Source organism: Solanum verrucosum, unplaced genomic scaffold, assembly GCF_900185275.1.
Source record: "Solanum verrucosum unplaced genomic scaffold, falcon-dt-bn FXZP01000206.1, whole genome shotgun sequence".
In the NCBI taxonomy this organism is placed as follows: Eukaryota; Viridiplantae; Streptophyta; class Magnoliopsida; order Solanales; family Solanaceae; genus Solanum; species Solanum verrucosum.
The window spans coordinates 1268407-1340495 of NW_026020104.1; the positions used below are offsets into that span (position 1 = coordinate 1268407).

General features: G+C 34.5%; 2 protein-coding genes across 2 annotated transcripts; one reads left to right on the forward strand and one right to left on the reverse strand.

The window, feature by feature from the left end:
- The first annotated feature begins 13532 nt into the window (after positions 1 to 13532).
- Positions 13533 to 15003, forward strand: LOC125825133 (mavicyanin-like). The gene is made up of 2 exons (XM_049504470.1): positions 13533 to 13711; positions 14594 to 15003. The coding sequence occupies exons 1-2, from the start codon at positions 13555 to 13557 to the stop codon at positions 14914 to 14916; spliced, it is 480 nt and encodes a 159-aa protein (XP_049360427.1). The 5' UTR covers positions 13533 to 13554; the 3' UTR covers positions 14917 to 15003.
- A 51-nt stretch (positions 15004 to 15054) lies between these two features.
- On the reverse strand, positions 15055 to 38254 carry LOC125825129 (uncharacterized). Its single transcript, XM_049504464.1, has 5 exons — positions 37823 to 38254; positions 36290 to 36715; positions 36047 to 36139; positions 16518 to 16657; positions 15055 to 15593 (listed from the first exon to the last, which is right to left on the reverse strand). The coding sequence occupies exons 1-5, from the start codon at positions 38204 to 38206 to the stop codon at positions 15152 to 15154; spliced, it is 1485 nt and encodes a 494-aa protein (XP_049360421.1). The 5' UTR covers positions 38207 to 38254; the 3' UTR covers positions 15055 to 15151.
- Positions 38255 to 72089: the final 33835 nt, after the last annotated feature.

The window sequence follows — 72089 nt, forward strand, 5'->3', positions numbered from 1 at the left end:
TTATGTTAATTGAGAATCCATTTTTCAGCTATTCTTGGAATGGAAAAGGGTCAAATATACCTCTGTACTATTGAAAATAGTTTAAATATACCCTTAGTTATACTTTCGGGCTAAATGTACCCCTCCCGTTATACTTTTGATACATATTTACCCTTGTAACTAACAGAGGGATACGTGGATGACTAGGATTAAAACAACCCATCCAATTTTAATCATACTATTTATAATTTAACTTGTCTCAGTCCCGCCCGAATCATTTTTACCACCCAATTAATATCATCCGACCCAATTTAAACTTGAACCATAAAAAATCTAAAGAATTTTATTTTTGTTTCTTTGCTTTAATTTATAAGGAACAAAATGCTTATCATCTCCACTTATGTTTACCAACTGAAAACATTTTTAAAGAACTTTCCATGGCAGTGCAGTCTCAGACCTTGTCACTAAATAAAATATTATATAGATTTTAAACCAATAAAAGTACTAATTTTGTTTGCAAAATGGATTATATTTATAGGTCCTCTCATTTTTTATCTTTGAAGGTAAGTTGGGTCGGATAATAGTAATTGGATTGGAGAAATTAATTTGGACAGGGTGGATTACCTTACAATTGGGTATGGTTTAAATTGGATGGGTCTTTTAATCCTAGATGTTCACGTGTCTCTTGTTAGTTATAAGGGCAAATATGTATCAAAAGTATAATGAGAAGGGTATATTTAGCCTGAAAGTGTAACTAAGGATATATTTAAACTATTTCTAATATTACAAGGATATATTTGACCCTTTTCTGTTTTTGGAATCACGTTCTTTTGACATTGTATTATAGTAATCAGTCTCTTCTATTTCTTTTGTTGTTTGTCAGTTTTTCTAAACTATCAAACACTTGTCTTTTGATGTAATGTTTCACAGCTACTGAGTTAGTGATATTTTTATGTTAGTACAAGCTATCGAAGTCATCCAAAAAAAAATTTAATTTTATGAAGAAAGCAATAACAAAGTATGCGGGGCAGGTTTGGGCGGAGCGGGGCAAGGCAGGTTGAAAAGAGAAAATTATGTTATGTGGAGCGGGACGGGGCGGTGAAAGTCCTTGCGGGTTTGCCCCACAACCCCCTCGCCCCGCCCTGCCTCATTGCCATCCCTATTCCATACGCATTATTTGTATCCATTTCTCCCCAGATCTACTAATATTATAAAGGTAATTTAACTTGTGCAACAATTTTTACTCTAAGGGTGGGTACATATATTCCACAGGAAATCATTTAATTTTCTTGGAAATAAGTGAAGTTTTTATTTATCTTTTGTGGTATTTTATAATTAAGCAAGTAGAAAATGGAATTTCAAAAATATTTATATAATTAAGACAAATACTATGACAGTAATGAGGATAAAGGTGGAGGGTATGAGTGGGGATGGGGGTTGTGGGGTAGAGGTGGGTTGTATTGGATAGCGGCGAGGAAACCCTTAATGTGGACTATTACTTCTGGGATTTATTTTTTCATACTTTCAATAGAAAAGTCATTTTTCTTAATTTTAATTTTTACTGAACTTCTTTTCCTAGAAAATATACTTTAAAAATCTGTGACTAAACAAACATAAGATATCAAACCAAACACACCCTAGATGGCTAGATCAATATAACTTCACAGTGAGGATGTTATAATAAAGATTAGGTTTTTCATGGACGAAAATCGACACTAGAACAAAAATAACTTTTAGCGACAATTAATATGCACATTAACAAAGGGTGATAAAGCATTCGCATGTATTAGTTAATTGTCATTGGATTCAATATCACTATAGGTTTTAGGGACATGTACGGAAAGAGCTAATTGCCTCTAAAAAACAGAATTGCCGCTAAAAATAATTTTTAATATAGTGCAAAATCTAACAAATTATTATTGTAGAGGCCATATGAATGTATGATTTGAAATCTGTTGTAAAGGGAGATCGAACGTGCAATGAACTAGCATTACGCAACATCCTCCTAAAGCCTCACCACCTCAATTCCCATCAATTTTAGGAAAATAAAATATACAACAATAATATTTAAAGTATACATTTGTTTTCTTTTGTGTAATTCATTCCTTTCCCCTTTATTTCTAAACAAGGTAAATATGTATCACAATTTGGTCCCATATTTACATGCACCAATCGTCCAATCCTTTAATAATATGGATTAAAATTTGAATGTTATACATTTCGAAAGAAAGTGTGATTGAAATGGTTTGAACATGTGAAATAAAAGATTTGTAAATGCACCAGTAAAAAGGTGCGAGGGGTTGAATATAGTAGACATGAGGAGATCGAGATAGAGGTAGGTCTGAAAAAACAATAGCGGAAAAGTGATTAGACAGAAGATATTGAAACTTCATATTACCGATGACAAGACCTTAGATATGAGCTAAATTTTTTTAATCAATTAACTAGATAACTCTGAACTATATTGTATTAACAAAAAAAAGATGGGGGTTAGGCCAGACCTCAATACAACACACATAGCCACAATTTTCCCAAAACAGAAGTCCCACACAATTATTACAATGCCTTTTGGGTACATCAGCATCGCAGCCAAACTCGCTAACAAAAAAGTTGGCTTTGTCATATTTTCAGCTAATATTAGGCATTTGCGGAATTTCATTAGATATATTCTTTGTTGTTATACTTTTGAATTTGGAGAGTAAATTTTCTTACTTAAAGGTGTGTTTGGTATGAATTTTCCAATTTTCTCATATTTGGTTGGGTTAAATATTTTGGAAAATGCTTTTCAAATCAACTCATTTTCCTCAAATTTAATGAAAATGACTTCCCTTCAAAACTTAAGGAAAACATTTTCCAAAACTCTCTTAAAACTTCAAATTACAATTTTTTTTGTTGAAAAAATCAATTTATTGTCCCTCCCCTAAATTCACCCCCCCCCCAACCACCCCCCCCCCAAATAATAATTTAAAGCTTGTTTATAAAAGATATTTTTAACTTCATTTTTTTTACCCCACCCTCGCCCCTGCCTCCTACCACCACCCCCCTCCAAAAAATAAATATTAAAAGTTATTTTTAAAAGATATTTCTAATTTCAATTTTTTTATTTTTTACCCCCCATCCCTTTCAAAAAGAAAAATTTAAGTTTGTTTTTAAAAAATATTTTCTACTTCAAATTTTCATTTTTTCACCTCGACCCTCTCACCGCCACCCCCCCCCCCCCCAAAAAAAAGAATAATTTAAGTTTGTTTTAAAAAATATTTTCAACTTCAAAATTTTATTTTTTCACCCCGATCCTCGACCCCCACCACCCCCCCTACCACCCCCCCCCCCAAAAAAATTTGAGTTTGTTTTTAAAAAATATTTTCAACTTCAAAATTTCATTTTTTCACCCCTACCCTCGACCCCCCCCCCCACTCACCCCCTACCTACCCCCCACCCCCAAAAAAAATTAAGTTTGTTTTTAAAAAATATTTTCAACTTCAAAATTTCATTTTTTTTCACCCCTACCCTCGCCCCCCCACCCCACCCCCAACCCCCCCCCCCCCCCAAAAAAATTATGTTTGTTTTAAAAAATATTTTCAATTTCAAAATTTATTCTCTACTCTAGTAAAAATAAAAGATATTTCTCAAAAACATTTTTCCTTCATAAATCAAACACAAAATCTTTTCCAGAAAATATTTTCTACTCACCAACCAAACATGAGAAAATAAGTCAAAAATCTACTTGTTTTCCAGGAAAACATTTTCCTTCATACCAAACACACCCAAAATGTTAATTATCCAAATATATCTTTTAATAACCTAATTACTTTATTTAATAAAATAAATTATGGTGCATATAAGCCTTCTCATCAAGGCAAAATACTGTAATTGTTAACGGCTACGAGGGAAATGATTTCACTAGAAGAGTCAAAACGAAATAGAACACAAACAAATTTTTACTCGTTAGATCTGGGAATGTGTGTTGCACGTTTATCCCAAAATACGTCATATAAACTTTATATTGTAAATGACATATTTTATTCCCTTCAAATCTTTGGTATTTACAAAAACAAAAATCCATCATTGTTTCAATAGGAACTACATATATCTTCTTAATAAAAAGAATATACATTTAACTATAAAATTGACTAAAAGTGCATAAAGTAAAAATAACTAACTATTACACAAATTCAATATTCAAATGAGCATACTAAAATACCACATGCTAGGGTAATGTATACAAAACAACAAACCACGGTAAATTCTCAATAATAATAACAACACAACAATAGAAAATTGTACAATAACAACAAATAAGAAACATAAATGTTAAACTAAACAAATAAAAACAGACAAGAGAAGAGAGCATAGGGATTTTCTCATCATTTTTTTTTCAATTGGTTTAAGTGTGTACATTATTGTGTCAAATGCCAGTATTTATAGGATAGCATTGAGGAACACAATGAGTTGTCATAAATATGATATTAATTCATTTGAGATTATCGATGAGAGATGAGAGTAAAAACATAATAAATATAATTAGTGGGAGTTAAATGCATTTACATAATGAAGAGTTAGTGGTAATTGGTGTATACTAATATGATGATTTACTATTAACTATTTAATATTTAATTTATTAAATAATTTATAACATTTAAATGTAATGTATAAATAAAACTGTAATCGGGATAAAACATGTAAAGGAATTCAAATATATTAAATGTGTAATGGAAAATCATTATGACTAATTATTAAAAAATACATAGTAACTATGATTATGAAAAATCATCACTATTACTACGAGGAAGGTGTAAAGATTGTTGGTTTTTTCTTGCTAATAATAACTTACAATTTAATAACGAGCATTGAATTATAAGTCTAGCTGGAAATAGGAGTGTTAATTATCATTATACGAACAGTCAAAATTCATTGAATCTCAAAATAAATATTAAATGAAAAAAAGTATTTTAAATAATTTCAAGAAAATAAATTAATAGTTAAAGGGTATTTTCGCAATTCAACTTTTGATTTAGATTCTTCCCACTTTTAGTATAATATGATTGATACTGGAATTTAAACTACAACAACGTAACAAAAAAGGCATTCACTGGTGATAGTTTTTTTCTTTTAAGTAGTAATATTTATTGCTGCAAAAACATTTAACGATAATTGAGTTGTTGTTATTACCTTCTAAAGTTTTTAATGGCACTAAGATAAGAGTATTGGTTATAATTGCCATTACATATAATATAGCAACAATTATATTATTACATGTTAAATAATTACCGCTATATCCTTTATTTGTTGTAACGCGCTGGTGTTTAAAGACGAGCTCGTCTTTAAATAGCTCCCTCTTTGTGGTTTACTTTTCATGAATAAACAAATTGATTGAGACAAAAAGACAGATAGTGATCCATCCAACGGTAACTATGCATTTATATTTGGACATAAAGTGTCTATATATGCCTAGTATGACTCCGAATTAAATGCACATTTTCCTTTTACAAAACTTTCTTCCTCAAGTAGGATATGTCAGAATGTTCAATATTCTCTGAGACACCACCAAGGATCTAGGCTGTCAGAAATTCATCATGCAATATTTTATTATACTTCTCCCCACTAGCATCTCAAATATAACAACTTTATTTGTAATGCGATATATGACACAGAACAAATTAATCTGGTTGAGTTATGGAGAAAGATTAACAGACTTTTATGTATGTGATCTTCTAAAAAAAGAGTGCATAACACAAGTTCGAATGTAACATAGTTTTTGGCTTGAAATGGCGTAACCTAAAAAAAAAATTGTGAGTTACGTTGGGCCAAAATCCAGTAACATAGACTCTTTGGCGCAAAAGGTGTTATCGCGCAATACTATGCAGATAAATTTACTTGAAATATGAAGCATCCTGCAGAATTTTGGACTTACATTGATTAAAATCGATGTGTGTTTAAGAATGTATCCATTTGTGAGGATATATAGTTGGGGCATGACAACATATGTTCAACATAGATATCAGAAGTGTGTGCAATTGAGATAATACAAATATCAAGCTATATATTGGATTTGGATTTGGATTTGGAGTTGAGAAAATATTGAACAAGAAGAGTGTCATGGAATCCAAGAAACTAGAGATCATAGAAAATGAATGATGTTCCTATACAACATGTGATTTTGAATGAATACAAATATTAATAGCATACATACTGGTTTGAATATAAATTGAGAAAGAATACAAAATTCTGAAGAAAAAAAATTATAAATACAAAACAAACTAATAGGAAATTGTTCATCCTCAACTTGGTTTTCAGCAAGTTATTCGAAATCTTCTGCACCAAAAAAAATTCTTTTTTACTAATAGTGTCTTTACCCTTGCTGACATTGCTATCTTGAACTTGAATGAGGTAGAATCATGAAGAAACTTATATCTCCTCTCTTAAGCCAATTTAGCCCAGAGCCTATATTTTCAAATAATCCTTGAGCAATGCATAAATCAAAAGAGGGAAAATATCTAAAAAGTTGATGATTATATGGAATACCTCTTATAGTCCTATTTGAATCATTGGATTGAAATTTTTGTGTTTTCCCATTATCTAAAACCCTAACTAAAAATGGAGAGATTGAGAAACACAAGAACACACAAAAATCTAAATAGCTTCAAACAAAAACATAGAACAATAGAATACAAAACAAAAAAAAAAATACTCCATGACAAGGTATTTACATGTATCAAATGTTGAAAATCTTTTTAATGATTACTAAGATTTCTTAGAAAAATAGAGGAATTTCGGTTTAAACAAGGAAAAGGTTAAGTTAATTGAGGTGAGGGAATATGGGTAAAAATTGTGAGAGGGAGAAAGGAGAGAATGTGGGTAAACAGTTGAGAGAGAGAAAAGTGGGTAATTGAGTCTTTTTTTTCTTCTTTTTCAATGATAATGGAGTCAAATTAAGTCAAACGTGGCCCAAGTTGAGAAATAAAAGGAAGATAAATGAATTATATTAGGATACACTTTATTTGCTAATATATTGACAGTTTGATATTTTTAATAATTATTTTAAACTGTAGATATTTTTAACAATTATATTAGGAATATTGACTAGTTAGCTAATTTTCCCTTAAATAAAAGAGTACATTATAAGTGTTTATAAGCAATTAAAGAGAATAAAATAAGGAGAATATGTTATTTTCCTTGTAGATACTAAAATAAAAGAAAACTAAATATTCTATAATTAATTTAGAAGTTTGACTTTGAAAGAAAATTAAATATTATAAAATATTTCTAGACTATACAGAAAGTAAATACTCTACCATTAATAAAGATCATAAAGTAGAATGAAAGTAAGGTTTTAATATTAGCCGGTGTTGTTGTGCTTCTTTTTCGCTATAGACGATTTTGAATTGGTCATATAGTGAAACTCTACAACTCTTTTGTAGGGTAGTTATTGGGATTTCAATATTTGTTTTATCATAATAGTTATGATTTCGATTTCATCAAATGTGTAGAATGAAAAAACTATTTTTCAACTAATCATGTTGTCTAATTGATCTATCTCAATAATTTTGATAGAAAGAGGGTGAATTTCGTCTAGCCCAGAAGCTTGGTTTGGTTGAAAGAAGTAGACAAATGTAATGGTTTCTTCCTCCTAGGCAAGATTAACTTGGTCTAATATCATATAGAGAGATTGTAATTTGGGTATATCCAATAAGGGATTTCGGCTCACTTGTTTGGAATAGATTTTATAAAATAAAGTTGTTTGTTGGGTGGTTTGGTGGTGGTCATATATATATATGCTCAGTTTCATTGGAATATATTCACATAGTTTCTAGCTAATCTAAAAAATAGTAGTTTTTTGTATTGTTGGGATTTCTATATAGGGAAATCAATATAAGGCAGTGGTCATAGTGAGTTGTATGTAGGTGGTAGACTTGTGTGTCCGTATATTTTTTAATCCACTCATTGTTTGCTAGGAATATGTCAAGTCTCTCATACATGATACATGAGAGTCTTTCAATTTTTAAATCTTTTATTTAGCCACGTTGACTTACTCCTTTTGAAACATAATTAGTCAATAAAGTCGCAGTAGTTTAAATATAGCTAAAAGGTCTTTTGTACTGAACTAATTGATGAGATTGCCACCTTTTTTTAAGTTTGTCCGAGGGTTATAAAAATCTCCTCCTATAAATTAGCTACATGCCAGAGTAGTTTCTTTTGATGCCACATAAACTTTCCCATAAAATTTTATGATTTTTTCTAAAGGTGCTAGGATAAATTAATACAACTGAATAATCAAAAAAAATTGAGGAAATTACATTGACTATATATTGCATGGGCTTCCTATGTACAAGTAGCAATCTCATAAAGCTCAAACATAATTTCATCCTACAGCACTACAATTCCTCTAGAGTTTCCTGCTGTTGGAACTTCTATTATTCTATTGAATGGAAAGTTTTTAAGATGATTTTGCATTTTCGTTTTCATGAATGTCGTTAAAGGCGATTTATGCTAATTTATCATAGACGCAAAATTTCTCCGTACCTTCTACAGTTTTATATTATTTAATTCATTAATTTGTCCTTGGTGGGACAATTAATGATAGATTTCTCTTACATTCTACTGATACACCGATTCCCTCAACAATGAGTTCATTACTTCCTATCTTCAGGTTCACTGGGAGCCTTATATCTAGTGAGCATATTAATAGATTCGTGTTATAGATTATAAGATAAATTTCATTTTGAATTACTTTTTGTATATCATAATTCTTATTTTTTTTAACACTGTTATTTCTGTTCTTGTTTCTCTCAATATTAGTTCTAAGGATTTTTTTATTTTTTTATATTTTCTTTGTGTTTGTTGTGAGAGGGGGGGGGACTGGAAAGTGGAGATCGAGAATATGTCGTACGAGGATGCCACATTGTTTGGTCCTGGGATCTGCTCTCTCTAGAGACCTCGTTGGAATCAGCATAGTGATATGTCTAAATTACACTTCACAATGAAGTATAAAATGGTTGTTTGTCAAATATAATACCCAACTAGGTTGAGGTCAATCCCACAAGGAATATGACTAGAAACCAGGTCAATGCAATTATTTAAATTTTCATTCTGATTATTTCCAAAGGGGTTTTGTAATAACAATTGATGGTTTATCAATTATTAATTTAAAATGAAGTATGGAAATGGACTAGGACTGTGCTCCCCATGATTTAATTATAACTCAAAAAGTATATCATATTAGTGATCTATTCGAATACTTAGCATGCAAAATAGTAAGTTATGCACATCTAAATGTTTTCAAACCTTAATTAGATGCATGTCACTCTAAATGTGTTCCAAGTCATCTAACTCTTACGGCCATCTTGAATTAACTTTACCTTTCACAACTCAAGCTATTAGATGAGGTTTGTTACTAAACTCTTTTTCTATTCTAGACTGCTCTCGCGAAGGAAGTTGACTTATAATCTCATACCAATCTTTGAGTATCAATCCAAACCTCTTATCCCTCCATGCGCTGGCGATCCTATAACTCTTTCTTTAAGAGAATTATTAACACTCTCAGATACTATATATCTTACCCATTGTTGATCTGTCGCCAATTTTTGGTGTTCCTACCTTTAGATCAGTACTTCTAGCGGGACCGTTTGCCCCTTTCTTATAATGCTTTTGTACCCAGGGACGTTTGACCCCTTTGCTTCTTTTGCCAATGCCTATTATTCATTAATTGTTACTTGCTTAATATCTAGTTATTGCATATCATGATATGCTTTAGTATATTATGTGTCTATGCTCTTGTTATATTTTTCTTTTTTAATGTCAAAGTGGGAAACAAAACTCAGGACTCAGAGTCAACATCAATTTCAACACATATTGAGGAGGAGCTCACGTCAAGGGGCAAGAAACCATACTGGAAAAAAGAAAATTATCTTAATATATCCTCTTTTGATTGTCATTATCAAAAAGGGAAAGATTGTTATCCCATATTCTATTTTAATGATAAATTCGAAATTGTAGGATAAAAATAAAAAAGAAAAGAAAGCACACAGGGAAGGATAAGGATCAATAAAAATTGGTACTCAAATATACAATAAAAGATCATATAAGGTAGGCACATGCATGAAACTAAAAGAATATTGATATGCATGCATACATTAAAGGACAAGGATCAAGAAGAGTAGTACTCAGACACACAAGAAAAATAAAATTAATTAGAAGAACATTAGAAATCATCCACTAAGAAAATCAAGCAGAATGAAGGAAAGTATAGTAGTTGACCGACCATTGCCAGAAATAATCAATTTTACATGAAATATTTATACAGACATTTGCGATACAAGGAATATTTTCAGTCATGCATAATATATCCTGATTGAATGAAAAATAAAATCCTTGGACTATCCTTTACTAGAGAAAATAAAATCTTCAATCAGATTTGACCTCATCATATATCAAAGAAAGTTTCAAACGACAATCAATCTCAGCCTCCATAGATGAACCGTCAATTACCATTTCTTGCATGATCGTTGGTGATGTCGCAGAGTAGCATAGATTGTCTCACAAGTTAATCGTCAAAGGGTTCATATCATGTGATGCATGCATGTGGACTAGATTCATTGATTGGATCATAGTCTTTCTTTGCGGCAGAGTTCTTGGAACTAGAGAGCTAGCTGAGTAAAGTTTGAGTTTTCTTAATCCTTTCGGCCACACAGCACCTTCCTTTTGAAGCATTTGCAGAGGATAAAGAAGATTAGTACTCAAATATACAAGAAAAGATTATCCAATATGGATTCAGAAGAATAATTGGTATGCATGCATATATATATGGAAGAACAAGGATAAAGAAGATTAGTACTCAGACATAAAAAGAAAATCGTCCATTAAGAAAAGTAAGCAGAATGAAGGAAAGTATAGTAGTCGACCACACATGGAGAAAAATTAATTTATGTGGAATCTCTATATGGACGTATATTTTCATTCAGGATTAGCCTCCACATCGAAGGAAAGAAAATCAAACGACAATCAATCTCAGCACCTCCGATGTAGGAAGACGAAAATCAAGAGATAAAGTGTACAATTTCACTTGAACTAGAAATGTTATTCACTCTTTTATCTTGCAATAAATATTGTATTTGATAAGATGTTGTTAGTAGCCGGGGCACAAAAGAAAGAGAAAGATTAGTGTGAGTTTTTGAAATTAGAGGTTGTAGTCATTAGAGGATATGTGAAGTTATCCAGATCGGGAGATATCAACTCAAGTTGTACAATCCAGTTCATTCAAATCTCTAAAGAAAATCGTTATAAACCAAAGGAACTGGATTAGGCATCAAATCGATGATCTGAACCAATATAAAACTTTATATCCCATTTTATCTTTTAATCATTCAATCTATTCTCATATTAACTAACTTGCAGGTAAGTCGATTAACGCTTAGTAACAATCGACTATAGATTTATGAAAATATTTCAATTCACCCCTACTCTTGAGTTTCACATTTGAAACAACTGGGACGGAGCCATCCTTTTCCTAGGGTTGTCTTCACCGAAAAATTACATTGTATATAGAAATCAAATTTTGATTTAATAAATATATATACAAGTATTGAAACCTTTTAACACAAGTTGAAGATGTAAAGCCCGTTTGGATTGACTTAAAAAAAAAAAAATTAAATTAAAAATAAAAAGTCAAACTGAAATGACTTCTAAGTCAAAAAATAAAAAGTAGGGAGAAACCTACTTTTGGTTTCTGACTTAGTTTAAGACATTTTTTACCTTGTCAAACACTTCGTATCATATTTTATGTCATTTTTGACTTATTTTAAGTTATTTTTTATATTTGTCAAACACTTCCAGAAATCAAAAACTGACTTAAAAGTAAGTTTGATCAACTTTTAAGCCAGTCCAAACACCGTCTTAGTCTAATGGTTAAGGGGTTGTAAAACTTTTGTTAGGTCACGTGTTCTCAAACCTTATTAGCCTCATAAAAAAAATTTACGACAACCATTACATCCCCTTAATGAAAATTTTGGCTTCATAATTATTTTTTTACTACAACCATTACATCCTCTTAATTGAGAATTTTGGCTCCACTCCGAGACAACATAACTAATGCATGGACTAACAAGTAACAAACCCTACCAAACATGATGGAAATGATTGTCCAAGTCAAATACATTACAACCATTTTCTCAAATAATTAAGAGGCATTAATGATATACAAAAATGTATAGTGTATTCATTATATCCACTTGCTCTCTGCATTCTGATGACTGTTATTAGTGGGTAGAGTTATACCTTTTAAGGGGTTGTGAAAATTCGCAATTAGTATATTTTCTTAGTAATTCAAGTCAACCAACAAAAAATGATTCATATATAATTAGAGTCTTCTACCTTACTGTAAGGATAAGATCACTATATATCATATTCTTTCTAAATTCTATTATGAAATCACATTGAATATGCCATTATTGTATCCATGACCGTTAATGCTTAGCAATTAGCACTATATGACGATTTATGTACAAAACTCTTAATATGAGTTGAGAAATTATGAAGCATGATTGATTAATTACCTAAACTTTCGATGCTGGTGGGGTTTGACTTCCCACCCGCCATCAACGCAATTTCTTAATAGGACCATTGAACCTAAGCATTAGAGGTCAAAATTAGACCTGCTTTGGATCTACCAAGTCGATTGAAAAGAAAAAACTAATTCACCGTTCGATATTCTTTTATATCATTTGAACTCTAAGTATAGAATTACACGTGCAAGTTTTCCTACTTGTGGCTCGTCCGTGCTTTCCGAAGCGCTGCCTGTGACTCAGCATGGGAGAAGGGGGCGGAACTGCACACTTTTGTGTTCAAAGTATTGTCTGAGTGAGTGGGCAGCCTCTACCAAACAAAGTTTTCTTGAAGAGGCAGGGTTGGTTCCTTTTCGTTTTACTATTTGATTGAAAAATGTGAATAATATATAATCCCTAACAGCTTGTTTGGATGGGTGTTACTATTGTATTATTAATGTCTTTTACTCTTTTTGATTGTTATTTATATAATATCTGAAATCTCGAAATTAGTGTTATAATGTTGAATCTGAGGAAATGTCTTTGAAATTACCTTTTTTTTTAAAGAAAAGTTATATATAAATTTATAATTACCTCTATAAGAAAGATGCTACTCATACAGTTGGAAAGGGGGATTTTTAGTAACAATATTGAAACCAATTAGGTGCAATGAAACTTGTGTGTTTGGTAGAGGGTGTATCAATTATGATTGTATCAAAGCCACAAGTCAGAGAAAGGCATACAAAAATGTCTAAAGTATTAGGTAGACAGTTAGCACCAAACTAACGACTACTACTATTATTAGTATATATAATTATATATATCACAAGTGAAAACTTCAAACTAACTACTACTACTAGCTAGTATTATTTTTTTCTAGTAAGTTAAGTTGTTGCTTTTGGACTAAATGATACATGTACAACATCCCTCGATATAAATAGGGATAACAATATCCATCATTTCATAAACTTGTGTTTTTCTCTTTCCAAATTTCCCTTTATATAAGTTGGTTTAATTAATTAACTAGACGTTATATACAATGGCTTTTGCAGCAATTTTCCTATTTGTTCTTTTTGTTTCTCCGATAATGTGTTATGGCAAGGATCACATTGTTGGAGGCAGCGATGGGTGGAGTCAATCTGGAGATTATTCCACTTGGGCATCTGCTCAAACTTTCAGTGTTGGAGACAACCTTGGTAACTTAATTTGCCTATCTTTCTTTATTTTCCCTTCACAAGGAATTACAATAATTTTTCATATGTTCATTTAACTGATAGTTATTATCTCGAAAAGTTGGAAGCAAAAAGAAAGGTGATTTTATGAGATAATAATTATTATTAGATGAGTGACTGTATGAGAAATTTTGTTAAAGAATGGAAAAAAGTCTCATATTAGTGATTAATTAGACGAGTGATATCCTTATAGGTCTTGGACAATCCTCCTGCATTTCAACTAGATTTTGGTGTGTGAACCTAATTTTACAAAATCAACTAAATTTTTCTAGGTTCTAGGAGTAGATAATAATTAGATGGCTACATGTGGTGATTTCCCAATCGATTTGCGATGCATTATTGAAAATATTATGTATATGGTTGACTTGTTAGAGTTTTATGACTTCAATAAATCACATCTTATTCTAGGTTCAACCGACTAGATATTAAAACCATATACTATTATGTTTGTACAGTCAGTATACCTTTTATGTTATTTTTATTTATTATTGGAGATACATAAAATTATTTCATTTATTTTAATCGAGAATTATGTCTTTGCTTTTCACTAATTGCCATAAAAGTTTTAAATATTCTAAGTAAACTAACAAAGAAGCTCAGATGCGCAGTGGTAATTGGCAATGATACAGGTACATTGGTCACTCGAATACAATTCATCAAAAAAATTTAGTGTGTATAAACTTTTAAGCTTCCTTGCTTGCTAAAGCCTTGTCTGACATACTTGTTTCTCTTTATTTTGGAGAAATTGTAGAATGGGATTTTCATGATGCATGTGATTGATATAATACTAATAAGTAAATTAAAATAGTACCGGAAAAGAAACTTTATATGAATATGTTTTGGCAGTGTTTAACTATGGTGGAAGTCATGGAGTGAACGTAGTAAGTAAAGATGACTATGAGAATTGCAACACTGGAAATGCTCTCTTAACTTACACTGGTGGACAAAATAGCATACCCCTTTCAAGTTCAGGTGACATGTACTTTGTTTGTCCTACACTTAATCACTGTGACACTGGAATGAAATTGGCTATTAAAGTTGAAGGAAGTACCTCACCAGCAACTCCCTCTGCCACAAAGTCTATGCAACCTAATGCTGCATCTATCACATTTGGCAGTATGACCACAATGGTTTTTGAATTTGCACTTGTCTTTGTATATATGGGCTAGGAGAGAGGCAGTGCTATATATGAATCTATTTCATTTGTGTATATATCCTCTGTTATTTGTTCATGAGGGGTAAAACTCCTATATTGTGTTGCCTAATTAATGAATTTACGCATCTTAGTAATATTTCGAGAAACTGGCTTCTAATGTGTGAATGCATGAAACTTGAATTCCATTTATGTGACCATGGATTCAAAACTGGGACATGACCTTTATTCAAAGCAAAAGAAAGAGAAGTTTACATGGGTGGTGGATTAGTCCATCTTCTCTTCATCTCTGACTTCGATCGAACCTCTTTCAGTTTGCCATCTGCTTCATAATCTCTTTCCATAACAAGGTTCACTCCTTCATCTGAATACCACCCAACTCCTATACATAGAGTCCCATCCTTGTTCACATCAACATAACTCGTAACGCCTCCTGGTAGCCAAAGAACTGTTGCATCCTGCATGTCTAACAATTCTTCTTCTCCAAAGTACACTGGATTTTCTGGGAGGCTTCTCTTCTTCAGGTTTTCCGTGCATAGGTAAACATACGGCATGCCCTGAGTTGTTTCCGTTGTGTTGTCCTCACCGTAGATAGGTGTTGCACTCATCTCAAACACTTTCCAAGATCCAGTCAGCTCTGATGGTTGGACTCTTCGTCTTTGAGAAAAGGGCTTCACGTCCAGCTCCATGTCACTATTATTCTCAAAAGAAATGATTAGAAGATTTAATACTTCCTCCATTTCATTTTATATGGTCGTACTTGACTAAATATGAAGTTCAAAAGGGACTTTTAATACATACCAAAAGTACTTTTACAACTTATGGTCATGACATTTCTGTGAGAATAAGAGCTTCTTTTTTTAAAGAAGAGCCATTTTATATTGGTTATAACAGCATGTTCTTAAGGGTGATGTGAAAAGTTTAAAGATAAAAAGCTTCTAAATATGAAAAGGAGTCTTTCTTTTTTAAAGAGACTAAAAGACAAGAACGTCATATAAAATGGAACACAGAGGGAGTAGTAGTACTGTCATGCAGAACAGAATGCAAAATACAGGCATTATAAGTATCCATTACATTAAAATATGTTTCAAACTGAAAGGATGTTGTTACATAATGAGGTGAGAGATAATTAATGGTCCAGTATCCTCCTTCAGTCCGGAAAAATCTCTACCTATTCTAACTCCACAAATGGTGGTCAGTAACCAAATGTTGCAGTGGAGTTGGGGGCTGAGAGGGATGTTTGGAGGAAGAAGGAGAAAGAGGGGGTTAGGATTTATTTTGTGAGGTGTCTTTCTTTTTTTCTTTATTGACATGTATTTATCTTATTGGTCTGATTTGCAACATACGAAGCAATTGATCTCACACGCCTGAACTTACTAACATATGTTGAGTGTGGTGCCCAATAGGCACATTTTTGTTGAGGTTGGAGTGTTCAATAGGCATATAAGGTGTTAGAATGAGGATGGGAACAAACTTTGAGGGGCCACCTATATATTTGGCCAACTTACAACAATAGATTTTGGCCCACGCCAGACATTATATTGAAGGATTACAGAAGTAAACAAATTAACATTTCAGAATTACAACCTATAGCAATCAAATATAAGATACTGATACCTTTGGTCAGCTAGATTAGCAGTACTAACCCACTGCTCTTCATACATAGCAACCCTCAATATTTGGATGTCTGAACCCCCATTACTAAACTCTATTGTGTGCACCATGCGGAGTCTCTTGTGACAACCTTTTACCAGACACTGTAAAGGAAAATAAGGGAAGAGAAATTAACTTTCCTTCCAAGGGATGTATAAACCAAACATTACACTAGGATAATGTTGTTAGTGGAAACTGATAAGATAGGAGATATTTTACATAGCAACGCTTAAGAAGGGAAACTGATAAGTAGGATTGCTTTTGACATCTCTCTCAAAGAAAAATTTAAAACAGAACACTAGGTACAAAATGGTGCTAGTGTTGCTTCCAAGTGTCATTTTAAATTAAGGGAACAAACGAGCTCACTCAACTAGTAAAAAAAAAAGGTCATGAAAAATAGCTGTTGTTTAAAGCACTGTTTAGGTCACTCACATTGACTTCAAGAACACAGATTGAATGCATCTCCCTCACCCCACCCCCAAACACCCGCAAGAAGAAGAGAGTGAGTTGAGATATTCCAAGAGTTAATTAAAATTAAAAGAGCACTAAAGGAAATGGGGACATTCATCAAATCCTAGAAGAAGCTAAAGAGGAGATTTGAAGTTGATAGACTATATGGATATAAGAGCTAGTTATATTGTCGAGATTGAACTTCGAGACTGAATGGAAGCAAGTAATTGGTTATTGAGTGCATATAGTGATAACAAAAGGTCCCGTCTTTGGAAAGCCACTACTAGGTGAAGAAGGAAGTCAACAAAGCTAACAGTTGGCTCTCATGCCTTTCAGCAAGTGTTGCCAAACAAAAAGTACCACAAGAACAACACACCCAGTGTAATTCCACAAGTAAAGCATGGGGAGGATAGAGTGTATGCAAACCTTACCCCTACATCAGGAGGTAGAGAGGTTGTTTTAGATAGACCCTCAGCTCAAGGAAAAGCAGAACAAAGCAGTCCAGTAAAACAAAATAAAGGAAATGAAAGAAGTCATGGCAAAATACTACATAAAGCATGATAAAGCAATTTGAAGAAAATGAACAATAACTACCACAAAATAATACGAAAATTGAAGTGCACAACACACATATAATAACATAAATCGAAGGACAAGAAACACAAGAGGAATTTAAAGACTAAAGCATAGGTTTTCAATAAAGATACTGAATGGAAAAAATAACAGAAGCATGTAATGCAAGAAAAAATAACCTTAAACACAAGCAACAATTATCCGAACAAATAATTGAAATAATTACCATTACATAAAGTAGATTAAGTAAAATCATGGTAATAAATATTTAACCATTCCAAAGTTCTGACTAGATGCAAAGAAGCATGTTTAAGTTCCTTTTGATACAAAATTTCTAACTTCCTATTTGTTATCACCAAATATTCGTTCTTAACAATCAGCCTACAAGTTACAACTGGTATATCACTTTCAACAATGTTTATTGGTTTTACTCTCCTTAAGACAAAGAACATGGACAATGAGACACATGACATGAGGCCTCGTGTGCTCCAAAGCGCCACCTAAACAAGGTGAAACGCTTAAACTGGACTTCACCTAGATTCAAGTTTCAACAGTTAAACACATATTAAACGAGCCTTTAACAAGATTGTTTTATGTCATTTGTGCACACAAATAAAAACATCTCTCGAACCTAGGTCCTATTCCCAAAACCATGATACTACAAAACAACAAATACTTTTTTTTGGGGAAAAGATTAAAGTTTATTTACATGATGGGGTAAAAACTAGTATGCAAATTGCATATAGATCTATAAATTCTTTTAAAAATAAGGCATTATTTGCTGTAAAGAGCATCCAGCCATCAGAATGGCTCGCAATGTTGTTTTCCAAATAAAACTTTTCTTTAGTGCCCTAACTTATACCTATTTTGAGGAATGATAAAAATTCCTTTCTACCATTTTGTCAGCCTACTATAGAAAGAAATTCACTATAAAACACACCATCTTTCAGCGTTTCCAATTTCTGGTATCCATGGGTTTGTATAACAATCTAATCAAACAATTGAACTCTCTTATGTTCCTGCAAATTCTTTTGATTCTGAGGTTCCATAGGATCCATCTTATCTGCACTCTACATTATTTCTGCTTCCAAAACATATTCTTGTTCCATTACCGGCTTTAAATGTAACATTCATGGCGAGCCTTCCACCGTTCCACAATACTATAGTATATGATACGGCTACGGGCTATGTTATCAGATTTTTCCTGTAGTTTGTCATCTACACATTCTACATGCACCCCAAATTTATCAATGATAACCCTCCTCTAGAGGGCACGGCCATTTACATCAAACCTCCAGATCTATTCCCAAAGAGAGCTCCGTTGAAAAATCCTTAGTTCCATCCTCAAAAATCCCCACCTTCATCATAGATGTTATGGTTCAATTTGATTAAGTGGTAATTTTTCACCCCTCCACTAGCATCCCATAAAAATTATATCAGCAATTTTTAATTGTGCAACAAGGGCATATATAGAGGGTCCTCTTAATTAATGCAGCATACTTTCTTTTGATAAACATTGCTTTGCAATCTTGTTGACCTCTTATCAACATTTGCAATTATAGGTACCACATAGTCCTTTATGAGATATACCAAAAGTTCAAAGTAACTTATCAAACTCATCCCATACTACTAAAAATCTTTGTCAGCCGCTCTGTGTAATCTACTACTTAACCAATTGGAATGATTTTACACATCTTCCTTTTTATGGGTAAAGCATAACATTTTATACATAGAACCAACATAAAGAAAGTACTGGGAAAGAGTTATAACCAAAAACTACGAACATTACAAGTCGTGTAATGAGCTAAAAAGTCAACAATGACCGAACTATCATCTACATCTGATGTAGTCATGTTGCACAAAAGCCTAAGCAAAAATATCCAATGGTTATTGATGTTAAGCATAGTATCCTCCCTATTCTCAAAAATTCTATTTTTCCATTCCTTTTACATGACCCACCAAATAGCAAGCAAGATGGTGTTCCAGAGAGAGCATAGGTGAATCCTTTCTCTGCCATCCTTGAAGAAGTTGAAGGCTGGAGCAAGGAATGCACCTGATCCAATTACCGGTAATCGAAAGGATAATATCAACTAGGAGGATGAACCTCGAAGAAGAAGATAGCTATATCAGGGAAATTCCGAGATAGAAGCTAAGAAGAACAGAGTAAAAGAGAGAAGAGAAGAATTATCATATATCATTCAATGATTTACAATTGTATTACATCTCTATTAATAGAACTGAATTGGAATCTAATGCTACAGCTAACAAAATAACTAAATAACTGCTTCTAACAAACCCTAATAACAGTGAACAGTAATAACTGTTTTGGTGACTAATGAACAGTTCTAACTACTTTTTAACATTTCTAATTATCTAAAGCATTGTATCAATACCCCCAATGGAAACCACCCTTGTCCTCAAGGGTGAAATGCAGGAAATCTGTGTTGCAGCTCACATAGGAACTCCCAAGTAGCCTGAGAAGCATCCAAGCCAGACCATTGAACCAAGACTTGACACACAGCCTTATTACCCTTCTTGACCATCCTTCTCTCCAATACCGACTCAGGAATGGGACAATAAGGGCTTGAAAGATGTAATACGGGGGGATGATTAATGACTGTAGGAACCTCATAACACTTTTTCAGCTGGGAGACATGAAACACAGGATGAATAAGGACATCAACAGGTAAAAGCAACTTGTAAGCTACTGCACCAACTCTATAAAGGACCAAGTAAGGACCAAAATACTTTGCAGCAAGCTTGTTGAAAGGCCTAGAAGCCACTGAAATCTGCCTGTAAGGTTACAACTTCAAGTAAACCCAATCTCCCTCCATAAATTGCCTATCAGACCTGTGTTTGTTAGCTTTATCCCTCATGCTTTGTTGTGCTCTAGTTAAATGGAGCTTGAGCAGTGCTATCACAGCCTCTCTAGCTACCAGAGATCTATCAACCATGTCATTAGAAGACTCACCAGCCAAGTACGGCACGTGTATTGGTGGTTTTTGACCATATAGAACTTCATAAGGTGTACATTTTAAGGTAGAGTGGTATGTAGTGTTGTACCACCATTCAGCAAGAGGTAGTTGAGTAGCCCAAGTGTGAGGACTATCAGAACAAAAACATCTCAAATATGTCTCCAAGGTTCTCTTAAGAACCTCTGTTTGACCATCAGTTTGGGGATGGTATGCTGTAGATTTATGTAGTAAGACCCCCTGCAATGTTAATAACTCTTGCCAAAAAGAACTCAAGAAAATGGGATCTCTGTCACTTACTATAGAAGCTGGCATACCATGCAATCTGAAAACATTGTCCAGAAAACACTGAGCTACAGCTTCAGCAGTGTAAGGATGTGCAATAGCAATGCAGTGACCAGACTTACTGAATCTGTCCACCACTACTAAAATGACATCCTTCCCTTTTGACTTAGGAAGACCTTCAATGAAATCTAGACTAATATCAACCCATACACCATCAGGAACAGGTAATGGTTGAAGTAGTCTAGGGTAAGCTGTTGTATCATACTTATGCCTTTGACAAATATTACATTTCTGAATAAAATTCCTAATGTCAGCTGCTAATGACTTCCAGTAGAAGAGGGATTGTAACCTCTTAATAGTTGCATCCATACCTGCATGACCACCTTGTGGTGTTGAATGCCACAACTGAATAATGGTTTGTCTTAACTGCAAATCAGACCCTACAACTAGCCTGCCTTTCCACCTTAGTTGAGAACCAATCCAGGTATAGAATTTATAAGGCTTTGCTTGTAACTTAAGAATAACAGCTTGCAACTCAGCATCAGATGTCCATGTTAGGCTAATTTTCTCCAAAAGTGTATCATTAGGAGTTAAGAGTGAAACAGCCAACAACTCAGCACTTTGATTTCTTGACAAGGCATCAGCAGCCTTATTGTCAGTCCCTTTCTTGAACTCAATAGTAAAATCGAAGGCCATCAATTTAGAAATACCAACCTGAAAATCAGTATGAATACTTTGTTCCAGGAGGTGTTTTAGTGCCTTTTGATCAGTTCTCACAATGAAATGTCTTCCTAATAGGTAATGAGACCACTTAGTAACTGCAAATATGATGGCTAATAGCTCTCTATCATACACACACATAGCCTGATGTCTAGGTGCCAATGACTTACTGATATAGGCAATTGGATGCCCTTGCTGCATCAAGACAGCACCAATTCCTGAACCACTTGCATCAGTCTCAATTATGAATGGTTTATCATAGTCTGGTAATGCTGAGACAGGTGCAGTCACTAGTGCATCTTTGAGAACATGAAAAGTTGTAGTAGCACCCTCATTCCATACAAACTTATCCTTCTTCAATAATTCAGTGAGAGGTTTAGCAATGGATCCAAAATTCAGAATGAACCCCCTATAATATCTTGTTAAACCAAGAAACCCTCTCAGTTGTTTGATATTTGTAGGGACAGACCAAGCCTGTACCGCAGAAATCTTCTTAGGATCAGTAGCTACCCCTTTAGCACTGATGAAATGACCTAGGTACTCTACCTCAGGTACCCCAAAAGCACACTTAGAACCCTTGGCAAACAGCTGATGTTGCTTCATCAAATCAAATACTGCTTGTAAATGGTTCACATGAGCTGACATATCCTTGCTGTACACCAATATATCATCAAAAAAAACCAGTACTGACCTCCTAAGGAGTGGTTTAAATACAGCATTCATAAGACTCTGAAATGAAGAAGGTGCATTTGTAAGACCAAATGGCATAACCAGAAATTCATAATGTCCTTCATGAGTTTTAAAAGTTGTCTTATAGGTATCTGCTTCCTTCATCCTTAATTGGTGGTAACCAGCTCTAAGATCAATCTTAGAGAACACTTCAGCTCCTCCTAGTTCATCTAACAAATCCTCAATGATAGGAATAGGAAACTTGTCCTTTATTGTCAGTTTATTGAGATTTCTATAGTCTACACAAAGCCTCCAACTTCCATCTTTCTTCCCAACAAGGACTACAGGTGAAGCATAGGGACTAGAACTAGGTTGTATCACACCTTGATCTAGCATTTCTTGTACTAGCTTCTCAATAATATCTTTCTTCATTCCAGGATATCTATAAGGCCTTTTGCTAACAGGAGTAGCTAAGGCAATGAGTGGTATTTTGTGATCAAAGATGCCTCTATGAGGGGGCAATGTAGTAGGCATATCAAAGATGCATTTGTACTGTTCCATTAAAACAGTTAAGGTAGGATGAATATCAATACCTTGAGTTACTTGTATACTGTTGCATTGCCAAGCAGAGGTTGCATCTGTCACCAAGGTAAGCATGAAGACTTGAACTGATTTATCACTCTTTTCGTTCAAGGATTTGGCCTTGGTGGTCTTGATTTGGCTACTGGCTCCCCTTAAAACATGTTTTCTTCCCAGGTGCACAAACTCAATAGTTCTATTTCTGAAGTCAAACAAAATCCTACCCAAAGTGTTTAACCACTGCACACCCAACACTATGTCATCATTCCCGAATGGTAGTAGTAGGAAATCAGAAGAAAAAGTTGTACCCTGCAATAACCACTTCAAATTCTTACACACTGCAACAGTTTGAACCTTCCTACCATCAGCCACACTTACTGATTGTTCATGTATAGGCAAAGCTTTACAACCTAACTTCCTTACCATTGACTCATCAATGAAATTATGAGTACTACTTGTATCAATAAGCACCTGTAAGGGTTGTTTTTCATGGTATCCAGTTACTCTAATTGTTTGATAACCTGTACTTCCAGTAAATGCTTTTAAGGAGATTGTCATGCACTCATCCACTTCTAACACTTCTTCCTCCATGATTACCTCCCCATCTTCCAGAACTTCAACCAAATACAACTGTTTCTTGGATTTACAAACATGCCCAGGCATATACTTCTCATCACACAAGAAACACAGTCTTTTAGGCCTTTTCTCATCCATCTCAGCCGCAGTCAATAACCTTCTGCCAGTATTACCATATTACCATTACTAAATCCGTTAGCATTTGATTCATAAGGTTTCTTGACAATTGTGCTCGAAAAAGTAGGTTTTTTTTTCTCGGTTATAAAAAAAAAAGTAGGTTTTTGTACACCCTGAAACCTAGATGGAACCTAGATGGAGTAGGGAGAAGACCAGTCTGAATCCTGCTGGTTCTACTAATTCCCCAAGACTTAGCTTGAGCATCAAAAACCTCTTCCTGCAACTTAGCTAACTTGTAGGCTTGCATTAAGGTTTTGGGTGCTTGCATTCTAATAGCTTTGTTGAGCTCAGGTTTTAACCCTCCCAGGCTGATAGCATTTTCGTTTGACAAATCAACTCCATTCAATAACCTATCAAACTCAGCCTGATATGTTCTAACATCCTCAGTTTGTTGTAGATTTTTAATAGCTTCCATGGAATCTTCAAATTCCTCCCCAAATCTTTCATTAACAGCCAACACATACTCAGACCAAGAAGGGTCTATAACTGAGTTCCTAGACTTCAAGCATGATCTATGCCAAGCAATAGCTTCACCATCCAAATGGATAGAAGCTACTCTCACCCTCTGATCATATGGAACTTCATCCATGGCAAAAAACTGATCCACCTTATATAACCATGCTCTCAAATCCGACCCCGAAAATCTAGGAAAATCAAGTTTAGAACATCAGGTAAGAAATTTACCATTAGAATTTTGGAAATCCCTAGTTGCATTGCAAAACCCTTGTGCTCTGTCTCCACCCACAGATGATTCTGCTCTATTCTGATCCATTTCCTTGTCCTTCTGTTTTGCATTTCCTAGGGCTTGCTTGATCTCCATTAATTCCTTATCAGTCTGTACATTTCAATCATTCATATTCACCATACCTTCCATCAACTTCTGCAATTGTTCATGTATCTGAGACAATTTTCCCTCCATTTCCTCTGAAGATCTGTCTTGATTTTTGTCCCGAGCAACCATGATTTCTTAGCCGAGGAGGCGAGGACCAGTAGCTCTGATACCAATTTGATCCAATTACCAGTAATCGAAAGGATAATATCAACTAGGAGGATGAACCTCGAAGAAGAAGATAATTATATCAGGGCAATTCCAAGATAGAAGCTAAGAAGAACAGAGTAAAAGAGAGAAGAGAAGAATTATCATATATCATTCAATTATTTACAATTGTATTACATCTCTATTAATAGAACTGAATTGGAATCTAATGTTACAGCTAACAAAATAACTGCTTCTAACAAACTCTAATAATAGTGAACAGTAATAACTGTTTTGGTGACTAATGAATAGTACTAACTACTTTTTAACATTTCTAATTATCTAAAGCATTGTATCAGCACCACTTAAGGCCTGTGATGTTGAATAAAAGAGCCCATAGCTAAGTAGTGAACTTGTTGTGTAGAAACAAATGATTTTATCCTTTTCCTTCTCTTTGCAAAGGCTACATCTATAACACAACCGAAAACCCCTTCTCTGCAGGTTCTTTAGGGTAAGCTATGTTGCTCGGACTCTTCAAAAATGTTAACGGATGCGTGTCGGATTCGCTAAAAGTAGTGTATTTTTGGAGAATCCGAGACGGGTGCGGTACCATGTTCTTCATTTGCAACTAACCAAAAGAAGCATTTAACCTTGTGTGGTACCATGTTCTTCCAAAATGGCTAGACAGTGAATGGTCAAGCCACGAGTCATGCCAGAATTTAATTGTTGCCCCATTTGCTACTACCAGGTTTGAATTTGCTAAGAACATCCCATAAACCCCTAATATGCTTCAAGATACCCAACCAAAGTGGAGAAAAAGTAGGTTTATGATCCAATAGTTCAACATGCCGAACTTAGAGACTGACTCCTCCGTAAAGCTTTCTCCTCCCAGTTGAACCTCCCAAGCCATTTGCACAGAAGGCTCTTGTTGTAGCTCTTCAAGTTTGGAATCCCCAAACCTCTATGTTTCTTGTTCTTAACGACAATGCTAAATTTGACTAAATTAAAAGCTCTCTCATCCTTGTTGCTATGCCATAAGAACTCTCTGTCTAGCTTGTCAATTCTTTTGATTATTGAGCCCGGAATTGGAAATAGGGCTATGGTGTATCCAAATAATGAGTCCAGAATATGGATGATGAGAGTAAGTCAATCACCTCAAGAGAGACGCTTCCTTTCAAGATGGAGAGTTTCTTTTCACCTCTCAAGTACATCCCCAAGAAACAACCCTAAATATTTAGTAAGCAGATAGTCAATATTGCATACAAAAATGTCAGACAAAAGATCCATATTATGGACCATATCCACGGGATGAAGAGAACTTTTGGAGTACTTGATGTGGAGCCTAGACACAATTTCAAAGGATAGGAGGATAGCCCTTAGGAAAAGTATTTTTCGGATCACAGCATTATAGGGAATCAGAATGTTGTCCACGTATAGATTATGAGAGATTTCCGGGTTAGTAGGGGTCCAAATGGAGGCCGAAAAATCTTGAATCCAGCTTTGTTTCATTGCCTTATAGCCTTACCTAACATTCTATTAATGCCCTCCATAACTGAATTAAAGTGCTGAGTATTGGTACAACACTTCCTTTCATACTGTTATTCAGACCACTCCTTATGAAGCCCTTTATGGTAGACCTCCACCATTACATTTGCCTTACTTGCAGGGTGAGTCTGCTTCATCTGACGTGGACAACACATTGATTCAAAGGGAACTGAAACTACAGCTACTCAAGCATCACCTCCCCAGGGCTCAAATCAGGATGAAACAGCAAGCTGATCTGCACAGGAGTGACAGGAGCTTTGCAGTGGGTGATTGGGTCTACCTTAAGGTTCAACCCTACAAACAATCTACACTCTCTTCTAGTCCCTACCACAAGCTAGCTGCCAGGTACTATGTCCCTTTCCAGATTATAGAAGGGTTGAAACTGTGGCTTATACATTGTTATTCCCTCCAACTGTGAAGATCCACCCTACCATACATGTGTCTCTTTTGAAAAAGTGTTATGAGATTCCTGATCAGATTGTTTTGTCCACCATCAACTGATATCGCCAGTCCCTTCTTGTCCCAAGCCTGAATCTATTCTGCAGAGAAGGATGATGAAGAAATGAATTAAGGCAGTTGCCCAGGTTCTAGTTAAATGGACTGGCTTGACTGCTGATCATGCCATTTGGGAGTTCTTTAATGTTCTCAGGACCAGATTTCCTGATTTTGATCCTTGTGGGCAAGGATCTTTTGCATATGTGAGTATTGATACAAGTATTTCAGATAGTTAGTTAGTTAGTCCACATCAGCACAGTTAGTTAGGAAAAGCAGTTAGTTGCTAGCAGGAATGGGGGTCATAACTCATAACAGACTAGTGGAAACTTTCAAGTATAGAGCATTGTATTCCTATTCCTTACATTCAGTAATGGAATCAATTACAATGCTGTTCTATATCTTCTTTTTCTTCCATTTCTCATCTGACATTCAATTACCTAGCTATTCTACTTAAATTCCTCTGTAGAATTCCTGGTTAGCTTAGAATTCTCAAGTTTCCAGTTAAGCTCCTGCAATTCTCTTATCACTTGTTCGCCACAGTCATTTATAGCCCCCAACACTTCCTCTTCCTCAGATGATCTTAGAAGAGCATTATTGTCCTCTTCTAACAGAACTAAAAGATTGGTATCAGACGAAGATGGTCTATGTCTTTCCGAATAAAAGTAAAGAGAGGTATAAAGAGCCATAACTTGCTGGAGATTGGTATTCTCATCTTCCAACAATACTCATTGATTTCCAATTTACCAATATGATTGTATCTGCGATGCGAATTTGCCATCTTATGGAAGAACTGCGTTTTTATCAACATGTTGAAGCCACAAGCTTTTAGACTTTTGCATCCAAAAATCTCCTTTTACCTAGCAATGTCTTCCAGTTATTTGCATTCCTAGCAATGTCTTCCAGTTCCATTTGGTTTCCTTCTTTTTGCATTAATTCTTCCTCGGTCAAAGTCTCTTGACTCGGATTCTTCGTCAAGATGATAGATGTCATATAGAATGCTTGACTTTCTGATTTCAAGATGCTCAAAGGTATTGATATTCCAGTCTTTGAGCTTTCCTTTTAGTAGCATCAGTTTGGTCGCAAAAAACAAAATCAGGGCTAGCGTGGGCTTAAAAAGAAGCCCACCACTCCTTTATAGGATCCACAAAACCCTCCACCTCCAACTACATATGTTCAAACTTAAAATAAGAATGTGTTATGTTTCCCACTGTCCATATTAAAGAATGAATTGAGGTTAGAACATACTCATGGAAGGGTAGACTGTTCAATAAAGCTGAAATGATCATCCACGCCGGAGAGATGAGAAATCTATCAATAAAAATAATATGGGTGGAATTAGCAACTCTTGACCATATAAATTCCCCGATAGACAGTGGAAGATCAACAAGATTTAATTCCAATTCCTCGATGAAATTCGAGAAACCAGTCATACAAGAGGAAATGTTGCTGTTGTGACGTCTTTCACCAGAGAATCTGGTGACATTAAAGTCACCACACATCACCCATGGACTCACAGATAGGCCCCGGACAGCCCCAAGCTCAAGCCAGATATAATTTATTTTCATTTTGTTATGTGGAGCGTTTACTGCAGAGAGGGTAAAGAAAAATTGTTCAAATAATTTACAAATAAAAGGTGATGGAGTGTGAACCTCTCGACAGCAATTGAGCATATTAGATTATTTCATCCCACAAATAATAATAATGCCCCCTTTTGTAACTGTGAGAAATATAGGAAAAGAATATTATTGAATTGTTGTTATAATAATTACATAGAGAACCCTATTTATAGACACTATATAATACAATTCCTTACCAAATAGGAGACTATAAACTATTCCTAGTTTGTGTAGGATTGTGTTTTCCTATTCTATTCTAACACTCCCCCTCAAGCTGGTGCATACAAATTATATGTACCTAGCTTGTTACAAATGTAATTAATACGAGGACCGGTAAGAGACTTGGTGAAGATATCTGCAAGTTGATCATTTGACTTCACAAATTTGGTAACAATATCTCCTGAGAGTATCTTTTCTCTTACAAAGTGACAATCAATCTCAATGTGCTTAGTCCTCTCATGAAACACTGGATTTGATGCGATATGAAGGGCCGCTTGATTATCACACACAAGTTCCATATGACCGGTTTCTCCAAACTTCAGTTCTCCAAGCAACTGTTTGATCCAAACTAGCTCACAAGTTGCTACAGCCATTGCTCGATATTCTGCTTCTGCACTGGATCGAGCAACCACACTTTGTTTCTTACTCTTCCATGACACCAAATTACCTCTAACTAAGACACAATATCCGGATGTAGAACGTCTATCAAAGGGTGATCCTGCCCAATCAGCGTCTGTATATCCGGTGATATGCTCATGGCCTTGATCCTCGAAGAGTAGTCCTTTACCAGGAGCTGACTTTATATATCGCAGAATACAAACAACTGCATCCCAATGACTATCACAAGGAGAAGTCATAAACTGACTTACAACACTCACAGGAAAAGAGATGTCCGGTCTAGTCACAGTGAGGTAATTCAACTTTCCAACCAACCGTCTATACCTTTCAAGATTACTAAGTTGCTCCCCCTGTCCTGGAAGGAGTTTAACATTCGGATCCATAGGAGTGTCAATGGGTTTACATCCCATCATTCCTGTCTCCTCAAGAATGTCTAAAGCATACTTGCGTTGAGAAATAACAATACCTGATCTAGACTGAGCAACCTCAATACCAAGAAAATACTTCAATCTGCCAAGGTCTTTAGTTTGGAAATGCTGAAAGAGATACTGCTTCAAATTAGCGATACCAACTTGATCATTGCCGGTGATAACGATATCATCAACGTAAACAATCAAATAAATACACAGATTTGGTGCTGAATGCCGATAAAACACAGAGTGATCAGCGCCACTACGAGTCATGCCAAACTTCTGAATTACTGTGCTGAACTTTCCAAACCAAGCTCGAGGAGACTGTTTTAGACCATATAGTGACCGACGCAATCGACATACAAGGCTTCTAGACTCCCCCTGAGCAACAAAACCAGGTGGTTGCTCCATATAGACTTCTTCCTCAAGATCACCATGCAGAAAAGCATTCTTAATGTCCAACTGATGAAGAGGCCAATGACGAACGGCCGCCATAGATAGAAAAAGACGGACTGATGCTATTTTGGCCACAGGAGCGAAAGTGTCACTATAATCTAGCCCAAATATCTGAGTATACCCTTTAGCAACAAGGCGAGCCTTAAGCCGATCGACTTGACCATCTGGACCAATTTTGACCGCATAAACCCAACGACAACCAACAGTAGACTTACCTGTAGGAAGGGAAACAAGCTCCCAAGTACCACTCGAATGTAAAGCAGACATCTCATCAATCATAGCCTGCCTCCATCCAGAATGGGAAAGTGCTTCTCCTGTAGTCTTAGGGATGGAAATAGAGGACAAAGATGATACAAAGGCATAATGGGGTGAAGATAAACGATGATAACTCAAGAAAGTATAATGGGGATTAGTATTTCGAGTAGATCGTATACCTTTTTGAAGTGCAATCGATTGGCTAGCAGGGGGCAAGGCCACAGTAGGAGCAGGGTCCGGCGCATGACATGAATCATTTGAAACTATTGCTGGACGAGGACGTCGATGATATGTTAGGAGTGGTGGCACTATAACTGGAGATGGAGAAGATACCGTAGGTCCCTCAAAAGTCGGTACAGGTAAGACCTGAGGTATGGGTAAGACCTCAGAGATATCAAGATGATCAGAAGATGTGTAGTAAGGTTGAGATTCAAAGAATGTTACATCGGCAGACATAAAATATCGGTGGAGATCATGTGAATAGCAACGATACCCTTTTTGAACTCGAGAGTAACCAAGAAAGACGCATTTAAGAGCACGAGGGGCTAATTTATCTTTTCCTGGGGCTAAGTTATGAACAAAGCATGTGCTCCCAAATACACGAGGAGGGATAGAATAGAGATGTGACTGTGGATATAGTATGGAATGTGGAACCTGATTCGAAATAGAAGATGAGGGCATTCTATTAATTAAATAGCAAGATGAAAGGACTGCATCACCCCAAAAACGCAACGGAACATGGGATTCAATGAGGAGAGTGCGAGCAGTCTCAATGAGATGCCTATTCTTTCTTTCCGCTACACCATTTTGTTGAGGAGTGTATGGACAAGATGTTTGGTGAATAATTCCTTGGCGAGACATAAACTCCTGAAACTGAGATGATAAGTATTCTAAGGCATTATCACTACGAAAAGTACGAATAGAAACACCAAATTGATTTTTTATTTCAGCAAAGAAACTTTTGAATATAGAAAATAACTCAGAACGATCTTTCATTAAGAAAACCCAAGTACATTTCGAATAATCATCAATGAAACTAACAAAATAACGAAATCCTAAGGTGGAACTGACTCTACTAGGACCCCAAACATCAGAATGAACTAATGAAAAAATAGACTCTGAACGACCCTCAGTACCACGTGAAAATGTGGCACGAGTGTGTTTCCCAAGTTGACACGACTCACAATCTAATTTGGACAAACTAGATAAACTAGGCACCATCTGTTGCAGTTTAGATAGACTCGGATGTCCCAAACGTTTGTGAATGAGGTCCGGAGGATCTGTAACAGAGCATGCTGTGAAGGAATTTGAAGAGGTAAGATAGTAAAGGCCTTGTGATTCATGTCCGGTGCCAATCGTCTGTCCCGTACTGCGGTCCTGCATGAGAAAAAAATCATCAAAAAAGGTTATGCCACAATGTAGGGCACGTGTCAAACGACTAACAGATGCTAGATTAAAGGGGGAACCAGGGACATAAAGAACAGAGTCTAGAGTGACAGAAGATAAGGGTGTGGCTTTTCCAACCCCTTTTGGTTTTGTTTGTATCCCATTGGCCAAAGTAATAGCAGGAAGAGATTGTGAATAAACAATATCTGACATAAGTGATTTGTTACCAGAAACATGATCAGAAGCGCCCGAGTCCATGACCCATGATCCATGAGTATTAGACTGTGAAACACAAGCAAAAGAATTACCCGCAACAACATCATGTTGAACAACCGAAGCTACTTGTGGAGACTTTTGCTTACTTGCTCGATATTGAAGGAACTCATCATATTCTGATTGAGCAATATGAGCATTATGGGATGGTCGATCAGGCGGAGCAACAAATGCTTCTTGTGAAGATGTATGCTTACTTGCACGATTACGAAGGAACTCATTATATTCCTTTAGAGTAGCAGGATCATAACTGGGTGGTGGACCATGCAAATTATGACATATGTCACGAGTGTGTCCAGACTTATGACAATAACTACACTTGGATCGAGGTTTTCCAAGACGACCTCCTCCTCGTCGATTCTCCATAGATTGATATACTCGTTTTTCTATAGTTTGAGATGCGAGAGCTGAGGAATCAAAGGTCGGTGATGAAACTACTTTGTGGCTGGGAGGCGCAGCAATACGAAGTAGACGAGAGAATAATTCATCAACTGTAGGAATTGTAGGACTAGCTAAAATCTGATCACGCACTGAATCATGGTCAGTAGAGAGTCCAGCAAGTGTAAGAACTAGAAACAACGTCTGTCTGTGTTCTTGTTGTTTGTCCACATTTTTAGTGATTGGCATCAACGTGTCAAATTCCTCCATGACTGATTGTACCTGACCCAAGTAAGTAGACATATCGGATTCTTGTTTCTTTAAGCTAGTCATTCTAGATATCACATCATAGAATCGAGATATATCATTAGTATATAAAGCACGAGCCTTTTCCCAAACTGAATAACATGTTTGGGATGAGCGAAACAAGGGCATCAACTTGGAATCGATAGATCGCCATAGGAGACTACATAATTGAGCATCAACCTTCTCCCATTGTGCTTTGACGTTATTATCCGTCTCACTAGCCTTTGCCTTTTCATCTACCACACAAGTATTGTTGGTTAAGTGATCATGAACGCCTTGCCCCTTGCACCATAACTCAACCGAGGAAGCCCAGGCTAAATAGTTTGAGCTTCCCATTAATGGTTCTGAAGTGATCATAGCACTTGAACTACCTATATTCTTGGAGCCAAAAATATCAATCCCTAAAGACATATTATGAATTTAGAGAGAGGAAAAAAAAAATAAAAAAAATAAGGCTGGTCCTTGGTCAGAATCTGGAAAAAAAAAAAAGGGTGCAGTCGCCGGGAATTAGGTCTGACTGCCCGAAACTGGTCGGAATAAGAAAATAAATATACAGTCTGCCTCGGAATGGAGAGGCGACCGCAATGGGGAAAAAAATTGGTCGAAAAACTGGCCGGAACAGGTCTCACGCGCCGGCGCGTGGATCTGTCAACTCGCCGGAGAAATTCTTCCGACGGCGCGTGACGGCGCGTGTAGCACTGGTTTCCGGCGGGGATGATTAGGGTTTGCTCGCCGGGAAGTTCCTCAACTAGTGGTGGTGTTAGTTTTTTGAAAAACAGTGACGGAAAATATTAAATACCTGGACAGCCACTAGGTTACCGGAAAAAAAACTGTGCGATTTTTTTTTTTTTTTTTCCTCTCACAATTGCTCTGATACCATGTGAGAAATATAGGAAAAGAATATTATTGAATTGTTGTTATAATAATTACATAGAGAACCCTATTTATAGACACTATATAATACAATTCCTTACCAAATAGGAGACTATAAACTATTCCTAGTTTGTGTAGGATTGTGTTTTCCTATTCTATTCTAACAGTAACAAATATCAACCCATTTGCCGGCATTCCTATGACTCCATTATTCGACCTTAGTTTCTTGTAAACAATAAAAAATAGCCCCTCATTTTTTTTTAACAGCAACTTGAAAAGGCTTCTCTTGTTCTGACAGTTTTATCCGCTGACATTCCAAGAAACTAACTTTAGCTTCATTTGTGTGAAATAGCAGGAACCTTCCTTGTTTTACCTCTACTAACACTATCATCCAAATTCGTGTGTAATATCGGATTTTTCACCTTCCTTAACCCTTTCAGCTTACTAGCAGAAGATGAAGATACATGAAATTGTTGGGGACCCAGATGAAAGACTTGTATGCACTGGAAGGTGCTGGATAATCCAATGAAAAGATTCCATCATCTGCCCTCCATGGAAAGGCTAAAATTTCTTCTTTTGAAATGATTTTATACATCTTCAACTTTATCTTTGTCCCTATACTGCTTGAAACCATAAAGTTCTCACAGAAAATAGTGTTGATCTCAATTTTTGCTTTGGTAGTTGATGCTGGATTCTTTTCATTATTTTTTAACTTGCAGAATTTCTTCTTTTGATTTTGTGCTTCAAAAACACATTCCATGACATTGTCTTGTGTAGAAGTTTTTTTGAAAGTGCTTTAATCTAAACTTTTGTAGGATTTGCAAAGATTTTTCATCCTTCACAACATCACATATCACATAGGTTTCAAAATTTGGTTTTATTCTCACAAACCAAATTTGATAGTTTTCGCCTGTGAAAATTTTTGGCGCATTCAAAGAGAGACTGCTACTTGCCATTATTTTTTGGTTAAAAATTGTATTAGAAAAGCCTGTGCGTTGAATAAAGCACGGGTTGAAAATAGTAGCCCTGACGGGTTAAAATGGGTAGCCCTGACGGGATAAAAGGTAGCCCTTAGGGGTTAAAAGAGTAGCCCTTACGGGTTAAAAATGGTATGGTAGTTCTTTGAAAGAATTCACAAGAGATCAATGAAGCTCTTGATACCACTGTAGGTTTTTTTTTAAAAATGGGGCAGTACAAAAGGATTGAAAATGTCTCTCAATGGATTGAAATGGCTTTCAGTACCTTTCAATTGATTTCAATAATTTTATGAAGCATTGAGGAGCTTTAAATAGCGAACATAAAACACATAATCAAATTTAAAACAACCTAAAATATCTCAACAATCCAAACAACCTAACTAAAATTCTAAATGCAAATTCATATTAAACTAAACAACTTATTTTACTAAAAGTTACTGCAATAACTAAAAGTAAACTTCAACAATCTGCAAATAGCAAAATATACACCTACTGCATTACCCGGCTAGTTGTGAATTCCTTAAAATAACACACTGTTTTTACTCAATTCATTATCTTGCTGAGTGCCTCCATGACCAGTTTGAATGGGATAAAGGATCCCTTTTACCACGATACCTTGAACTTCCCAGGAAACCTATGGCACTTCCATTGACCAAGACATAGGATTTGTCCACAGACATGCAAATGAATCTGTGTCTCACCCTCTCTCAGAACTATATTTGTTCATCACAAAATCAAAAAGAAAATCTCAGTTGGTCTGGCATATACCTTTTCCAATTTAATTTTCACTATAATCCTGTCTCCTCATTTTTCTTCCTGGAGACCACAAACTCATTTGCAACCACAGTTGCATCTAATATCTGTACTCCTTGGGTAGATACAGTTTGGGACACCAACAACATACCATCTAGGACTTCTTAAGTCAAAACCACTTGCCCAAAATTCTTGTCAATGCTTCTTAGTAGACTTATATCTTATATGGTTGTTTCATAGGCGAATGCATTTTGGGATGTCAACAACATGCCATCTAGGACTTTCTTAAGTCTAAAAGAAATCAGTCTCCGAAATTTTTGTAGATGCTTCTTAGTAGACTTATATGTCAAAGATCCTTAATATCTAATTTACCATCTCTTTCTGGAATCAAGGTTATAAATGATTCATTGAGGCTCTTGTCGAACTTTTCTATAGAATGGAAGTGACGTACTACACAATGCCTCCAAAAGTAGTGAAATATTCCAGAAACCTTCACTCAGGTTGATAATGATGATGCCAGATTTCTGGTCGGAAACCTCCAAAAAATTATTCCTTAGGATTGATAATGATGCAGCTAAGGGGATTCTTTCACTCATCTCACACAGCATTAACTAAATGCTTTATCAAGAAAAAGTTGTATTTTTTAAGCAACCAATAGTAATTACAAATCCTGACAGGAGACATTTGTACTTCTAATATAAATTGTAAATATCAGCTCATCAACATAGCATGTCACTAACCTTTTTCCTTTTGATAAGGATGTTACTAACCCAACCATATTTTGGTAATGCTCTTTGGATTAGTAAAAAGTTATGTTGCTTAGACTCTTCAAAAATGTCAACGGGTGCATGTCGGATGATTCTCCAAAAGTAGCGTATTTTTGGAGAATCCGACACAGGTGTGTTATTGAAAGTGAAGAGTTCATGCAACTTAGGTAAAAAGTATTCTGATTTCTTTTCTTTTCCTACCAGTTATGTCTAAAAGGTTCCCCATACAAGGAGTGAAAGGGAAAAAGTAATATCTTGAATTTTATGTTGAATTGCTAGGTGTATGTACATGTATCAATCAAGTGAATTTTGTTAGCAGAAGTACTCCAATTCCTTTTCTTTTTCTACCAATTACCACAGAAAAAAAAGCATAAACTAAATTTAACCAAGATAACATGTGAAACTTACTTGCTCAAACTTAAAAGTTGGTGAGAGATAATAGTTAGAGTCATCAGATTCACCAACTGGGATATCAACTGGGCCTCTTGAGTAAGATCCATCCTGCAAATAGATAGGACCTTTTACTAAAACTCTGTAGTAATGAACTAGTATGGAGTTGACCAAAAGCACTAGGAACCATAATCACCATTAATGGCATCACAAAATTAACACAATAGAGAACCAATGTCATAAACACCAAGTTAGCTTTACCTCAAAGAAAACAAGGCCAGGTTCCATTCCCATAATGTCTTCCTCCATAATATCAGTCTTTCCAAAGTCAAAAGATTCAAACTTTGGCAAATTTCTGGATTTTCTGTCAGGGGCGTCATGTATATCGAAGGACGATGCTGCATCTGTGCTTCTGTTGTTACCCCCATTCGACTCTGAAACTTCTCCATGTGGATTCACTGTTACCCAATTTACTTTCCTTCGAATTAGAGATCTTTGACTGGCAGAAGGAGATGGCTCTATATCAATACGAGAGAGAGTATAGCAGTCAAAGAGGTGTTCATTCTTGTTGCCAATCTCAATAGGTTCCATCTCTGCCGTGATGGGAGAAAAAACAGCTCCAACTCCCTTCCATATCCCACTGACACTACTAATAAATGTATTCCATGAAGGTATGATAACAGGTTCCTGAAACGAAAGCATACATCTATGAATTTGGGAAGAGAGGAAAAACCAAAGAAAACCTAAAAGTTGAACAGACATAATTTTGATTATACTCTCATGAATAATGCATCAACATAAAAGTCAGTTTGGGCTAACTGGAAGTAGCTGTGAAGTATCTACGCCAGGCAAAATGATAACTCCTCTATAATATGTTTGAAATCACCATGTTCACTTTGTCATCTCAAGCTATGCTCTACCTGTCTAAAATTCATCACACTTCCTAAATTTCTGACATTCCTAGAACCTACCCGTCATTGACTTGAAAGGCATTAATAGCAGGTGTCTTGAAAATAAACACTGTAGCTGTACTTCAATATAAGAATTTATGAACTAACTTTGTACTTTCAACACAATTCTGAAAAGCTAACAACAGTATGATTTCAAAGAAAACTTCATCACATTAATGTTCACAATCAGCTGATTGGACCCCACTACAAGTAGATCTTAAAGGTATAATCAACTTCCTCAAAGACCTTGCTCCTCTAATAGTCGAAACCACAAATCACCCTGGTAAGCTAGCAAACTACTTTCAATAGCGGAACGTTCCATGACTTGCCATGTGTTTTTCTGTTATATCTAATTGGATATAAGACAGACAACTTGCACATATGTCAGCTCGCACATGCAGTCATTCCAGCTGCTGACAGAAACGCCAAGTCATCCCCAATTTCACAGCTCACATGAACGGCTTATCATGTGGCAAATGGGCCAATTTCCATACGACATGCTCCAACATGTACAGACACCTTTGGTTGCTAAATGCTGGAAGCATGCTCATACTTGAGTCAAAATAAAGTTATAAACATAAGAGTTTGTCCCAAATTCCGTAAACAAATGAAGTAGACTGCATGACAGGAGAAGACCACAGCACAAAATTACATTGGGATAACAAAATAAAAGTAAGTGGAGGCCATATAAGGTTTACTAGGGATATATATATTTGCGAGTTGCATTCATGAATTCACTCCCATTAGAAATCAATCAGCTACACCTCAAAACCCCAAATTGAAAGAATTCAGCTCTATACAAGTCAATTCATCACTTGCATTACAAATTATACACAAAATTTACCTGAGTCTGTAAAACGGTTTCGACTTCCATTAACATAGCACTAGAGATCATAATTCTATCACCTTTGCTTTTCCTAGTAACATTTCTCATCCTCTTTCCACCTCTTTTTCTCCTCCCTCTCCTCGGCTTATCTCTTTCCTTGTCCGTCTTTGCCATTTCGTTGTCAATGCTCCACACATTTTCCTTCCCCTTCCCATTCACTTTCACCCTCTCCCTACTGTCGAACTTTCTACTTCCAGTGTCCCTGCAGGAAACGCAATAATTGGGTTTATGTATTGAAGGTGAAGTGTAATGGTAACTGCTACCTCTCAGGAATTGGAAATGTTGTTGGAGCTTAAAGGATTTGCAAGCGTCTAGAGATGGAGATTGCATGCTTGTGTTCATCTTGGTTATGAAGATTGTTAGGGTTCAGCTATTATTTCTTAACAAATTTACACAAGGAAACTGATGATGGGAGAGTACCACTACAGTAACCATTTGGGGATTTAAATTTTGGGAGGATGACCTGACACAGTGACACGTAGCACTCCATTAATTAATTGACGCAAAATCCTCTCTATCCCTAAAACTTGAAAAAAATTATTATGGATGAGGGGGAGTATTTTATTGATTTAGATTCTGACTGACCCACATTATATTGCCTTTTCTTTTTTGTTTATTTCTCTTTCCTACTCTTCTCTTTCCTCTCTTTTCTCATTTTATGTTTTTTCTAAGGGCCCGTTTGGCCATGCAATATGGTATTATGATATGGAATTATGATATGGTATCATGATATGAAATTATGAGATAAAATTGAAGTTTTGTTTGAACATGCGATATGAAATTTTTGTGTTGTATATTTTTTCATAAACATAAAAATCTCATAAGTTATAAAACTATTAAAATAGCCTCAATTGTTTATTCAATCTTATCAAATAAACAAAAATTTATAAAATCGCATAATAAATTATTACAAAGTTATTTGTTCTCCACTTAAGTAATTGTTTCATCTAACTTTAATTTAATAAAAAAAAATTGAACATAAATTGTAATGTATTAGTCTTTAATATAATTCTTCCACATAGTACGGACAATTTCCTCACGTTGAAGTTAAATTATTACAAAGCTATCTGTGAGTTAAAGTGACTATATGTTGGTGAGAATAATAAATTGTAAAAAGTAATGATGTGATTATAAATTTTATTTACATATGAAATAAATAGTTAGTAGATATAAATGTGGGGTTGTTTTAACAAAATATAAACTCGTGGATCAATTTTTGTATTAAAATATCTCAAATCGTGATATGGAATTCTCATATAATTCCATATCTTGGTTTTTGGAGAATATGGAATCACATCTCATGAGATGGAATCAACGTAAAATTGCATGTCCAAACGTCGATTCCATCTCACGATACCATATCGTGATATGGTATCGCATGGCCAAACGTTTGCCCATGCGATATGGTATCATGATATGGAATCATGAGATGGAATCATGAGATGAAATTGAAGGTTTGTTTGGACATGCGATATGAAATTTTTGTGTTGTATATTTTCTCATAAACATAAAAATCTTATAAGTTGTAAAACTATTAAAATAGCCCCAATTGTTTATTCAATCTTATTAAATAAACAAAAATTATAAAATCGCATAATAAATTATTAAAAAGTTATTTGTTCTTCAGTTAAATAATTGTTTCATCTAACTTTAATTTAATTTAAAAAATTGAACATAAATTGTACTTGATATGCTCATATCTCTCAACTACTCTTACAAATAACCTATAAAGTAGAAAAAAAACATACATTAGTGAGTAAATATTAACTTAGAAGTTAAATGCACTAAGATAAAAATTAACAAACATCACTAACTTCTAACTATTTACAAGAAAAATCAATAGTTAAATATTATTGAATAACGAAATTTTAAAAAGTTACCACAAGTTTGAGTCAAAAACACTTCTAATAAAATTTAATCAAAAAAATTATAACTAGTCCACTTGACTAAATATTAATAACTAATTGATCAAATTTTCCCAAGTCCTCAATCAATTGGACTTGATATCCTTCAGTCATGTGAACGAACAATTTGCAAATACTAAGATTAAGAAAGTGCGGCACCGCCAATGAAAATTGTCTTTTATCAATAGTATGCTTAGTCATAAGATTAAGACGTTTTTTTTATTATGAAAAATCAAAAAGGTATTACTCCCTTCGTTCTCATTTATATTCACCAAATGAATTTCTATTTTATCATTTATATTCACCAAATTTAAAGTGATAATAAATTTTATATTGGTGAGAATAATAAATTTTAAAAGTAATGATGTGATTATAAATTTTATTTACATATGAAACAAATGGTTAGTAGATATAAATGTGGGGTTGTTTTAACAAAACATAAACTCATGGATCACTTATTGTATTAAAATATCTCAAATCATGATATTCCATATCATGGTTTTTGGAGAATATGGTATCACCTCTCATGATATGGAATCATGAGATGGAATCAGCGTAAAATCGTATGTCCAAACGCTGATTCCATCTCACGACACCATATCGTGATATGGTATCGCATGGCCAAACGCCTACTAAATCTTTTTTAAACCAACATAATTACTCCCTTAGTTTGTATATGTGAAAATAATTTATTTTTTAAAATTTATTATTTTTATCTAAATAATTAAAGGTTAAGAGTATAAAAAAGTTAAAGTTAATTCTTTGAATTGTTACTTATGTCATGAAAATTGACCACTAAAATTACTATTTTTTCTCTCATTTTTCATTTATCATAGTTTAAAAAAATTATCTTCATATTTTTTTAACTTCTACTTTTAGGACTCATTCAAACATAAGAATTATTTCTTAAAAAAATGATAATTTTTCACTTAATTTAAAAATTGATGTTTGATAATGAAAATTTGTATGCAACTTTTTCAACTCGAACATATTTTTCAAATCTAGAAAACATGTTAGTATAATATGATTTTTCAATTCACTTTTCATTTTTAAAATTGTATTTAAGTACATTCAAACATGAATATCATTTCGAATATTTTGTTTTGCAAAAATAAAACTTGACTCTATGTTCAACTATAATTCCGTTTATTTCAAATATAGTAAAAAAATATATGTTTGAATTCTAGAGCCAAATGCCAAATCTTTCTATATATAAAAGGAGAAGAAAAAATGACACATGTCAACACCATAAATTTTTAGTATTTTAAATAATTAATAATCAATAATAATTAAATAAATAAATATAGACATATGTCAATAATTAGAATTAGAACGACACATGTCAGCACCACAAAAAATAGGATTTTTAAATAATTAAAATTATTAATTACATGTAATAGGATTAAATAATAAAATCCAACTTTTTGTAATTATCTTAAATTCGAAATTAAAATATTAAATTTATTTATTAAAAGATTACTTAAAATTAACGTGATATAATCATTTTATAATTTTCAAAATTTATATAAGATAATAACTAAAAAATTTAACTATCTAAATCTGAAAAACAAAAAATAAACATTGCAGAACATGAGTGTGATTATTAATTTTAAATTTTTTTAAAAAAAAAATTGCTCCACGTTAGTCAGTGGATAATTTTAAGGAACAATTCAATTAGTGGATAATTTAAAGGAATAATTTCAAATTTTAAATTATTATAAAATAAAAATTACAAACTTAACTAATAATAATAATAATAATAATATTAATATTTTTTCAGAAATGTTCCAAATGACAGTCACACATAAAAAAAATTCCCAGTATCAATTTTCAAAATAAAATTCCCCCAGAAAAATTTGAAAATATTAAAAATATACAAAACCTATATTTTTTTTATTTTTTTTAATTTGAATTGATCCTAATCCTTATCTAATTGATGATTTTTGAATTTCAAATTGATGACAACTTCTTATCAACGATTTATTAACTTCTCATAATGAATGACTTCTTACTGCATTACAATTATCCTATAAATAAACTTACCCCGATTCTTCTAAACCAACCCCACCCACTTCTTCTCCTTTTGTTCTATTTTTTTTCCCCATTAATCAACAGGGAAAGAAATACTTTGGGATGCATACACTTACTTTGTTTTCGTTGTCTTCTTGAATTTATTTTTCATATTGAAAATATCTATGATAGTTCAAATTATGAGTTTTTTGATATAATATAGTATCATGATTATCTATATATGATTAGTTTTCTCTTATATATATATATATATATCAAAGTACGACACATCCAAGGAGGGATCAATCCTCCATTAGTGAAGGAGATTTTCTATATATGTCAATATCCAATCAAAGAGTACAATTCTATATATGTCAATATCCAATCCAAGAATACAATAGTGGTACAATTATTGGTTTGATGAAACTAACGGTAATTTATGCTTCTTTGAAAGAATTCTTTTCACGAAAAACTTACTTTTTATATTACAAATATTTTGAAATTCTAAAATGTTATGTTTCAGATGGGGTGTTATTAGCAATGAAGAAGATAAAACAAGGATGTTGATGTCGGGGCCATAAATTCTATGTCAGGAAAGGAAAAAATTAAATATATACTAGGAGAAATATTTATATAAAATAATTTAGTAAGGAAATACTTAAATTAAAATTAGAAAAGAACAAAAAAATATTAGTAACTAAGTAATAAACAAAATTAATTTAAAATCTGGAATTAAAAATTTAAAACAATTTAAATCTTAAAATCTATTTAAAGGAGAAGAATACTTATGCACGATGGAGTTTTTTAAAACATAATTCATATTCAATTAACAAAGTTAATTTATAATCTGTAATTTAAAATATTTTAAATCTGAAAATCTTTTTAAATTTGAAAATATTTTCATTTTAAATAACAGAAAAAGAAGAAGATAACTTTACCCTTTAAAAAAAAAAAAATCTTCCCACGTTTTAAAAAATAAGACGAATCTCTTCTTCTTATCCTCTTATATATTTTTGTATCTATTGTTTTTAATTTTTATCGATTTTTAATTATTATATTATACCATCAGATTTTTGCTCGATGTTGAGATAAAGAAAAAATAGGAGTAAGTGGCACATGAAAGTGAAAAACATCCTTTAAGTTTATGTATCATGGTGAAAAATTTAGAGAATTAGAAAAATAAATGTAAGTTTTGATTCATTTGATATTTGGTATATTAGAAAGATAAAGTATAATGAATATTTTATTTAAGTTGAATATCTGAATAAAATAAGTATAATGTCTCTGATTATGATCCGTTAGTATAAGTTGAAGTTGTTACAAAAAATAATAGTATTGCATCGATTTGGCCAAGAATGACGTTCATATTATTATTATTATTATTTTCAGTTTTCTGAGTGAAAGTTGGAAGGCTTAAATAAAAAGATTTTTCAATTAAATTTGTGTTTGTTTAAGAGTATTATACCAATTATCATTAAAATAAAAAAATAAATATTAAATATTAATTAAAAATCTACATGCATATGCATCACAAAAAACCACGTGTCATTTTTAGGATAAAATTATTTGTCATTGTAATTTTAAGTTATTGGTATTATTATTAAGTGCATAATACGTTTTATTAGTTATTTTTAAGTGTAAAATTATCACATTTTAAATTATCCGCGCAACGCGCGGGCACGTATACTAGTAATAATAATCATAACCATGTTTTCTATGCTCATAACCCCTTAATTTTTAATGTGCAATTTTCATAACAACTATTTCACTATTTTTTTTTTATAAGTTTTATATATAGTATTAATTGTATTTGTGTTAAAGTTCATTTTACTAAAATAGTCTTATCAATTATATTTTGAAATTTTAAATTTGACTATTGATACCTATGTAGATGATAAAAATGATAATTTTTAAAAATATTTTTGTTAAAATAAATAAGTAAAAAAAATAAATTATTTTTTCATATACACCAGTAATTAAATTAATTTCAAAATAGATTTAGGGAAAAAAACAGAAAATAAGAAAAAAAAAAAAAAAAAGGAAAGAGAAGGGCATGAAAGAGAAATCAAAGGCATGGAAGAAAAATAGAACACGAATTTCTAGATTAGAATATACCTAATAAAATAATACCCTCATACAACTTGTACTAGTTGTACCTCATACATTTTAAAATTTTCCCTAAAACTTCTACAAAAAGAAAATAGCCAAATGCTCGGTGTTTGGATTTACTTTTTTTATTTTTAAGGATTATAAGCTAAAAGATAAAAATCACAAGTGAGAGATACCCATTTTTTTGGCTTTGGACTTTTTCTTACTTTTTGTATTTGCTAAACACTTTTAATTTAAAACTAAAACAAAATCTTAAAAGTCAAAAGACATTTAAAATAGGGAAAATGATCTAAAATATATTCGAACTTTGACTGAAATTGTTGTAACAATCCCAAATTGTGGGCAGGACCTATTACCCCATACTATTTAATAGGTGCATTTTAAAGATATATAAGTGTCCAGCTGGACAAGTTAGTATTTATAATTATGCAATATTTATGATGTCCACGTGGGCACCTATATATCTTTAAAATACATTATTAAATAGTGCAGGGGTAATAGATCCTGCCCAAAGTTTGGGATTGCTACAACAATTTCGATCAAAGTTCAGATATATTTTGAACTCTTTCCTTTAAAATATGTCAATTCAGTCATCCATTTATTCACTTGTTTTCAACTACACATCAATACTTCATGAAATTTTTATCACCCTCAAGTTATTTGAAAGTGGAATTAATTCAACCCTAAATAAAAAAGCATGGTTAGTTATGTCTGGTGGTAATTTACACACACTTAATATGTGTGTATTTATTAGTTAATAATTTTTAATTAATTTTTTTCTTCTTATTTGGTTGCCTTTCTTCCTCATCCAAGGCAACACTCTCTCAAAGCAAAATCTCTCACAATAATAACAATACTCACTTATTCTTCTGAATATCATCTACAATATGAATAGTTTGCTCAACCTATCCGTCGGTCTGCATATGGAACGTTGTACTAAGATCTACACGGGTCTCTAAACCCTTCTGAAAGGAATTCCAGAAATGAGAAGTTAACCCAGTACCGTTATTGAAATGACCCAAAAGGTTCTTAAAAATGTGCTTCGGAAGTTACCGGAAACTTGTTTAGCTATATCAAAAAAAAAATCCGTTTCGTTTTTCGAAAATCCGACTTCATATTCTTGTTTAGGGGGTCAAATTGAGTGGGAAATGGGTCTAACCCAAATTTTAGAGCAACCGTATCAAAATCCGAAATTTCCAAGTGAAGCCTTTTTCGAGGGTCTACTTTGGAGGGTCATATCTCCTAACACACAAATAATTGGGTGGCCCATAACATATCCATGTAAAGCCCTTGGAGTTAGCTACCTAACGCACTTCATTTCACCTCATTCGGAGTTCGGACGAAGAAGTTATGCCCATTTTCGTAAAATCTGTCCGGCAGGAAATGCAATTTCCAGTGAGCGTTTTTACTGTTCACCCGCCTCATTTTTTTTTCTAAGTGTTGGACCATTTTTCCAAAGGGCATATGTTATTTCCTATATACCATTAGTTCAATTCCCATCTCTAAAACATTTCCCAAAACACCTCTCCCATACTTAGACACATTTTCTCTCAAGTTCTCTCAAGAACCCTAATCCAAAACCTTCCTCAAGATTGAAGAGACTCTTGCTCCAAGTTCCAAGCTTCCATTGAAGACACTCTCAAGACCTTCATAAGAACTCAAGGTATGTGGTGTTGAACTCATGGGTCCTTCCACCCATAGTGCCTAGACTCTATTCTACTCACTAATTCATGGTTTAAGTTAAGATTCATAAATTAGTCTTGTTCTTTGTAATAATTTCCTGCACATTGAATTTTAAACATGAAAAGTGATTGTTTTGAGCATGTTGTGACTCTAGAACTTGAATCTAAAATTGGAATGGATGTGGAGACTTTCATGTGGTATTGTGGGTGTTAAAAGGTGTTGTTGTAGGTTGTTCACTGGTTTGGCTACATAATTACTACCCTATTTTCCATGCTCTTTGATTCCATTACATGCCTTCAAGCTGTTTGACAAAATGTCCAACTATGGAGAATTGATGAATCGATGCTTTAAAGCTTGAGTTATGAGATGTATGGCAATCCAGAGATGTGTTGATGACAAACTAAGCTTGTGTATATGTTCATTCCATACGTGAGATTGCATTAGAGCCTAATGGGAATTTCCTATATAAAGTGTTGCATGACCATGCCCGGTCCGGGGGAAAAGAACCGGACAACCATGTGAGAGGTTTATATCTCACCACCTAGGATGCTTGGGGTGTGACCAACATCAACCATGTGAGAGGTTTATATCTCACCACCTAGGATGCTTGGGGTGTGACCAACATCAACTATGTGAGGGGTTTATACCTTGCCACTAGGTGTCCGGGTGTGAACGGCATCCCCCATCCTAAGTTGGGGTTATAGATTGGTTGGATCATGCATACACATATGATATCTACTATTAGTATAGATTTACTTAAACATGTTTTGACTTCACTTTGATCATGCATCCTCATATTGTTATTCATAATGCCTATGAAACTATTTCTTGTATTTCGATTGTGTCCTTGTCTATTGTTGTGTTGCACCTCGCATACTTAGTACATTCCAAGTACTAACGCATATTTTTCCTACATGATGTCACCATGTAGGGACCGGAACTACTCTTGATCCTTCTCTCCATTCACGTGGCTAGTACGATGCTTATCCGAGTTTGTTGGTGAGTCCTCAATGATTCGAGGGCTATGTTATGTTTCCTACTCCTATGTTTTGAGACTTTAGCTTGCAATTGTATTTTGACTATGAGGGGAGCCGGTAGTATGTCATGGCCCCCATCCTATCTATGTATGTAGAGGTGTGCGTTGGACAAGTATTTTGTAAATGAGCTTGACTCTTGTTCTATGATGTCTATTTGAAATGGTTTTCCCTTAGTCCCTATTTCCCGTTAATTAATGTTGATTGTACTTCCGCGACCGATGAAGTGTGATGACAAGTTTGAGAGGCTTGTTTGGGGTTCCTTCGGGTTCCTCATTCGCCATGTCACGTCTAGGCCCTAGGCTTGGGTCGTGACAGTTATCAAATGGACAAAGGAACCCTATAAAGCTTGATTATCTCTCGGATATACAGTCTAGCATGACCTTCGGTGGTATCTGAAGTCTTAATTGGTAAGAAGTGAACCGACTTAGTTATCATATCTACAATCATCCAAATGGAGTCATGTTGTTTGTGGGTATGAGGTAGACCTCTTATGAAATCTAAATTAATTTCTACATAGGAATGCTTATATCTTGAGCCTTACCATCATGCCTTTGATGTTTAACCTTCACTTGCTGATAGTTGGAACACTTTGCTACAAAATCAACAATGTCTTTTTTGATACCGCTCCACAAGAATACTTCTCTCAAATCATGGTACATTTTAGTGGAACCGAGATAAATGGAGTATCTGAAATTATGAGCTTTTGTCAAAATTCATTCTTTCAACCCATCTATATCTGGAACACATAATCTATCTTGATATCGGAGAATCTCATTTTCCCCAAGAGAGAAAACTTCAACTTTCTGCTTGTGAACTGCATCTTTCACTATCTTGATTGTCCATAACTTCAATCACGAATGAAGACTCAGAACCATTCTGCATAATCACACCACCCTGATCGGTCTCTATGAGATGAACTTCCAAACTTGTAAGTCTATGCATCTCCCTCACAATCTCTTTCTTACCTTCCTTCTAATATGAGCAACACTTCTCAATGTTAACCTACTAAGAGAATCAACAACAATATTTTCCTTACTTGGGTGGTAGAGCACACTCATATCATAATCCTTGAAGAGCTCAAGCCCCCTCCTCTGACGAAGATTTAGTTCCTCATAACCGAAAACATATAGTAGACTCTTGTGATCCGTGAAGACATCCACATGCACACCATTAAGGTAATGACACCAAAATTTTAAAACAAACACTACCGCATTCTAGAAGATTGTTTTTACACTTTTGAGTAAAGATTTAGAAATTGTGAGATTTTTAGCTTAAATTTCAGCATTTGGGAATTGCAGATCGTTGTCAAATCAGATGGAAAAGTTCGTTGGTAACGATTTCTTGTTTTTCACTATGCTTGGCGAAAATCCCTATTCTTGGAGGAGTGATTATGTAGTTGAATGCACGAATTAGCTAATGAGTATTGTTAGTAACTAATTTTATTGTTGTTTTGAAGTGAGTTCAATTAATTGTTCTTGTTTTAAATGAAGAATTGTAGTTGCAAATTCAATTCTATCTCAGTACTCTAAACTTGCTTGAGAAAGAGGTATTAGAGTCGAACTATTAGTTGATGATTGTATTAATTGCATCTTTAAGAATCTAGCTTGAAAAAGTGGGTTTGATTGCATTCTTACAAATTGAGCTTGAAAAAGTGGATTAATTAAGGAATTTGGTTATTCAATTGTGTTTTGCTTGGTGAGGTTCAAAAGAACTCACTTGATTCGCAATAGTTGATTGAGAAATGGCTATTGCATTCAAAACCTAGCTTACCCACCAAGATTCAATATGTTTGAGTAACTAGTAATCACACATTACACAATATTATCATTCAACTCATCACACTCCCAAGGAACTCTCTCTATTTGTTTACTTCGCATTTTAGTAGTCATAAGTTGGTTACCCAATTTACCCCCCATTTGATATTGATTATTGAAACTTTGTGATTTATTGTAATGTTGTGAAACCTCTACTTCTACAAACGATTAGGACACAATTTCACTTCTTAATCGAATTTGTTACTGTATCACTCCCTGTGGGATCGACCCTAACTCTTAGTTGGGTTTATACTTGTTAGCGACCGACTACACTTAGAATTTGATGAAGTGTAGTTGAGCGTTATCAAAAATGGTGCCGCTGCCGGGGAATGGTATTTAGAATTCTTTTCTTGAAGTTTAGTCGTGAACTGATTTTGTTGTAGTCGAATTATCTTATTTGCGTTCTTTGTTAGCTGCTCTAAAGCAGGTGAAGAGATGAGTGTAAATGGGAGCAATACCAGCCAACTTGGAAACAATGTTGACATCGGGAATTTGCATGATGTCAATGAGGATTAGTTGGGAAGTGCGGGTGCTATCTGATTGCCTCTGACTGTGGGCAATGTGGTGTTCCATGTGACTAGCACGATGTTGCAGCTGTTGCAATTAAAAGGTCTCTTTGGAGGACTTGCTCACGAGGACCCCCATTACCACATAAGAAACTTTATGGATGTGTGTGGTCCGTTCTCTTTCAAGGACATCACACAAGAGTCAGTCTGACTTCGTTTGTTTCCCTTTTCTCTAATGGGGGAAGCAACAAAGTGGTTGACCGAACTAACAAGGGATTCAATCACTTCTTGGGAGGAGCTCACCGATGCGTTCTACAAAAGGTTTTTACCTCCTTCAAAGATGGTAAAGTTAAGGGATAGTATTCAGAACTTCAAGCGTATTGATGGCGAGCCTATCCATGAGACATGGTTGAGGTTCCAAAAGTTGTTGTTTCGATGTCCAACTCATGGGCTATCGGACAATGTGTTATTGCAATTTTTTTACTGGAGTCTTGACATGATCAACAAAGGTGCGGCAGGCCAACTCATTCGAGGAAGAATCACGAGGCAACCGTTTGACATAGCATCAGCCCTTCTCGATGAGATGGCAAAAATTAATTGTGCATGGTACACTAAAGAGGATCAGGTGTCTTCTGTTATACCCCATTTTAACCGAAGTCAAATTAGTGTACAACATATTGGTGATTTGTAAATTAATTAACTTAAGAAGTTGCCACCTAACTATTAAAGGGTGAGTTAAGACACCTAAATTTTTTAATTGACTTCATTTTAAGGTATTCTAACCAATTAGAGATTCTAAGGTAAGGGTTCAATTAATCCTAAAGGGAAGGAGTAAGGCATCCTTTAGATCTATATTAAAATGGTTAACCGATCAAACTTAAATAAATTTAAAAGGTCTTAAAGGTGGTAAAAGAAAGATGGATATTTTATAAATAAAATGAGCTAATGTAGAAAGTATATATGATATAGTAGTATAAAAAAATAATGTAGATGATTGTAGAAAATTTGACGTTTAGGGAAAACAATAGGTAATTTTTTAAGATAGAAAAAAAGCATTCAATAAGAGGGCATAAAGGGACTGTTTATTAAAAAATGTCTTTGCATTAGAAAGACGTCACTTGTTAAGATCAATTTTTTTAATTGTGGAAAAGTTAATTTTTTTTTTGCACAAATTCAAACCGATTGACTTTTGATTCAAAAATATATTTGTGAAAAAAAATGAGGACTTCGTTAGGTCTAAAAAAGTAATTTATTTTAAGTGAAAACAACTTATTTTATCTTCTTAAAGAATCTCAAACAACTTATTTGATCTTCTTAAAGAATCTCAAACAACTCAATGTGTTTCTAAGTATCTAAACCCAAGAATAAGTAAATCTCCAAACTTGAAATAAACCCCAAAACACAAACATAAACAATTAGTCACAAAGAGTTAAATAAGAGTAAATGACAAAATGAGACTAATAATAATAATAATAATAATAATAGAGTAAAATGTCATAGGCGTTCCCCAAGCAATTCTTGCTTGTTTTTTCCTTGTTGTCAGACACATTTAAAGGAGATGTAATTGGAGGATATTATGCGGGTATGGGGAGTCTTGCATTAAGAATCCATATGTTGCTCCAAAATGTTCATGCACACAAAAGATAAAGAATAGGAATTAGCACAAGTACAATAGTTCCGTAAAAATAAACAAGATAAATAGAATAATTGTTATATCAAATTTCTTTTTCAGAAAAAATATTTCGTTGATCAAGGTATGGACTCAAACATTAGCAAATAAAAATAGACAAATCCACATATACTTGTGTATATGAACAACCTACATGGTATAATCTTACATGGACCAAATAATACTCAATCACATAACATGAAAATAAGAAAATAACTTTAACCAAACTAACTGTAATTTCCTAATAATCAGAATCATGTGAAGACCACCCAAATCAACTAACAAGGTGGATCGCAAATGCTAGAAAACTGAAAATAATAGAGTAAGTTGGATATGATACTTTAAATACATGGTGTCTCTATTTCTTAGATAAGGAGTCTTCAAGAGTCTACACTCTTCATGCTTAACTGATAAAACTTAAAAGAGTATTATCATACTTAACATGTAAACTTATACGAGATAAAAATACCACAACAAGTTTGACAAATTTGAGCTTGAATCATACATAATGCTTGCTGTCCACAAAGGTTTAAAACGAATTTCTTATCCATTTTTATCTTTTTTGAGTCATTAGCTTTAAGCTACATAAAATTATTTCTAACATTAGAATACAACCAGCCGGTCAATAAAGAAAGTGAGCTCCTATAAAAGCTTAAACATCTCAAAGCACACCAGAATTTGCAGCAATCCCACTAAGCCTCATTTCAGATTTGTGATAGTCAAGAAAAGACTTAAAAGAAAAATACAACTCAAACAAGCATAATAAACTAATTAGAACATGAGATGTTTGATAGAAATATTTCACTTCTAAGCATGCTTGAATACACACATACAAAAACATATTACATGAACAGACAGAAAAAATGATTACCTATTTAACAAAGAAGAACAAAAGCACATAAAAGTTATGTTATTACCTTCCACAGGGTAGTGAACCGGGGGCTTTGAGGTTTCGGTTCCACAACTCCTTTACGACAATAAAACGAGATTTAAAGCTTGTAAAACTGAATAGAAGAAGAAGAGAATATGGAGATTTTCTAGTTTCCCAGACTTGTCCAAAAATCCCTCCTTAGCTAAATAAAATGAGGGAGTATTTATAGGTGAAAAATTATTTAATTTGAGCGGGATTTTAGAGTCGTTTGAAATTTGAAATCTTGGTCAAAAGTTTTGAAATCGAACATTTGAGAATGGAATTAAGTCAATCTTCACGTGGTTGAGACAGAGAAAGTGTGAGATTTGCCTGTACTTCCGATTTGGATAATCTTGAAGCATGAAATGAGAAAGAGAAGATGGAGACACGTCTGACATTTTCCAAGTTTGCACGAAAGTGGGGATTAAGGCGTCTGGGTGAAAACATTTGAAATTTTTTTGTCTCAAGAGGGATGAGCGCTGGAAAAGTTAGGGGAAAAGATAAGATTTAGTTTGTCTCTAGGGTTTAAGAAAATGGGCCGACTGATTTGGGCTTATTTTAGCCCTATTTTTTAAGAAATGAGCTGAATAGTTGATCTGATTTTCTCATTAAAAGAGGCTGAAATTTGGTCTTGTTTGTGGCTTATTTTTTGGGTGAATTCCCTTCTCAAAATGATTTCTTTGGGCTTCTTTATCTTAATAATTTGACCAATACATATATTAACACACTAAAAATATGACGATAAAATATTTGTAAAAGTAATAATATAGTAAAAATATAACAACACCTAAAAGTAGATTATTAATGACTAGGAAGCACAAAGAAATAAATTAGAGAAGAGGTGGGACAAAATTGGGTGTCAACAGCTTGCCCCTCTTTGATTGAAAAGGATGAAAGAATTTTCGGACAAAGAAGTTGACATACTCACCAATTTTGTCCCGACCAGACAAATACTGCCTTAGAGGGGTTTCAGGTATATTGTTAGACATAGGGGTAGAAGATTAGAAAAAGTCAAGGGACCTATATGAAATGGCTTGAAGATTATGACCGAACTCTAGTTTCGAGTGCCTACATATCTCGGGTTACACGAGAATCAGGTCACGTGTAGTTCGAAAGGTAGAAATTCAGATTGACAATGATTTTATAAATCATCCCAGTGTCAAATAAATGTGATATCGAACTATGTGAAGAAGGAAGTTAAAGAGTTGACGACTCAAAAACAAGCACAATTTAGATTTGAATGGATCTGAATTACCTACATAACCACACATCTCTAGAAATGTAGTTTGAGAGTAGATCTTTAACCTCTTGCTGACGAGCTTAACTCAAACTTCAGCAATTGTCCCAATTCACTGCTTAGATTATGATCCACAAATGGAAGTGTGATGCCACCTTGATCTTGTCGTTTTTCGAAAAGCCACAAGCTAAAAACAATTGTTAATGATAAATAAATATAATCAAATAAGATGAAATAGAGGAAATTTACACTTGTATATCGTGCTTGCAGAAGAATTTTGAATCCACATCAGAGTTTAAAGACGAATTGAATCCCCAAATTGGAGATGAATTGAAGAAAAAATTAAATCCACATTATCGTCACTACACCAAAAGACACTTTTAGTGGCAATTAATTTTCCTTTTAGCGGCAATTTTTATTGTCGCACAAACTTATAGTGGCAATTAAACTAATGCCATTGCATCCAGTGTCGCTAAAGACTTTAGATGCATTTATTTAGAGTGCCGGTAAAGACCCATATTATTGCCGCTAAAAATAAATACTTCTTGCCGCATTTATTTAGTGGCAATTATTAATCACTTATAGTGGCAATTATTATTGCCGGTAAAACTTTCATATGTTGCTGCATTTGTTATTACCAATAAAAATACAATAATTGCCGGTAAAGAAGACCTATTTTAGTGGCAACTATTAGTGAAACTTAAGTTACCATGAATTCACCTTGATTCATATACTTAACTGGAGAATTAATTAAACGATAGTAATAGGAAAATTATCAAACTCAAACATCAACATTTATATAAAATAAGAACAATCAATATATCCACTATCTTGTCTTCGAGTAGTAAGAAAAAATATGAATCCTCAAAATAATAAGAAAGCAGTCAAGTTATCAAAAAAGAGAGAATTTATTCAATAATAGACAAACAAAGAGATTGAACCATTATTTCTTTTCCCCCAGTCAAACTATGGCAGCTTGGATCACGACCAATGTCACAGATGATACGCTGATGACAATTCGAATCAAGACAATTAGTACAATTCCTTTTCACAATCCATGCAATTTCTCATTTTTCTCTATCATCCCGGCCAAATCACTGTAAAAACAATAACTAAAATTAGCAATGAACTTGATTCGATCACGACAAGTAAGAATTATACAGAAAGATATTGGATCACCCTGCAATAGATAAACATATTGGTGATTGAGTTCCACTTAGATTGGCCAGCTCTACACATTATCCAAAACATACACCAGTTTATCTATAAATATCATACTTCTCACCACACATTTTATGAATGAGACAATCCTACTTCTCACCACACATTTCACAAATTTGAATATACAGAAATCATCAATTACTTGTATACACTCTTTTCTGATTTCTAACACTAACAGAATACCTTTCAGAGAAGAAGGAAGCAAAAATGGCAGCAAGCTTATGCTATAAACACAAATTAAAGTGCATACTAATAAATATATACCAGCCTAATCAGACATGAGCTGTTATAAACACAAATTAAAATGTAAGAAATTATCAGTTTCCATGGTGTCTTCAAACCCAAAGTCTAGTGAGCCCAATAATATCTACTGTTAGGCTGTGTTCCACCGATGTTCGTACGTGATTAGTCCACCGATGTTGAACAAGTAAAATAGAGGGAATATATGTTTGTGAATAAAGAAAAGAACTTACACTACTCCGAATAGACTTTCCCTGTTCAGTCTTCTGAGAACCACCAAAGCTCTTATAATACCCATGATAATTTTGTCTAAATTCCTTTACTATGTCTTTTCTTCTATGGCTTTCTTTTGTGTAACTCTATCAAGTTTATGCATTTGCAAAAGAGTTCACTTTCTTTGGTACACCTACAATGTACATATTTTCTGGATAACATATAATTGCAAAAAAAATAACCAAATGAAGAATCAGACATATGGTAAAAGTGATTACCCTACAAGAAGAAAGAACTTGTGGCCAGTAACGACTTGAGTCGTGCTTATATTACTTGTTCATTTCCACTATTGGCATCAGAAACCTAAAAAAATCAATACATTAGATGACAAATTTTTCTTGTGAAGCTAAATTTTAAGAACAAAAATTTCAAACTTTAGAATCTAATAACATGTCTAGTAGTGCTTCCATTGTTTTGAGGCCGGCTTAAGTCAGTGGGAGCATATTTCCACATAACTTGTCTCATCCATGATAATTCTGAAACTAGCTATAGAGAAGAAAACAAAATCTAATTAATATATACATATTTTCTAAGCTATGTTCGTCAAAGCTATATTACGCTAATCAAATCAAACTCAATTTTTGAAAAAGCGAAATCTAAAAGGAGTAAAATTAATGAAAGTAGAGCGTAGTACAATGCACAGAGTACAACTCTCTGAAAACTACATATATTAATCCTTATATATCACAATTTTATAGTCATACACAAAACAACCATATTAGTAAAAGAATGGTTTGAAAAAGAAAATCATAAAATGATTGCATTAAAGCACGGTACAAATTGTTGCATTAGATACCAAGCAAACTGAAATAAGGCAAAGGCAAATACGAAGCAAAATCCTTTACAGATTGAGCTTATCACAACACGCCATGCACAAAGTACAACTCTATCTCAACAAACTACAACTTCACTGCAAGAATGCAATTCTCATATATGGAAATTTCATCGCTCATACACGAAACATTCACCATCATCCAATCACATTCAAAACAAAACAAAAAAAAGAATGTGGCATACCTTGAGGAGGTGGCAAAGGGTTAGAAAATTGATGGCAGATGAAGAAGACGAAGATGAAAACGATGAAGTCAAAGACGGAGAAGATGAAGCTTCAGAGAAATTGCTTCAAATGAAGAGGTCGACAAAGAGATGAGCCTTTTGGAATTTGGGGATTTTGGAGATGAATGGGTTTAGCTATAGACCGTAGAGAATTTGGGGATTTTAGAATAAAAAGTATTTTTTTAATGAAATGGTCTATTAAATATTTTAAGTAATTGTCATTAATGGGTCAAGTTTTACCGACTAAAGGTCAATTGCCGCTAATAATTGATTGTAAAACATAATTTAGCGGCATTTATATTATTGTCATTAAATAATTGCCACTAAAAGTAATTTTTGTGGTAGTGCATCGACTTGAATGAAATCTAAAATTTGTATCCACATTGATTTAGAAACACTATGATGTCCACAAAATCCATGATGTAGAAATATAAATCCACGTCCACGTCCACAAAATTCATAGTGCAAAAATATAAATCCACATCCACGTCCACAAATTCTGAAAAGATAAATCCACACCACTACCACAAATTGTAAAATGGTAAATCCACATCCACGTCCACAAACTTCAAAAATGTAAATCCACATCCACGCCCATGTCCACAAACTTTATAAAGATAAATCCACATCCACAAGCTGTAAAAAAAATAAATCCTCATCCACGTCCACAAACTGTAAAAATATAAATCCACGTCCATATCCACAAGACTTTAAAAAGTTAAATCCACATTCACAAATTGCAAAAATGTAAATCCACATCCACGTCCACGTCCACAAATTCTATAAAGATAAATCCACATCCACAAACCGTAAAAAGATAAATCCATGTCCACATCCACAGACTCTTAAAATATAAATTCACATCCACGTCTACAATTTGTAAAAAGATAAATCCACGTCCACGAAATTTACAGAGCCAAAAGTAAATCCACGTCCACTTCCACATCTGCCAAATCCATGGTGCAAAAAACATAAATCCACTTCCACAAATTCTTAACGCTTAAAAGTATATCTACATCCATGTCCACATAATAAAAGTAAATTCACTTCCACCTCGACCAAATCCACTTCACCAAACTCTTAGTACTAAAGGAGATATCCACATCCACATTCAAAAAACTAATAAATCCACGTCCACATCATAAAATTCATAGTGCAAAAATTTTAATTCCACGTCCACTTTCACAAATTGTGAGGTAAAAAGATAAATTAAAATCCATGTTCGCAAAATTCATAATGTAGAAGTAAATCCACATCCATAAGATCCATAGTGTGAAGAAATATAACTACACATCCACTATCATATCCACAAAATACTTGATGTAAAAATATAAACTCATATCCACTTCCAATGAATTTTAAATCCAAGAGACACATACGTGCTCGTAAATTCACATCCATGTTGATATATATTTTAAAAATTCAACATCCACATCCACAAATATTTGATGAAGAAATATAATCTCATGCCCACGTCCTCTTATAAAGAAGGCTAAGCCCATATATATGACCACATTCATATCAAATTTGAAGGAGATTAAATTTATGTCCACGATCCGTTAGAAAATGCCATAAGCTAAAAACACGTGTTAGCGGTAAAAAATCATAAATAGTTGAATTTGAAAGAAATTATACTCACAACCTTTTATTGAGAAGATAACTCCATATCCATATCCATATCCACATTCAAATTGAAGAGTTGAATAAATCTATGTTCAGAGCAAATCATAATATACGCTTGAGAATCAATGTCCACCATTATAATTTGAATGTATGCCAAGTATATGTCATCATTTTCCTTAAAGGAGAAGTTAAATGCCCCATCACGTCCACAATATGCATATCTATTCAAAACTATCTCATCAAAGAAAAATTGTGAGTTTAAAAGAAAACTGGTTGACTTGTGCTTTTGGGGGTAACTTGTTCCTTGAGTGGATTCTTGTCTTGACGCGTCCAAACTTTGATATCCCACTGAATACTTATCATTAGCCAAGGAGTTTCAGTAGTAAGTAATATAAAAGTCTAAATTTGAAAGATTTAGACGACTTTAAAAAATGTTTGAAAGGTTTAAAGGAATCAAATGATTTTGAAAACTCCAATGAAATTATGGTTGAACTCAATTTCAAATCATGAAATGCCAAAAATATCAAAGTTTTTTTCTACGAAATTGCCCTAGTTTCATGTACTGAGGATAGTTGATTGATATAGAAAAGCAAAGAATGCTTTAAAGACTAAAGAGAAAAATAAAGTCGACTCGAGAGAATTTTCCCTATTTTTTGAGTTCTAGAGGCGCTTGATTTTAAACATTTGAAAATAAGATATTATAATAAAACTTTAGAAGTAACTTGAGCAATTTTAAACAAAATTATGCCTCAATCTTTCATATTAGGACACTTGGATTTGAAAAAACGAAAAGAAATTGATAGAGAAACTAAGACGCTAAAAATAAATTAAGAGCCGAATCCTCCTCGGATTGCCTACGTATCCAACATGAATCAGGCCAGACGTAGTTCATAAAATATAAAATATGAGAAACTTTTAAAAATAAAGGGGTCGAACCCGATGTGGGTTGCCTACGTATCCAAAAGGAAATCAGGCCGCGCGTAGTTCATGCATACAAAATAAGGACTTTGATGGATTTTAAAATAAAGAGACTGAACCCGATGTGGGCAGCCTACGTATCCGAAAAGAAGTCAGGTCAGTCATAGTTCTTTACAAGAAAGGAAATATTAATATAAAGGCTGTAACAAAATATAGAGGCAAATCATGACAGAAAAAAGGGTCTAACTCATGCCTTCAACCTTTTACAAAAAAAATATAACTTAAACTACTGAAACTCCCAGCGAATCGGGGCTGAGATGCAACTCCAATTCTTCTTATCAGATTCATGTTCAACAATCCGCACAGTCGGTGTTTCAGCAATATCTTTAATTGCCACATCGTGATCACCTTCATCTTCCAAGAACAAAGTCTTAATCCCATCGACAATATCATCATAAGTAATCTCAGCAAACATGTCTGGAGTTTTTGAGATGACAAGTTTTGAAAAACTTTGATCAATGGTAGGAATGGGTTTTGGCAAGAAAACCCTCTTTCCTTTTTTCTCACGTGCTTCCTTAACTTCCTCCTCAGTTGGTTCATATCACAAACCAAATGTAAACTGATTTTTAGGTAGGGACACATGCTCGACCCTTCCATTCAATGTCTTTCCTAACCTAAGTCCATGTTGGTATCCATTTCTCAACATCTCCTTTGCAACCATGATTGCGGCACATGACATTTTTTGATTCCTCGACTTGGCTTTCTTCACACACACTAGTAACATCAACAATTTCCCATGCATGATATGTCGCTCCATCAAACCCTCCAGTTGCCTCAATGAAAGGGATAGATTGCTCTCGATAGATAGATGTGACACATTCTCCATGTATGCATTAAACTGTTAATCCCATTCAAATTTGACAGTCTGATGCAAAGTAGATGGCACAACTCCAGCCATATGAATCCACGATCATCCCAAAAACATGTTGTATGTCGAAGATATATCAAGCACTTGAAAATCCATGGCAAACTCGACTGACCCAATCAATCCATTCAACTCTATTTCTCCAATTGGACTTCTTTTTACCTCGTCAAAAGCTCGAATATTTATATCACTCATCTTGAGCTCACTGTATTATATCCTAGCTTTTTCAGAGTTGACAAGGGACAAATATTAAGTCCAGAGTCTCCATCAATCAACACTTTAGATACAAACATGTTGCGATATTTAACAGTTATATGTAGTGCTTTGTTGTGAGCACATCCTTCTGGTGGTAGTTCTTCATTATCAAAGCTGATTCGATGACTGTCAATAACGCGCTCCATCATTCCAGCTAACGCCTCACTCGTTGTTTCACTTGGAACATATGCTCCACTCAAAATCTGAAGTAGTGCATTTCTGTGTACTTCTGAAGTCAACAACAAAGAGAGAATTGGAATCTGGGCATTGGTCTTCTTCAAATGATCCACAACTGAGTATTCACTTGCCTTAAATTTTCTTAAAAAATCTTCTACCTCGGCTTCTGTCACAACTCGTTTGGGAGGCACATTGCTCTCTTTATTTTGCCTTAGTTTAGCTAGTTCCTCCAACATATAGCACCGCCCAAACCTTGTTATTCTTGAAGTCTTAGTCTTATCAGGGACCGTCTCCTTTCCTCGACATTCCATCACAGCTTGTTTATAATTCCATGGTACGACCTTAGTATCATACACAAACGACTGACTTGGTGCTCCTAATATCTCAATAGGTGCAAAACCACCTATCGTTATAGCAGGATAAGTAACAACCACAAAAATATAATTTTCTATGCTCTCCACAGGCACTATAAACTTGGTTGGATCATCATCACCCTCATATACTCCAATCATATTCACTGAGGCACCATTATGGTTCGGGAGTGGATTGTTGTTCACATTTGGTGTCGGTTGCTTGACTGTGATTTGTTTCATCTCAATGAGATCTTCAACTTTGTGCTTCAATGCATAACAATGATCAGTGGAATGTCCTTTAACCCCCGAATGGTATGCACATGTTTTAGAGGGATCGAAACTTCTTGGCAATGGATCTGGAATTCTACCTTCCATGGGATACAATAAGCCTGATGCCTGCAACCTTTCAAACACAACACTCAGTGGCTCCCCCAATGGTGTAAAATTGCGGGAAGGTCTATTTGGACGGATGAATTATTTTGATGATAGAATTGTGGTGGTGGGGATTGATAGGCATGTGGTCATGGAGCTCGATATGTTGGTTGTGTGTGGTAGACAGGGTATGAAAATTGTGATGAATGAGGTTGGTAAGATGATGAAGATTGATAGTATGAATGTGAGGGATATTGGAGGTATTGTGAATGGGGAGCACGGTGTTGATGTTGTGAAGGTTGTTGATGGTGATATGAAGTACCTCTTAGAGCCCTTACCGCAATAACTTCTTTCTCTTTTTTCTTTCCACTTCCAAGAGCGCTAGTTTGGATGGCCTTACTGGTAGACTGTTATGCTGCTAGACTTGTAATTCTTCCACTCTTGATGCCATCTTCAATCATGTCTCCGACTTTGATCACTTCAGTAAAAGATTTTCCACCCATTGTGAGCATTCGTTCATAATACTCTGGTTCTTGTGCCTGAATGAAAAAAGTTATCATTTCTGCTTCCTCCATGGGTGGGTGTACCCTAGATGCTTCTTCCCTCCACCATATAGCATATTCACGAAATGCTTCAGTTGATTTCTTCTTCAATTTTGTGATTGAAATTCTGTCAGGAGTAATCTCGACATGAAACTTATAGTGATCCACAGAAGAATTTGCCATATCATCCCAAGCAAGCCATTTTGTTGTATGTTGCTTAGAGTACCACTCTAAAGCTTTCCCAATCAAGCTTTGATTGAACAATTTGATCATAATCCCTTCATTCTTTCCGACACCAATCAACTTTTCACAATAGACTTTCAAGTGAAAGAAAGGACTTCCAGATCCATCAAACTTTTCAAATTTGGGAATCTTGTAACCCGGTGGCAACTCTACCTCAGGAAAAGCGCATTACTCTTCATATCTTACACTTTGGTTACTACCAAGCCCGCATAAACTTCTCATAGCATCTTCCAAATTCTTGAGCTTCTTGTTTATCAATTCATTACTAACTGACCTTGCCTCCTTTTCAGCTTCAACATAATGATCAACATCTAGACGACATAAATCATGAATCTGTGTCATAGGTGGAGCTGTTGCATAAGTATATACCGGTGGAACTTGTTGTGGATTAGTAGCATCATGTGCCACCGATATGCACTAAGCCTTTGAAGAAGCGACTGTGAACACATGAGTAGCATTTTGAGTAACTTGAGGGATGGGTGGTGCATTTTGAACGGGTTGAGAAGTGGTAAAATAATTCACTTGGTAAAGCTCATTCAAATTTGAAAATAGAGGTGGCATTGGCATACTCTGACGAACACCGGGAGTGAAGTCATATCAGGTGGAGTTTGAGACAATGACCTGTTCTGAAGCACCATACGACTCAATTCAACAATTATTTGCTCTAAACGACCAATGGTCTCTAGGATTGTTTTTGATCCTTTTGAAGTGGTTGGATCACTTATGATGGGTAAAGTAAGAATTGGCTTAGATGAAGTGGTTACATTAGTCAAATTTTGCTCCATTTTAGAACGAACCCTTTTTGTTGCCCAGGTAATAAGTAGTGAGTCTGCAACAGATTTCTTGGCTTTGGACCGTGTGAAGTATGAATGCTCCGCCAGTTCCCCTTTTAGCACAAGTCAACCTTTTTTATTTTGAAAAATATATTTTTAAATATCAAAAAGGAAAATGATAAAAAATAAAAATAAAATAAAATAAACACATGGTAGTATGTGATAAGGATAAAATGTTGCAAAATAAACACGTTGTAACACATAGAATAAACATATTATCGCGTTTTATATGCAAGGGGACCTCTTTGAGCCAGAGGTAGGCCTAACGAAAATTTGAAGGACAAACATGTCTTTTATGTGTCATTCCAAACTCTCCATAACTTAAGCTTTTATAATAAGATGGAAAATAAATGTATACATTGAAATTTCCTATTACATGTTGAAAATGAAATAAGTACAAAGCTATTTAGTTTTTTATTCACTAATCTTCTTGATCGCCTTGGTACGTTAACCACCAATCAAAGAATCTTATAGTTATCTGCAAGAAAATGTTAATTATTTTTCTTTTATAAATATCTATCTATAGAGAGTAATAGGTCCACAATTGACACATTTATCCTTCAAATGATGCACATAAAGTATGATAATTGTCACTTCGGGTCGTAGATTCGTTAGGACATTTGGTAAGGTTGACTAATGAAGATAATACACCAAGTGTATTAAGTTTCCTAGGTTGAAATGATGCATGTTTCTTACAAGGTTTCGGTTTAGCTCTAACCTGAGTGGACTAAGAGTGGGTTGACTAGACACAAGGTTCTCGAGTGGAAAACTCAAGTGAGAAGGCTACGCGGTCACACAGAAATAGATCCGGACACCCCGCACATATGCCAATCCTCCTAACTTTTGGGATTTTTGAAAGATATTTGCGGGTGAGCAAAACACACCTCGCGTGTACGTGTGATGGTGTGAATTTTCCAGAATTGGAGAAAATATGAACAGAATGACAGTTTATATAAACTGATAACAAATAAATAATGAATACAAGAACTATCAAATATGCAGTTTATATGACATAAACAATTTATATCACAGATAAATAGAATATCAAGCAAATAAGGTAAAACAAATATATAAGGACTTAAAAACTAACCTAAGCCTGTTATGGTAAGAACCTAAGTCCCCAGTGAAGTCACCAAGTTGTTATACCCCATTTTAACCGAAGTCAAATTAGTGTACAACATATTGGTGATTTCTAAATTAATTAACTTAAGATGTCGCCACCTAACTATTAAAGGGTGAGTTAGGACACCTAAATTTTTTAATTGACTTCATTTTAAGGTCTCCTAAACAATTAGAGATTCTAAGGTAAGGGTTCAATTAATCCTAAAGGGAAGGGGTAAGGCATCGTTTAAGATCCGTATTAAAATGGTTAATCGATCAAACTTAAATTAATTTAAAAGGTCCTAAAGGTGGTAAAAGAAAGAATGGATATTTTATAAATAAAATGAGCTAATGTTAAAAGTATATATGATATAGTAGTATAAAAAAAATAATGTAGATGATTGTAGAAAATTTGACGTTTAGGGAAAACAATAAGAGGGCATAAAGGGACTGTTTTTTTTAAATGTCTTTGCATTAGAAAGACGTTACTTGTTAAGATCAATTTTTTAAATTTTGGAAAAGATAATTTTTTTTTTGCACAAATTCAAACTGATTGACTTTTGATTCAAAAATATATTTGTGAAATAAAATGAGGACTTCGTTAGGTCTAAGAGAAAGTAATTTATTATAAGTGAAAACAACTTATTTTATCTTCTTAAAGAATCTCAAACAACTAAATGTGTTTCTAAGTATCTAAAGCCAAGAATAAGTAAATCTCCAAACTTGAAATAAACCCCAAAACACAAACATAAACAATTAATCACAAAGAGTTAAATAAGACTAAATGACAAAACGAGAATAATAATAATAATAATAATAATAATAATAGAGTAAAATGTCATAGGCGTTCCCCAAGCAATTCTTGCTTGTTTTTCCTTGTTGTCGGACACATTTAAAGGATATGTAATTGGAGGATATTATGCGGGTATGGGGAGTCTTGCATTAAGACTCCATATGTTGCTCCAAAATGTTCATGCACACAAAAGATAAAGAATAGGAATTAGCACAAGTACAATAGTTCCGTAAAAATAAACAAGATAAATCGAATAATTGTTATATCAAATTTCTTTTTCAAAAAAAAATTTTCGCTGATCATGGTATGGACTCAAACATTAGCAATTAAAAATAGACAAATCCACATATAGCTCTGTATATGAACAACCTACATGGTATAATCTTACATGGACCAAATAATACCCAATTACAGAACATGAAAATAAGAAAATAACTTTAACCAAACTAACTGTAATTTCCTAATAATCAGAATCATGTGAAGACCACCCAAATCAACAAACAAGGTGGATCACAAATGGTAGAAAACTGAAAATAATAGAGTAAGTTGGATATAATACTTTAAATACACGGTATCTCTATTTCATAGATAAGGAGAATTCAAGAGTCTACACTCTTTATGCTTAACTGATAAAACTTAAAAGAGTATTCATACTTAACATGTACACTTATACGAGATTAAAATACCACAACAAGTTCGACAAATTTGAACTTTAATCATACATAGTGCTTGTTGTCCACAAAGGTTTAAAACAAATTTCTTATCCATTTTTATCTTTTTCGAGTCATTAGCTTTAAGCTACATAAAATTATTTCTAACATTAGAATATAACCAGCCGTTCAATAAAGAAAGTGAGCTCCTATAAAAGCTTAAACATCTCAAAACACACCAGAATTTGCAGCAATCCCATTAAGCCTCATTTCAGATTTGTGATAGTCAAGAAAAGACTTAAAAGAAAAATACAACTCAAACAAGCATATTAAACTAATTATAACATGAGATGTTTGATACAAATATTTCACTTCTAAACATGCTTGAATACACACATACAAAAATATGTTACATGAACAGACAAAAAATGATACCTTATTTAACAAAGAAGAACAAAAGCACATAACAGTTATGTTGTTACCTTCCACAGGGTAGTGAATCTGGGGCTTTGAGGTTTCGGTTCCACAACTCCTTTACGACAATAAAACAAGATTTAAAGCTTGTAAAACTGAATGGAAGAAGAAGAGAAGAAGAAGAGAAGATGGAGATTTTCTAGGTTCCCAGACTTGTCCAAAAATACCTCTTTAGCTAAAGAAAATGAGGGAGTATTTATAGGTGAAAAATATTTAATTTTAGCGGGATTTTAGAGTCGTTTGAAATTTGAAATCTTGGTCAAAAGTTCTGAAACCGAACGTTTGAGAATGGGATGAAGTCAGTCTTCACGTGGTTGAGACAGAGAAAGCGTGAGATTTGCCTGTACTTCCGATTTGGATAATCTTGAAGCATGAAATAAGAAAGAGAAGATGGAGACACGTCTGACATTTTCCAAGTTTGCACGAAAGTGGGGATTAAGGCGTCTGTCAATGGTGAAAACGTTTGAATTTTTTTGTCTCAAGAGGAAAGAGGGATGAGCGCTGGGAAATTTAGGGTAAAGTATAAGATTTAGTTTGTCTTTAGGGTTTAAGAAAATGAGCCAACTGATTTGTGCTTATTTTAGCCCTATGTTTTGTGAAATGGGCTGAATATTTGATCTAAGTTTCTCATTAAAAGGGGCTGAAATTTGGTCTTGTTTGGGCCTTATTTTTTTGGGCGAATTCCCTTCTCAAAATGATTTCTTTGGGCTTTCTTATCTTAATAATTTGACCAATACATATATTAACACACTAAAAATATGACGATAAAATATTTGTAAAAGTAATAATATAGTAAAAATATAACAACACCTAAAAGTAGATTATTAATGACTAGGAAGCGCAAAGAAATAAATTAGAGAAGAGGTGGGACAAAATTGGGTGTCAACATCTTCTTTAAAATTTGAGCTGACAAAAGAACAAATGGAAAAGAACTAGGAGCGAGATGAAAACATGGCCAAAATGATGACTCAAATGACATTGTTGTCAAAGCATGTCATGGTGAGTGGTTATGAATCTTTGAATCTAGCTGAGGCAAAGTTTGAAAACAAAGAGGTACATCTAGTGTCAAGACTAGAGGGGGGTTCTCGTTCGAGTTCTTTAAGGCCGGGCAGGAATCAAGGTTGGAACATAATTAGTGAGGATGGTTGGAGAGATCAGGACTGAGATTGGTCTGATCGGAATAAATATTGGAAGAAAGAAGATAATGATGATGCTTGCTATTCACACACTAGTGATAGTCTGAATTCTAGGGATAGTCCCGGGAGCTTTCGGGTTGAGGATTTGTTTTCTCATATTCTAAATAAAGTGGAAGGATCCAATGAAGGGTTTAAAGAAATGATGGCGGATTTCTCATCCTTAAATAAGACAGTAAACTCTCACTCAGCCTCTATCAAGCAACTTGAATGATAGTGAGTTCAAAAATTGATCACGACAAATGCATCACGATGTTGACTTGGAGTGGAAAGAAGTGGGTGGTGATGTGAAAGTTAACGGTAAGGCAAACACTTGTAAAGAAAGGGATGATGCCATTGATGTAGATAAGTTCAGCGAAGAACCGAAAAATGAAGCACCCAAAAAATTGGTGACCAAGAAGAAGAGTGTGGATTTTGAAACGGTTGAGGTGTCTCATAGTTGTAGTTCCATTATGACGAGCAATGTGGTTGTCATGAAAGTTGATCTGGGGGAATTCACTATTCCATGCACTATTGGGATGTTTCAATTTGCCAAGGTATTGTGTGATTTAGGAGCAAGTATTAATTTGATGTCGTATGCCATTTTCAAACAACTCAGGTTAGGTGAGACTATGTCTACAACGATGCGTCTTCTCATGGCCGATTGATCTATCAAGCATCCCATTGGCATACTTTATGATATTTTGGTGAAAGTGGATAGATTCATATTTCCAGCCGACTTTGTCATCCTTGATTGCGAGATTGACATTGAAGTACCCATTATATTAGGTAGACCGTTCTTGTCTATCGGAAGAGCCCTTATGGATGTTGAAAGTGGTGAGTTAAAGTTTTGGGTAAATGATGAGGAAGTTACTTTCAATGTGTGCAAATAGATGAAACAACCTAGCGACATTCATGTGGTATCATCCATTGATGTGATTGATGAAGCAGTGGCTAGTGTGAGTGAATTGTTTGTGTGGGTGAGTCCCTAGCTGCCGTCCTTTCGAATATGATGGCGAAGAAATCTAAGATTATAATGAGGTCGTGGCTGCCCGATCAGGTTTAGGTTCTCATTCTAAAAATCCAGTGAAACTCAATATTGATCTAAAAAATTGGGAAATTCCTCATGCTAAACCATCCACTGAAGAGCCACCAAAGCTTGAGTTGAAAGGGTAATCCCACCCACCTCCGGTATGTATTTTTGGGAGCAAACAACACCTTGCCCGTCATTATCGCCGCTGATATGCTTGAGTGGCAAGTGCAATTACTTGTGAATGTGTTGAAACGATACATTAAGTCCATCAGATGGACAATTGCTGATATTGTAGGAATCCCTCCCCCCGGGGGATTTGTACTCATAAAATCTAATTGGATAGTGAATGCAAACCAAGTGTCGAGCACCAAAGGTGGTTAAACCCTCCAATGCAAGAAGTGGTGAAGAAGGAAATAATCAAGTGGCTCGATGTGGGTGTGGTCTACCCTATTGCAGATAGCAGTGGGTGAGTCCCGCGCTATGTGTACCAAATAAAGGAGGCATCACCGTGGTCCCAAATGAAAAAAGGGATCTTGTACCAATGAGACTGGTTACCGGTTGGTGTGTATTCATTGACTACCAAACATTTAATGCTTGGAGCGAGAATGATCATTTCCCGATGCCTTTTATGGATCAAATACTTGATAGGCTTGTGGGGCATGAATGGTATTGTTTCTTAGATGGCTATTCCGGGTACAATCAGATTTCCATTGCACCGGAAGATCAAGAGAAAAAAACTTTTACATGTCCCTGTGGGACATTTGATTTTAAAAAATGCCTTTTGGGTTGTGCAATGCTTCGACAACATTTCCACTATGCATGCTCTCTATTTTTGCTGATATGGTTAAAGACTCGATGGAGGTCTTTATGGATGATTTTTAGGTTGTGGGTAACACATTTGAAGTGTGTCTCGAACACCTTGGGAAGGTATTACAAAGATGGGTTGAAACCAATCTTGTTCTCAATTAGGAGAAATGTCACTTCATGGTCAAAGAAGGTATTGTTTTAGGGCATAAAATTTCAGGAGAGGGAATGCAAGTGGATTAAGCTAAAATCGAAGTTATTGCTAAGCTACCTCCTCCCATTTCGGTGAAAGGCGACCAGAGTTTTCTAGGAAATGCAGGCTTCTATAGGTGGTTTATAAAGGATTTCTCTAAAGTAGCTTATCCCCTTTGTAAGTTACTTGAAAAGGAATCTACTTTCAACTTTGATGAATCTTGCCTCAAAGTATTCTTGTGCTTAAAAGAAAATCTAGTCTCGACTCTGATAATTGTTTCCCCTGATTGGAGCATTCCATTTGAACTAATGTGTGATGCAAGTGGTGTGGTTTTGGGAGTTGTTCTTGATCAACGAAAGGACATGTTTCACACGATTTACTACGCAAGTAAGACTTTGAATGTAGCTCAAAAGAATTACATTGTCACTGCACAAGAATTGCTAGTTGTGGGTATGCTTTTGAAAAGTTTAGAGTGTATTCGTTGGGCACTAAAGTGGTGGTGCATATGGATCATGCTGTAATCCGATATTTGATGGCTAAGAAAGATGCAAAGCCAAGGCTGATTTTGTGGGTGTTGTTGTTGCAAGAGTTTGATTTCTAGGTCAAAGATCGCAAAGGGTGTGAAAACCAAGTGACGAATCTCTTGTCGAGGCTAGAAAACAATGTTGTTGTTTCTAGTGAGAGGGATATTGAGGAAGCCTTTCCCAATAAGTCAGTAATGGTCGTAATTCATGGCAATCCACCTTGGTATGCTGACTTTGCAAACTATGTTATGTGTGGGGTTCTTCCCGATGGACTGAATTTCTACCAACGGAAGATGTTTTTATTCTATGTGAAGAAGTATTTTTGGGATGAACCATACCTATTTCGAGAATGCGTGATGAGTCGGGGATTCTGACTCATTTGGGGCTTTATTTTTACAGTTTTATTGTCTTCAATGCCTACTTTATACTCTAAACTGATGTTAAATTGCTAATAGTCAGCAATGAAGGAAAAATATAAAGGCTAGGACATTACTGGGCAATAAGGAGCATAAAAGTTGAAGAAGTTGAAGAATAACAAAATTGATGATCACAAAGACCAGTCGCCGAACCACTCAGTGGTTCTTCAGCTCGCCAAATGTTCCAGAAGGCTAGCCTCAGGAAAAAGCCAACTCGGTGAAGCGCCAAACGGATCGACGAATGAGATCCTGATCGCCTAAAATTATAGAAGATGAATGGCGAAGAATCATTTAGCCGATTGGTCCAGAAGTTGAAATTCTGAAAGAGTATAAATGTGATTTTTAAAAGATGAAAAAGTAGTTTTTGGAGAATTCTTCCAGTTCTGAAAGTGGAGACACATTCTAACTATAGGGTTTTTATCCAAACACTGTTCTTAGTAGTTTTTGAGTAGAATTTGAATTGGCTTTTGATTTTAAGTTGATTCCAAGCATTGTGAAGACTTGAATTTTGTTACCTAGCCGATGGAGAACATAGTTGGTAATATTTTCTTGCCTTTTATGATGTGTGGCTAAAATCCCCATTCTTGGGGGTGTAATCATGTGATTAAATGTTCTAATTAGCTTATGGGTATTAGTGTTTACTGATTTAAATAATGATTTGAAGTGCGTTTGATTGGTAGTTGTGTTTTAATTCATAAATTGTAGTTGCAAATGCAATTGTAACTTAGTATTCTAGGCTTGCTTGAGAAAGAGGTTTTAGAATTAAAACTATCAATTGATGATTGTAGTAATTGGGTTATTGTTGGTTCTGCTTGATAAAGTGAACCTAAACTCAATCCTACCAATCTAGCTCGAGAGAGTAGATTATTGAGGTTTTGGGTTGTTCATATTGTTATGCTTGTCGAGGATCGAGAGGACTCGCGTGAATTGTGGTAGTTGATGAGTCTGAGATTTGGACTCATTTGGAGTTTTATTTATAACAATTTAGTGTCCAAATGCTTGTTTTGTGCCAATAACTGATGTCAAACCCTTGATTTTCAGGTATATAGATTGAGGAATAATGCAAGGACACTAATTTGCATAAAGGAACGAAGCAAGCCGAAAGAGTGAAGAAAAGGAAGTTTGGTGATCGCCAAGTCTACTTGGCGAGTCGCCGAAGGGCTCCTTGACCACCTAAAGTTCTAGAGTGCCAAGTCCTGAAGGAGAAAATCAAGTCGGCAAGAGAAAAGAGTAGTCAGCGGATCGCCAAGTGGTTCTGTGATGCAGTATTGGATCACCCAAAGTTACAGACCTTAAGGATGTTGAAGGCTAAGAAAGAAATGTGATGAAATTGGCTAAAGGGTGCATCACCGAGTGGATCGGTGAGCCCGACTTACTGCACCGAATGGCTCTTCGCAGCACATTTTTTGCCACTATAAATACATTTTTAAATATCAATTATAGTAATCATTGAATCATTTTTAATTATGAATAGTATCTATGTTCATATTTGGAGAGTTTTCCTTAGCTTTTGGAGAATTGAAGTTTTTCACTTTTGAGAAATTGGAAGTGGGTCTTTGAGATTCTTCAATTTGGACCTTTGTAAAGACGAAATCAATCTTACCCAGTTGATGAAAACTCAATTTAGTTACGATTTTTATCTTTTTATGATGTCTAGCTAAAACCCCAATTCTTGGGGTGTGATTATGGGCTAATTTAGTTTATGGGTATTGTTAATTGTTAGTTTAAATGTTGTTTATAAGTGATTTCAATAATTAATTGCGGTTTAATTTAAGAATTGTAGTTGCCAATGCAGTTCTACCTTTGTGTTTTTGGCTTGCTCAAGAGAGAGGTTTTAAAACTAAGATTATTGATTGATGGTCGGTGGGTATTGGGTTGTCATGGGTTCAGCTCGAGAGAGTAAATCCTAAACCCTTTTCCACACATTCACCTCGAGATAGTGAATAGACTAAGGTGTAGGTTGTTCTTATGTTGCATGTTTGTTGATGTTCGAGAGAAATCAGCTTGATTCGGGGTAAATTATTCGCGAGAAAGTTTACCTCCTTTATAGTCTAGCTTATTCACTAATATCTAGCTATTTTCTAATAGTTACAATTACTCATTTGTCTACATTAGCCTATAATCGAATCACATCCCAAGAACCCGTCTCATTATTGTTATTTCGTATTATTTGTTGTTGTTGTAGTTGATAATTAAAACCAAAACCTCCTTATTTGACATTCGTGTCACCCCCTGATTTGAATTATGTTTTATTCGATAATGACTATTCCTATGATTGATTTGACCACGTTTAACTTTACCATTGAATCTTAAACACGTACCGCTCCTTGTGGAATCGACCCCAACTCATTTAGTTGGGTTATATATTGATTAACTTCCGTTGACACTTAGGATTGGATGAAGTGTCTTTGAAACGTTATTAATCAAAACGGTGCCTCTGCTGGGGAGTGGTGTTGGTTAAGATTCTTTGGTTAAGTTGAATGTTGTTCTTTTTAGTCATAGCTGAATCTACTTACTTTTAGTTTTGGTTTTCATGTTGCTTGTTTAGAACAAAAGAATTGAGCATGTCTTGTAGCAACAGTGACCCAATGGACCACCCTCCTTTGAGATTGATGATTCTTAGGGATAACATCCTAACTTTCGGGAAATTGGAGGTTGAGTCAATCCATGAGTTGTGGCTGAGATTTAAGACATTATTGCTGTAATGCCCAACTCATGGAATTCCAGAAAACATTCTACTAGATTGCTTCTATAGAGGTCTTGATCCAAAGAACAGAGGAGTGGCTGACCAAATTTCTCCAGGTGGTCTCACATGACTTCCCTATGCAATAGCAGCCCAACTCCTTGATGATATGACGAAGACCAACAAAGAGACTGAGAAGGACTAGATTTTGGCCACATTGTTGACTCAGCCGGATCTCGTGGCCAAACAGATTATGGAATTGGAGGTACCGTACAAAAAGAAAGATCGATACATTCCCCCTCACGAGCGTATAAACCCCAAGGAATACGAGGGTGGACAAATATAAGAGATACTCTCACTCATTTTCCACAAAGTTGAAGAACACGACAAAGTGTTGAATGAGATAAAAGAGAATGTCTCACTACTAAATCAGATGAATGCTTCCCATTCCATATCTATTCAGCCGTTGTTG

Coding starts and splice junctions, on each gene's coding strand:
- LOC125825133 (XM_049504470.1), top strand. CDS start 13,555: ATGGCTTTTGCAGCAATTTTCCTATTTGTTCTTTTTGTTTCTCCGATA. Junction 13,712..14,593: donor CAGTGTTGGAGACAACCTTG/GTAACTTAATTT, acceptor ATGTTTTGGCAG/TGTTTAACTATGGTGGAAGT.
- LOC125825129 (XM_049504464.1), bottom strand. CDS start 38,206: ATGAACACAAGCATGCAATCTCCATCTCTAGACGCTTGCAAATCCTTT. Junction 16,658..36,046: donor CAACTTTTAAGTTTGAGCAA/GTAAGTTTCACA, acceptor TTTCCTTTACAG/TGTCTGGTAAAAGGTTGTCA. Junction 15,594..16,517: donor GCTAATCTAGCTGACCAAAG/GTATCAGTATCT, acceptor TGAGAATAATAG/TGACATGGAGCTGGACGTGA.